Source organism: Gavia stellata, chromosome 3 (assembly GCF_030936135.1).
Source record: "Gavia stellata isolate bGavSte3 chromosome 3, bGavSte3.hap2, whole genome shotgun sequence".
In the NCBI taxonomy this organism is placed as follows: domain Eukaryota; kingdom Metazoa; phylum Chordata; class Aves; order Gaviiformes; family Gaviidae; genus Gavia; species Gavia stellata.
Window position 1 is genome coordinate 93,149,478 of NC_082596.1, and position 69,411 is coordinate 93,218,888.

General features: G+C 46.3%; 5 protein-coding genes across 22 annotated transcripts in view; 2 read left to right on the forward strand and 3 right to left on the reverse strand.

Moving 5' to 3' along the window:
* Nucleotides 1–7,506: 7,506 nt before the first annotated feature.
* On the forward strand, nt 7,507–24,945 carry BPHL (biphenyl hydrolase like). The gene is made up of 7 exons (XM_059815768.1): nt 7,507–7,607; nt 10,734–10,837; nt 13,404–13,570; nt 17,565–17,718; nt 20,060–20,191; nt 22,233–22,356; nt 24,857–24,945. Exons 1-7 carry the CDS (start codon nt 7,507–7,509, stop codon nt 24,942–24,944), a joined length of 870 nt encoding a protein of 289 aa, XP_059671751.1. The 3' UTR covers nt 24,945.
* Nucleotides 24,946–25,432: 487 nt separating this feature from the next.
* LOC104253121 (tubulin beta-1 chain) lies at nt 25,433–27,965 on the reverse strand. Of its 9 annotated transcripts, XM_059815764.1 has the most exons (5): nt 27,876–27,965; nt 27,090–27,198; nt 26,719–26,829; nt 26,246–26,505; nt 25,433–26,209 (listed from the first exon to the last, which is right to left on the reverse strand). In XM_059815764.1, exons 1-5 carry the CDS (start codon nt 27,930–27,932, stop codon nt 25,445–25,447), a joined length of 1,302 nt encoding a protein of 433 aa, XP_059671747.1. In that variant the 5' UTR covers nt 27,933–27,965; the 3' UTR covers nt 25,433–25,444. The 9 variants fall into 9 exon arrangements, with proteins under 9 accessions (XP_059671747.1, XP_059671743.1, XP_059671745.1 ...); XM_059815760.1 differs by having other exon boundaries at nt 25,433–26,505; XM_059815762.1 differs by having other exon boundaries at nt 25,433–26,505; nt 26,719–26,835; nt 27,087–27,198.
* Nucleotides 27,966–41,556: 13,591 nt separating this feature from the next.
* LOC132316800 (tubulin beta-2 chain) lies at nt 41,557–44,157 on the reverse strand. 8 transcript variants are annotated; one of them, XM_059815791.1, is made up of 5 exons: nt 44,087–44,157; nt 43,479–43,587; nt 43,079–43,189; nt 42,606–42,865; nt 41,557–42,569 (listed from the first exon to the last, which is right to left on the reverse strand). In XM_059815791.1, the coding sequence occupies exons 1-5, from the start codon at nt 44,141–44,143 to the stop codon at nt 41,805–41,807; spliced, it is 1,302 nt and encodes a 433-aa protein (XP_059671774.1). In that variant the 5' UTR covers nt 44,144–44,157; the 3' UTR covers nt 41,557–41,804. The 8 variants fall into 8 exon arrangements, with proteins under 8 accessions (XP_059671774.1, XP_059671772.1, XP_059671770.1 ...); XM_059815789.1 differs by adding an exon at nt 43,369–43,371 and having other exon boundaries at nt 41,557–42,865; XM_059815787.1 differs by having other exon boundaries at nt 41,557–42,865.
* A 14,202-nt stretch (nt 44,158–58,359) lies between these two features.
* PSMG4 (proteasome assembly chaperone 4) lies at nt 58,360–64,255 on the forward strand. The gene is made up of 3 exons (XM_059815661.1): nt 58,360–58,539; nt 58,695–58,770; nt 64,000–64,255. Exons 1-3 carry the CDS (start codon nt 58,360–58,362, stop codon nt 64,119–64,121), a joined length of 378 nt encoding a protein of 125 aa, XP_059671644.1. The 3' UTR covers nt 64,122–64,255.
* A 5,089-nt stretch (nt 64,256–69,344) lies between these two features.
* Nucleotides 69,345–69,411, reverse strand: part of SLC22A23 (solute carrier family 22 member 23) — a 113,837-nt gene continuing 113,770 nt past the window's right edge. For all 3 annotated transcript variants that reach the window (XM_059836191.1, XM_059836190.1, XM_059836189.1), the window contains one exon: nt 69,345–69,411. This exon is cut by the window's right edge and continues 588 nt beyond it. The gene's annotated coding sequence lies outside the window, so the exon portion shown is untranslated.

The window sequence follows — 69,411 nt, forward strand, 5'->3', positions numbered from 1 at the left end:
TTACAACCACCAGCTATTAGGTTACTTCATGAAAGAGATTCCCGAACAGATCTGCAAAGTCCATTTATGTTCCAGTAAGGTTGGTTTCACTGCATTGCTACATCAATTCCCTATCCCACATTTGCTTTTAGGTCTCACATACCTACAGTCTTTACACAACATGCTATTTTTCTTTCATAAGATCCATGTCTTACTTGGTACACAGAATGAATTGTGATCATTTAATGGGCATACACTAAATGCTTCATTTTCTCTTTATTAAATAAAACCAGCCTGGACCTTATGTTCTGAAACAATAACAAAGATACAGAGCACAAACATGAATCATCTCAGAACAAGACCTAGGCATAGGGCAGTCCTAGATCTTTAAAGTGGGATGTGGGAGATGGTCATTTTAGCTTTGATGCTGTCAAGTCCAATTCTAGACTAGTGCTCATAGTTCAGGTGACATTGCAGGTAGTATAGAAAACAACCACAAAAGTGAAAGCTAGAGACAATCTTTTTCAGAACAACACTTACAGAACTCAGTCACAGAGAGGAAGATTCAGCTTCCTGGGCAGAAAATATGAAGTACTACAAGCTCGTAAGCATATTGTGGAAAACCGCATAATAAGACCCAATGCCTGGAAGCTGCAGCTGGGCATGCCAAAATTAGAATACATATTTAATATTAAGTATGATTAACTGCTGGAATAAGCTACCTAGGGAGTCTGTGGCTCCTCTTGATATCTTTTAATTAAGACTGGTCTTGTTTCTTAACATGGATGTAGTCAAACACAAAGCTATAGGTCTCAATACAAGGTTAACTAGGTGAAATGTAAAAGATAATGGCATACAAGAGGTCCAAAGAAGAGAGTTAGTACTGTCCCCTGGCCTAAAACTTTACAGAAATGTTAAGTATGGCAGAGAGAGACTAGCTAATATTAACTTACTGGGTTGCTCATTTTATCTACCACCCCTACCCCACACCCAAAAAAAAAAAAAAAAAATCAAGGATGGAGTTGATTTTTGAAAAGCAACCTATCATGACAGATCAGAAATGCAGGAAAATAATGGGGGCAAGGAAGAAAGACATACATATTATGGCACAGATCAGATACCCTTCATGGCAAAAGAAGAGAAAGGACAGAACAGTAATTTTACAAACTGGCAAGCTATCAGCCTCAAGGGCAGAAGTGGCAGTAATATAGCAGGTGAACTCACCCACATATGCATGAGGGCATGATGTTTTCCCATTTTAAGTTAGTAAGAGCTTTGAGACTTTAGATCATGGTTTTATTGCTAGTTGAGTTCTGCTCACAGAATGCACTAGTTTAAGACATTAAAGAGTTCCCTACCTAGAATTCTTATGTTCCTTGGAATCACTTGCTTTTGGTTTCTCCTTTACTCTAGGCAACAAGTCTAGGAGCTTTTTCTGCAAAGCTAGAACACTGTTTAACAGCAAATGATCAAATACCGTTCAAGTACAGCCTCCACCCCATAGCTACAGTGATCATTACGCAGCAGCAAATCTGTGCTGAAATTCTTAAATGCAGAGAGGATTAGAGTCCATGTAATTCAGAGCAATTTATTTGGTTATCATGTCCCCACTAACAATGTACAAGCAGCTAAGAATTTTGTGGAATTTTTACTGCTTCCAAAATAGTTGCTAAATAATACCAATTGATAATACTGAATGAAAAACTCAGAGAGGACACTGTTGCAAGTATTTGATACGTGAACTTTGAACTGAACTGGCAACATACAGCTCCTCTTCCTCAGAGGCCAGTTTCCAAGGAGAAGCAATAATCAAGAACTTGGCCTCTGACCAGTCAAACAGCTTTAAATAAACTACGTCACTCTTCTGATAGGTTTTTCATCATTATACTACAACAAATGAAAACCTTCTTTCAGGCTTGGAGGCACATGGAAAATAGAATCTCTGAGTCTCTGAAACATGCCCAGCCTTGTATATGGCCAGAAGGAGCTACAAGGAAACAAAGTAGGAAGGATCATCCAGTACAAGCAGGGCCACATCAGAGCTAACTAGCACTTGGGAGGGCTTTCTGCCCTGGATTCTAGTGCCCTCTAGGCATTTTTTCCACCCCTTCCTCATCCCAGGCTCTACAGAGGACAAAAAAGCACTCCTTGCAGCATGCCAGGTTTCCCTCCTAGCATACTAATGAACATCAGGAGTCAGCCAACTGATGCTCATTTTTTCCTCACCACAAAACAGCAGCTAGGGAAAATGCAGCTCTCGCATTCTATCCTTAAAACAGACCCTGGGGAGAAGGGAAAGGGGAAGTTAGGATCAGAACAGGGTCTAGGGTGCAGAGTCTAGAAGCTATCTTTGTGCTGGAGGAAGCATTGCCTGTGAGTGAAATGAAGGAGACCAGACTCTGACTTACGCTGGGTTTCCCTCTCCTCTCCCACTCCTCCTCTATGACTTTAAGTAAGTCACTTCCTTTCTCTTTACCACAGTTTCCTCATCTCTTTGGTGCAGACACTAACTTCTGCCAGAGCTAAGATGTAATCAGATAATAAGCATTAAAGCTTATAGAGCTCAGAGAGACGCTTGATGAGAGCTGTTTGAGACAAAAATCCACGCTAATCACCTTAACAAACCAGTAATACTGCTTGGATTTTGAACGATGGGTTGCAATTCCTGTGCGCCCCACACACATCTCAAGTCGACAGAACTAAACACAGCACCAGAAGGGACATCTGGGTCACTGAGTTCACTACAACAGATTCACACAACCCCTTCCTAAACATACCAAGAACGACCTTCTGAATGTTTCTCTTGCCCTCTCCAAGGGAGAAGCTGTTTCTGCTTTTGTACCAGAGTGTTTGGAGCCATTTCAGGTCTCTGAATCTAAAACGCCCTGAATCTGAACAAAAATTATACCAAGACTCTGCTTAGATTTACAGGATGCGGATTACATTCAACTTCAAAATTATGAGACCGCCTCACATTGACACATCTGCACTTGGGCACTTTGGATTTATAATGCAGTTATTCATGAAAATATGAAAGGTTTGCAGACACTACCTAAGCTGACAGACAACTATCCTTTGCTAGCATAAGAAAAATACAGGCAAACATAAAGACAACAATTCTTAAATGCATATCTGTGTCTTAGTTTCTTCATCAGTCTGAAATGTTCTTTAAGCCAAGGTATCTGGGATCTTTTTCTACTCGCTGTTCTGCTTATGACAAAGCAGCCTTTTCTTTGTGATGTAAGTCCAGTTGTTCTCAACTTGGCTGATATTCTAGCTAAATAGGCCTCCTGCTACAAAAACACATACTGCTACTCTCCACACTTCACAGCTTCAAAAGTCATTCCATGTCCACTCAGTGTTTCTTGTTTGGAAGGTCAATACCAAATCATAGAAACATCAGCATTTTCACATTTTTGTTCTGAATTTGGCAATTCACCACTACCAAAATCTTACCTCTTTGTTGAGCTGGAGCAATACGGTTTTGTCCTAGGGTGAAAACGCTGTCTGCTCTGACACTCAACATCCAAGAGGCACAAGAGCCCAAGTACCAAAACAGGCATGAAAATAGCATGACATTTCACTTCATAGAGGTAGCTAAAATAAAAGAGGCAAAAATAATCAGTCAATGTGTACACAGACTCAGAAAACAAGTCTGCAGCCAGAAGCAAAGTCTACAACAGTATCTGGATCAGCAGAGACCTCAACCAGACGGAGATATAGCTGTTAACACAGCCAGAGCTAGGACAGGGACCAATGCCCTGTGCTGCATTGCAGTGAGGCTGCTGGGCCCATGAGCAGTGGGTGTGGGAGGAGACCCCAGCTGAGGCTGATCATGGCCATTAAAGCCTATTTAGTGCCCTGACATCCTGACAAATTAGTTCCTCCTTGAAAGCTCCAGGGTTAAAGGCCCACTAATGATTCTGGTGTCTTGTATAGGATCACTGCTCCTGATGTGAGAATTCCATGTGTGGGTGAAATTAATGCCTCTGGAGACCTGGAATTAGTCTTTCTGCCTGATGTTCCAGCATGTCTCAAGGTACTCACTATGTCAATAACTGACTAGCTCTTTTCTAGATTTTCTACAAACTGAGGAAGTACAAAAATTGTAGATATATATTTTTTATCCAGCCAGGAGTCAGAAGAATACCCTGGCTTTGCAATTTAATAGGCATATTGAAACATCTCCCTGTTCTGCAGTTCTGTACCTCACAAGAAGTTTAGGAAAATACTTACGGGCTGGGAAGTGGCATTTGAATCACCCTTTTCACTGCTGTTCAGTTCCATAAGGACCAAATCCATGCAGCACTGACAGTGCAGCCTGGCTGCAGGGACTGTGAGGGTTGATCACATGTGACAAAGTCCCACTGTGCAGCAGTGATGCCCTCCAGAGCCTTGGGTGGATCTCAGAGAGGAATCCTGCCAGCAGCAGCAGCCAGAAGCTGCCATTAAATGCAAGTTTCTGTCTGTAGAGATGCCCATACTGGAGAGATGGGGCAACACCAAGGGGGGCAAAAAAATGACAGGGTAGTTAAGAGGGAAAGGGGAATCTGTGTTCAGGAACACATCACCAGCAGAGCAGTGCTACCTCTTTTAAACATATTTTTTTTTCTTTTCTTTTCCATGCAATGGCCAGAAAAAGTTGCCAGAACCTGAACCATCAGCAGTAACCAGGCAAATAAAAATATTTTATGGGAGCGGACAGGAGAACTAGTGCCCCAGTTGTTCTCAACTCTTTCCACAGGCTATGTAAGAGTAAGCCTGTGTCTGGCTTGCTCAAAACATTTTCTCTCCTTTCAGCTATTAATTTATGAGGAGAACATTTTTGAGGAAATGGTTGAGCTGAAATACTTAATTCTCCCAGCTGCCCATCATCATTTATCTACTTTACCAGCAAGACTGGATGTTCTGGTGAACTGAGTAGGGTGAACACAGTTTGAACCTGTGAGTTTACACTGTCTTTGCCCCCAGATCATCCGCCACCTGCATCCAGCCGTGGCAGGGTCCTGCTTCCACAGCTGCATCTGAGGCCGTTGCCCTGTGGGCCCAGACAGCAGCTCTCTCCTGTCACCCCTCATGGAGCCAGTCATTTTCCACACACACAAAGAAAAGGGGTTTTTGCCACTGCCATTTCTGCCCTGACTGTTATGTTGGTTTTCTCTCCCCAGGCCAAAGAAGGCAGGATACTGCCTGTGAGAGGGGTTGCACAGTCGAAGCACTTGGGAGAGGAACAGCTGCTTTACAGGCCTCATATGCTGCTGAGCTGTGACTGAAGGCCTGGAGATGACACATGGTGCAGCACCTCAAGTGTGACAGCCTTTTCTGCAAAGAGACACCTCAGATTTTGTCACACTGACGGTGGGCTTAACCCATCCGGAACCATCCTCTCCTTCAGCCATAGTAGGTAGAGGATATATAGGAAGTTCAGACTGAAAGGCATTTCAACAGAAGTGAAATTGGATGCAAGTTTGAGGCCTTTCTCTCTGAAGCTCATAGTGAAACATGAAATAAGCGCTCCTTTTGATTTGTGGTAATTGCAGAATTCGGAAAAAAAAAATCAGTTTGTGTGGCAGAAGACCAAGCTACCTCTATTTCTCTAAATGCAGAATAGTCAGGGGTCATCTCCAGTCATTTTCCGTCAGAAAGAAATGTAGACAGTGACATTCATAACAAAGACGAGCCTCTGAAAGTGGTCTAAGAGCCAAGGAAACTGTAGGGGCTTGTAGATGTCATTGGGCAAGTGAAGGCAGCTTGTCCTGACGATGGATTGCTTGTAATTACCCATACTAAAGACCTTAATCTTAAATGGTTTGATCTGCTCAGGGGATAAAATGAACCAGTATGCTCACACAGTTGAGTTAATCTCTTTATGCACTGAGATTTCTAATGACTGTCATTCACCTTTAAGACTTGTTAGTCCCATGCAAAAAACTGGCAACGGAGTGGGAAGGCTGACTACTATTCACTCTTTGGGCAATCACTGAGCTCCCGCTGGGCTGGAGTGAACATGTAACACTGACCCCTCTTGAGAAAATCCCTCTCATCCAGGTATAAGTCAGGAGACGTTGTTTCCTGGGTCTGTTTCAAGCCTGGTATCAGCTCTACAGCTTTCTGCTGTTTTCCTCACTACCTTCACAGCCTTCTACACCATCTCCCTGGGCAGGCCGTGATTCAGGTTGGTCATTCTCCTCCACACTTGGAAAGCAGATGCTGGGGAAAGCAGTCAATCTCCTTGGTGCTTTATGAGGAACCTGAGAGGAGGTCCAGAAGAAATTAAGTCCAAGTGCTGTGGTGAACAAAGGCAGTCAGGCTGCTCCACAGGTGGCTGGCCCTGAGTAGGCACTTGCCAGGCCAAAGCCCTTGGCCAGGGGATGAATGCTCTCCCCACAAGCAGGCCCTACGAAAAAATGTTGGTGAGGCAGAGTTAATAATTCCTGCCGAGGGCCCGGGATCAGCTTGCTGAAGGCATTGCCTCAGGGGAGCTGCAGTCCCCAGAGATGCCCTCACTAACCCAACTGCCCCGGCTGCACAGGGAGCTTTTCTCCAGACAGACCTTGAGTCACAGATGACCACCATGTCTTATGTTTTCTCACAGTCCGTGGAGCTTCTCGTGTCATGGGCAGAGCTGGAGGTGCAGCTCACGACCTGACCCCTTGGATTTCCCAGGCCAGGCATCTTCACTCCCTGCAAACACCTCAGGCAGGGGATGGAGGTGCTCACAGTGCCCTGCTCCCGGAGACAGCTGGCGGTGCAGCTGACCACCTGGGCGGTGGTCTCCTCTCCGGAGGCGGCAGGAAAGGGCAGGGCCTTGAGCCCCCACCTCCTGCCCTCAAGAGGGGCAGCGCTTCCCCTTCTGGGGGTCGCAGGTGGGATCAGGGGTGACACTGCGTGTGGGGAAAGTGACTCGGGAGGAGAGACCGACGACACCGACCTCCCGCCCCACAGCTCCCTCACCCAGCGCGGGACCAGCCCGCCCTCACGCGCGGCTCCCGCCGCGGGGTGACCGTTTACACCCGCCGGGGGGCGGGGCGCCAAAGCTAAGACGCCAAACCCTCCCCTCAGCAACGGCCACTGGCACGCCGCCCTGCCCTGAGTGACACCGGCGTCCGCCAATCAGAGCGCGGGCAGCAGCCGGGCGGTACCGCCTCTCGCCCTCCCTCACGCCCCAGAGATGGTGCGGGGGCCCCTGAGCGCGAAGGGTCCCCGGGGTCCCTCCTGCCTCCCGGGGAACGGGCTCCAGCGCCCGGAGGGTGGCCAATGCGCCCAGTGCCCCGCTGGCTGCCCTCAATCCCTCGGCACTCCCTCAGCGGGGCGACCGTAGTGCCCAGCGCAGTCCGTTGATGGTCACCTCCGTGCCCGCTGAGGCCGCGGCCTCCGCGCACCGCCACGGCCCGGAGCTGACAGGGCAGGGCGGCAGCCCGCCCCGCCGGGGAGGGGAGGGGAGGAGAGAGGAAGGAAGGCGGGGCGGCTGTCCCGCCTCCCCTCCTCTCTCCTCCCCTCCCCGGCGGGGCGGCTTCGGTGGGCAAAATGGCTCGGTGGAGCGCGGGCCGGGCCCTGCGGGCGCTGCTGCTGCAGCTGCCCGCCCGGGCCGCGCCGCTCACGCCCCGGGGACCGGCCGCCTCCTACGGGTAAAAACCACACCCGCTTCCTTGCCCCCTTCCCCTCGTCCCTCCCTTCCGCCCGGGGCTTGCGGAAGGTTACATTCGACAGGCCCGTGTGGGTGTCACCGGCGGGGCGGGGGGAGTGAACAAGGTGTTTTAGCAGAGTGGGTGTACACTAGATTTGGGGGGGGACAAGGTGGGGTCTCTGGTAGTAGAGGTGCGTGCTTCTGCGGTTACGCGGGGAGGTTCGTCTCGCTGGGGAGGGAAGAGCTCTTTCCTTAGCTGCTTTCCCTGTGCTGCAAGGAGCTGCGGAAGCAAGGCTCCACAGCCGCTTCTCGTCAGCGTCTGCCACCCTCCCCGCTGCGAGTCCATTTTCCCCCTGCAAGGCAGGAGTGCTGCAGACCGCCCTGCTTCTCTGCCACCTGCTCATAAGGTGTTTCCTGGAGGTCGCCTAGGTTGCAAAGAGAATACATATATGTTATATATATAAAATACTGCTTATTCTGCAAATCCTACTAAGGAAAACAGACATAATACCATTATTTTTTTTCCTCCGCACAAAGACTAGGTTGTATTGTAGCACAGCTGGAGCGGAAAGATAGTTCCTAGATTAAGCTCACCGCTACAGAGTATGAGGTGAAGTGTGGCCTCCAGCAAGGCACAGTACAAGACCTGCCTACTCTGCATCTGTACTGTCTTGGTAAACATAGGCAGTGTGTATCCAATGCTTCTCAAAGAGCTATAAACCTTAACATTATTAATTCAGTTACAAAATAGCGGAGGGTTTTTTTGTTTTGTTTTAACATAGTTTCTGATTATGCCAACCAATGGAAAATGCAGTCTTTATAAAAACTTGACAGAAGTGAAGTCATCATGCTGACAAGCATACTGAAGTGATTTCAGACTCACAGAAACTTGGTGTGGTGAAGACCAAATCTGTCTTAGGTATAGCCAGTTCCAGTACAGTTTCTCATGACATTAAAAAACCCAACTAATTTATTCTTAGTCCAGAAAGCACTGAAAATACTCTCTTGTGAAACTACTGGATTTCATTGGACTTTACACTGAGGCACAATGCAAGAATAGAGAAGCATCACAAACTCAGCAAAATTCTGGAGCCCCTGATGTTAATAATTAACCCTAAAAAAAATGTAGAACTGTGTAAAAAAAATCTAGCATCTGAATCAGGAAAGCAGAGTATACATCCCTTGTCTATTAAAACTACATGTTGGTAGCTTTTTTTTTTAAAAAGGTAACAAGATGGTGATTATTTCTGTTTTGTTAGGAACTGGAAATGTTTTTGGCAATTATTAATCAGAAGCAAAAAAAAAAATCACATATTTCTATAGAATTTAATGAAAGCAAGGTGCTTATTGCTGTGGTGAGAACTATGATAAGATAACCTATTGAAATGAATGACAAACCGAAAGATGGTATATCAAGAAAAAAATTTAAAAAATTTTCTTTTATAAATAGAAAAAAGCAAAAGTCAGGTACTCAAAACGGGAATAAGAAGGCCATCCGAATGCTACATTCAGAATTCAAGTTGTGGAGTATATAGCCACATCAGGCGTGTTATACGGACTTAAAGGAGGTTTAACATTACAGTCAAACTAATCACTTGAATCACATTTGCGTAACAATTCAGCAAAACTCACTGAAGATACAATGACACAATGAGTTTCTCTGAGGTTTATTCTTGCCAGAGATCTGCGTTTGCACTCCAGTTCTCAAACTGGATCTGCACAGATAGAAAGAGCTGATCCTATTCTGCACAGTCACAGCTTATATTTAGGCATATGGCATGATTGGTTACGTAGACCAAGATTTTATGCAAAATCCAAATGGCTTTGTGTTGAACAGGTTCTGTAGTTTAACTGCCACATATATTGGGAACCTGAGTTCGCAAGTTCATTTTCATTTTCCTTCTGAGAAGGGTTTAAGTTTGTGGCATTTTTTACCTTTAATCCCCTATTTTAAACTCTATACGGGTAGGACTATGATTATGTGCTGTAAGTAGTTCAGAATTTATACGTTAAAATTGAATTTTTAATAAGTTGCACAGTGCATATAATGGAAGAGATCATTGTTACATATAAGACTGGAAAACAGCATTTCTGTATCGGTGTGAAATTCACATTGATTGAAATTCATAGGGCAGTAATATTTAATCTAAGTAAACCAAGAAGAGCAGGGAATGAGGCTTAACCATTAGGCAACCAAATGGCAACATTTTTATCATATTACTACCCTTAAATAAAATTATTTAGGTTGTTGAAAAGATGTCTTACAACCATTAGGGCACATATTTACTTGGGAGAACAGCTGCGGTGGTTTATACTGTCAAGAAGATACCGTCAATCTATGCTATTTCTGCTTTCTTGCTAGGTGTTTGTATCTAGACACGGTATCTCAGGTTACCTGTTTGCATTTACACATATGTCTTGCTTTGTACTGAAGGTTAATGTAGGGGTTTAAGAGTCGGGGTTGAGAGGTGGCCTATGCAGTCGGATTCTGTGATACTTCTTTAGTGGGGGGGGTTTCTTGGTCATGTGGTATTTTCCAATTAAGCATTATCTCATGCTGAGATTACACTGACAGATAAATTATTATCACATTCTTCTTCTCCACCCTCATCTCAGTGCAAGGTGGTTTTCATTGTAGACCCTCTGGTTCATGAGGAAACGTAACAATAGATTGTGGTTTCTTTGGCAGATGGAGAGGCTCAATTTAGTAATTACAAGGTGAACACCAGCCTTTTCAAAAGTTATGCTGTGACAGAATGAGGTTTCTCCTCTCTAATATAATTTCTTCCAATACGTTTCTGCAGCCATGTAAAGCTGCTTTTATAGTCCCCTTGTTGCACAGTCAAGACTGTTTTTTTCTCCCTTTTAACTGAAGTCGTTTAACTACATTTGTGAAACCTAAGTACAAACGTTACATAGTGGTCACAACTGAATACTTCTCCACTCCTTACAAGGTTTTATTTAGTCTTCTCTGCACCCATGAAAGGCAAGTGACCCATTTAAATCTCACTGTATTGTCATTAGTATCTAGAAAAAGTAATTATTCTGTATTCCTTGAACAACCATGTAGTAATGAGAATTAACTGTCTGAATGTTTCCCTTTTCTCTCCCCTTCCCCCATCCCTAGTACTTCAATAATATCTGCCAAAATCCAAGTGAATGGAGTCCACCTGCATTATCAGCAGACAGGAGAAGGAAGCCATGCAGTTCTTCTACTTCCCGGAATGCTAGGTCTGGAGATTTTATCTTACCTTTGTAGAGCAACCACCTCTTTCACCATCCGATCTCAAGCTAGAATGCACGAAACTATTTTGTAATATGTTCAACACCTGATTATGGAGCATTGTCATTAAAAAAATTGCTACACATACAACAGATAGGAAAAGGCAGAGTTATTGCAATCACTTAACAGTTTTTAAAGATTTTGTTTATCTCACCAGGCACCTTTTATACAATGACTTGACTTGTGTAATAGTCACTCACGGTTTTGGATTTAACTGTGCAAAGGGGGTGTCCAGCACAGGTGGCAAATAGCTACACGAGGTGCAAAATAACACGGGGGAAAAAAATCAGGTCAGCTATATTTGTTACACAGACTGAATTATGCATTCCTTTTTAGAAACTAGGTGCATTCCAATTGAATTAATAGTCATAATGCAGCACTTGCAGTTTATTATCATAGTGAAAAAGGCACAGTTGAGACTTGCTTTTTGCTTAAAAAATGCATTTTCATGTTTTGGTTATTCAGGGTAACATCATTAAGATTCTCAATGGTTTTTTGAGACGGACAACAGGTTCTGCTAGCTAAGTGGTATCTGTCCATTGAGACCACTGCTTTTGATAACAACCTTTTAAAATTAACAGAGGCTATTTTTCCTGGGTTCTTGCAGTTCTAAAGAACCAGTCAGACTTACTAGCAGTTCATGGCAGGCTGTTAGCAAGACCATTACTGTGCTCAGAGTTGGGCTCGTGCTTAACTGAATTGCTGGATCAAGATGATAGAATGTCAAGAACTGAAGAGCAGGAATCATTTCCTCTTCTTGGCAGCAACATTTTCGAGTCTTTGTGAAGTGGTTCTTTCTTTCAAAGAATTCTCAAGGGGAGGGTGGAAAAATGCTAGGGGTGCTTTAGTATGTCATATGTTTTACTCTATTCATTTTAAACAGCTTTTTAAACTAGTAATCTTGGTGCCAATGCTAACTTTCTACATAGAAATAATGTATTTCTTCAGTTGTGGGTAATATTATTATTATTGCTATTGTACATTGCTATTGTTCAGTTAGCATTATTACAAACAGTAATAGGCTTAGTATCTTTACCAATATTAAGTTTATGGTTTAAGATTTTTGGGCAACATGTCAGGGTGAGTTTTACATTCTGACTGTCACATACTTCTTCCCTTTGTACTGATGCTGTTTTCAATATTATTGTACACTACTTAAGAGTATTAACAGACTAATAAGTGTGTTGTGGCAACCAGATAAGTGTTTTTAGCTCAATAGAATTAATTAGTCTCTAGACTATTTGTAAACTACATTAAAACAGAAGTGATGTTTCTCCTTCTAATTAGAAAAGTACTGAGAAAACACAGCATTCAGATACGCTTTCAGCCTTGTGGATTTTTTTTTAAGTTACAAAAAATATAGTATAACAAGCATATGCATGATAGTGCAGAGATTCATACAAAGCCTATGTAAGAATACATGATTAATATTAATCAGGTTGCGTTGGTATTTTTCAAACAACCTGTTATTTTTCTTCTAACTCTAGCTATTAATTGGTGTTGCACAAGAGAAGAGATCATGTCAGGCTGTAGTCAGCTCATCATGGCATGCTATATACAGCCTCTTTTATCATTTAGACCAGTTGATGGTATAGGAGGAGGTATGTGAGTACATATTTCTCCAAGTAAACAGAAAGAAATTTTAAATGCCCTTAAATGGCCTTTTTAATGTAATGATGGATAGCCAATTTGATATTTGATTTACATAATTTGAAAATATTAGATCTGAACCGGTGTTAATCAAGTAGCATGTGATACTGTTACCATATGCAAATAAGAAGTAAACTGCAGTCTTACCTTCATGCTAGTGTTCATTGATAGCTTAGTGCAATAGACTAGAGTAATTAGTTTTTTAATCCTTTGAAGATCTGAGCCATCAAGAAAAGAAACTGTTCTGCATCAGAAAAATGGCTGTATTTGACTTATTTTGGTAACATAGATATTAGAAAAGTCAAAAGTTACAGTTCCGTGCTCCTGTGTCACCACAGTCTTCTCAGGCAATGAAGTATTTAAAGCTCAGCTTTAAGCACCAATTTTCTCACAGAAGTGTTTTATCCAATAAGAACAACTGTCTCACACAGCGCTTTTCACCTGCAAATTTGTAGCTAGAGTCAGTATATTCCTCCCCTTTCAGTTTCACCTGTGCTGTCCAGATAAACAGCAATGACCATGCTACTGCTTTAAATCTGTTAAAGATAAATCCCTACCCAGGTAACTCAGTTTAAGATTCTGTGTTAAAGCATCTGTGTAGAGCACAGTTTTTGATAAGCTGACATACCTACCAGAAATTGTTTGCTCTGAGCATACTGCAGGTCGTTCTAAAGATTTTTATTGCGCTACTTCCTGTTTGAGAGTTGCAATGGTCAGTTACAATTAGAGGTAAAGTGTACCTCAGTTGATGGATAATCTCTTTTTTAGAATTAAGATACAAGTTTCCCCAAGTTTCCATTTAGAGTATGCATACTATGTATGTATTATGGTGGTTTCTATAATTAAAAAATGATGATGTTTCAGGGAGTGGTCAAACTGATTTTGGACCACAGCTTAAGTCTATGAATAAGCAACTTTTCACAATTGTTGCTTGGGATCCTCGGGGATATGGACAGTCCATTCCTCCATCTCGAGACTTTCCTCCAGATTTCTTTGAGAGGGATGCGAAAGATGCTGTGGATCTTATGCAGGTAAATCTATTCTGAGATTTTGTTGGGTTTTGTATATATGTTTAAAAGTTGTTTTCCTTAAATTTTGAAAAGGAGGAAGAGTACTGTTAAGCAGGATGTTTCCAGCAGACAGCAAGTTATACAAAAAAGCATACAAAGGAAGGCTTAAAACTGGGCAGATGCACACCATTCTGGAAAATATTTTCTTCTTCCATCTCTTCTGCAACATACACAGAGGTTCAGCAGTGGGAATTAATTATAAAGCAATGTGTTTTTACTCCAAGACCCTGCCCTAAGAGGTTTGCAGCCAAGAACCCTGTAAGTTTAGGTAAAGTGTATATAAAAACCAAAGTCTATGCTAAGTGATTTAGCTGAAGGGATTACAGTAGTGAAAAGCTCTTAGAAATTTTTTCTAGCTAATAGAATCTTGGCATTTTGCCTTGAGCAGCCCATTTCAAGAAACATTTAATTCTAAAAATTAACTTGATGCTTTGCATGTTACAGCATGTTACTGAAATATTTTTTGTGGGAATCGAACGGTTCCTGTGATCACACCAGATCTTAATAACTAATACAGCTACTGTGATTGTAAAGAATATGACCTAACCCTGTTATTACTTCTCCATCTTGCAGAATTTTTTATTTCAAATCTGTGTCTCTGTGTTCCTCTTTTGTTCCATCCTATAAGTGCTAACACTATTTTCTGGTTTACTTTTAACTAATATTTTGGCTTTGTTATGTTAAGCTATACAGTCTCTTTGGCCATGTTAAGAAAGTTGGCAGAGCATTAAAATTCCAAAAATATGAGACAAGATTCAGACAGTCAATCCAACTGTATTTCTGTAATAAGCAGTAACCTTGCAGAAACCCATCTAAAACTGGAAATGCAGCCTTCCTGGAGCATTCTGCATGGCGAAACAAAATAAGCCTGACAGCAGAATCAGGATTAAGACACAGTTTTGCCCTCTAACCATAAAAGCAATCTCTCTGCACTGTAAATCACTGATTTCTTTTGCTACGCTAACAAAGAAAGTAAAGATGCTACCATGGATAGGTGACAAACTTTCAGTCTAAGTGGTTGTAACCCCCTTTCTGCCTCTGTCCAAATACTAATAAATGCAAAATGGAAAACAGAGCTGCCCCAAAAAGAATGTAAACATGTAGTGTCCAGTCAAACAGGACAGCAGCCTACCAATCTCTAAAGCTGCCAAAACAAATGAGATGTAGCATCCTGTTTTTTTAAAGATGTTTAACGATGTAAGCATATAATAACTAATTATTAAAATCTTCCCAAGCATGGTAACTTGCATAACATATAAAGGTTAGCACAATCCCCAAGAATCATCCCAACTAGGATTTCCAGTATAAAACAAAGTCATAACTCCTGCAGAGGACTTTATATTGTATATGGTTTGCCTACACTCAGCTGGAAAACCCATCCGTATAGGTGAGCCTTCAGAATCTTTATTCTAGGCTCCTTCAGATTCTAGTGTCTCTGCTGGAGCTGTGAGTGCTGCAAGGTTTCTGTCAAATAACAAAAGCTGAAATTCTGCGGAGTATTTAGCACCTTGATGCAGATGACACTGCTCTGTATCACCATATGTGTTCTGTGAAGGAGTTTGCTTGAAATAAAAGGAGTATGATGCAAATAAGTCCACTTTGCTGCACTCCATCCCAATGTCTAACAACAGCAAAGGCCAACAGCATTAAAATGATCATGGCAATAATTGGTGTTGATATTTAAGAGATTCTTACTCTTCAGAGCTACTGTCCTAGTGAAAGGATGGGCTTGGGCTTCTCCAAGATTTTGTAGATCAATTGCAGCCCTTACTTGTGGTGTACTCCCTGTGATCCAATGAAAGCATACGGTACAGAGTACTGTTGGATTGCAACTCACTGTTGTAAGTTATTTCTGTCACAGCATACGTGATCATTTGATTGCATTTCACAAAGGCCTGGATGCAGGAGGCGATTTCAAAAGAGATTTTGTTCGCTAGAGGGTAAGGCCAACACAAAATCACCCACAGAATTGAGGAGGTGCAACCAGCTCTCGGATTATTGCCAATGTTAGATAGAGGCCTGCACTGTAAGTAGTTCAAGATTAAAGCAAGCACACATGCATATCATATCCAACACATCTGTTATATTACATTGTTTTTTGGAAGGCTGCAAAGAATAAATTAAATTCCTCCTGCTGCAAAGGCATCCTGAGACAACCCAAAGAATGCATCAAATTAATGGCTAGTAAACAAGAGAAATACTGGAGGCACATAGATCTCATTTGAAGCATTGGCAAATAACCTGGCATGAAGAATAAAAATTTTAATCAGCTATTTAATCAACTTTGAGATCCGTAATTTGCTGCTGGTGGTAGGAGAACAGCAGCAGCAACAGCAAAAACTTAAGCTTTACAAGCACTGCTGCCAACTCCTGGAACTTGCCAAGACACCAGTAAGCCTTCAGCAGCACGATACTGACAGCTGGTCACAGATAATTACTTTTTCATCAGCCCAGGGCCAACTTGTGATCGGCTGCTAAAATTCAAGGTTCTCTTTTCTTGCTGTCAGCTCTTACTTTACATGTCCTTTTCTTTCCCCTACTTTATTTCTTTTCTGTTTAGCAATTATAGCTTAGCAGAGTGAGATCTAATGTTAGGCAACATTACAGTGAGCCTAATACCAAGGAAGAAGCCAAAACCAGAAAAGCCTGATAGTGATAGAAGTTTGCTAGGTATCGAGTTGACTGATAAAGTTATGCCTCACTTGAGCACTGAGTTTACAAGCAGGATAGAAACTGCTTTTTCTCTCTCTCTGTAGTTGTTTCTCTCATTGCCTGCATTTTCTCTTTCTTCTATCCGAAGAAAGCAGGCCTGGACTTCCAACCACAAAACACCAAGCACTAAAAACAACTCATTCAACTAACTTGCTCTTTTTCCTCCAAAAGTACAATATCTTCCTTAATCACGTCTAAAAGTCTGTAATTTCTGGGGAGGAAAAAAACAAACGAAACCAAAAAAAACCCTTTGAAACCTTTATGTTTGCGAAAGAGTTCACAAACTGAAGCTTCTGTATGCAAAACTGCAAATACTGCTTAACCATTGAATATCATCCGTGTGCAATCTTCAGATGCATTTGCTCCTGAGTGCCTTTACCTTTCCCACCCTTTGCCCACTGAACATCACACACACAAAATCCTCTCTCCTGTCCCTGCCGGTACCTCCTACCACAAATTGTGGTATATGAGGAAACAAGAGTTTCAAATTCTAGTGGAAAGCATTGTACAAGTCAGAATGAATTAAGGTCTTGGTTGTCATATTTTTTGCCCTTCCTTTTCAAGAAGGAGGAATTTCATTACTAATGTTTTGAATTGCAATTGACCATGAAGTAACATTTAAAATGTACACTTAAAAGCTTCAGAAAATGTGAATTAGGCACTAAAATTTGATACAATACTGTAGCAAATACTTTAAGCATTTTTTGATTGTTACAGAGCAGAAATTTTTTTTTTTTTAGATCAGCTAGCATCAGTAAATTAGATCACTGTGTTCCATTTTTCAAGTCTTAAACTTTTTCTTAAGTTCACCTTGGTCTTGGATTACCTACCATCTCACACTGTGATAGTCTTTGCCAACTTTATACCAAGAGAATCCACAGATTTTTCATACCATCAGGCTCTCTGAAAAGGTCTTTATTCTCCATTGTAAATAAACATGTCTTAATTTAAGAGGGCTTTTTTTTAAATGCAGCAAGAATCTAATATGACTGCTGCCTGTTTTATTAAATAGTTGTAGAAAATTGGAAAAGCAGGTATAATTTCTTGTTTTCTAAATATTTAACGTTTTCTTAAGTATTTTTATGTATAGCAGGAAAATTATATTTTCTAAGTATGAAAGCTAACTATAGTTCAATTGTGTAGTGTTGTGTCTAAATCTGTACAGTTAGTTTTCAAGACATATTTGATATTTGCTTGTAAAACCAGCTGATGATTTGCATATAACTTTCTTATACAAATCAAGGCACTGAAATTTAAGAAGTTCTCTTTGCTGGGGTGGAGTGATGGTGGAATTACAGCACTCATTGCAGCTGCAAAGTATCCAACTCTTATCCACAAGTTGGTTGTCTGGGGAGCAAATGCCAGCGTTACTCAAGAGGATGTGAGAATTTATAATGGTATGTACAAACTTAATATTGTATCCTAAAAGAATTATTTTCATTTCTTCTTGACCCAAGAATCTTAGTCATGTAACAGCTAAGTGGAGACAGAGTTGAGGACACAACAAACCTAAAGGAACAGGACACAAAATTCACCAAGTTGCTAAGTAGAGGGATAGATTAAAGTCATAGTGAGAAACTCCGTAACAATTACTGTAGGGGTAATATAATAGAATTTTTAACAAGTCCTTACCAACTTACACTGCTGAAAAGCATAAGTTCTAATAGCTTATCAGTAGTTTTCAGAAAGTCAAATTTTTGTTGCTGTAACAAATTTCTAAAAATAAATTCCAAATAATACTATTGACCCCAGGCTTGATTTCTTTTCTCATGTCTTGCACAACTTTTAAACGAGGTCCACAGAAAATCACTGGGCTAGCACATAACAGCTTTTGCCTCTAGAGCCTGTATAATACATAGACAGTAAGAAAACAAGCTCATAACTTACCATTTGAGTTCAGGAAGCAAATCAATCATTCAAGTAAGTATCCCAGGATGCCTTCCTAATTTGCATTCCTTTAAAGTTAATTATTGTGGTTACAAAACCTTTGCAAAGTAAAGAAACATGGGATTTCTGATCTTTATTCCACTCATGTGAAATAGAATCTAATCATTTGTCACTCTAAAGGAAAATAGCAAAAACTGCTAGTGAACTCAGAAAGGGACCGTATTTCCTTTTGAAATTAGAAATTAAAAGAGTTAACCATACAGGCTCTCAACAAATGTAAGCCAGTATAGTATCATTTTAGTGACTGGAGTTTGATTTATACCAGCTGTGAAATCTGACTGTCTGGCTTCAGCTAAATTACAAGTGTATGTATTGCACATGTGTACTTACCTCTCTATACTAAAGCACTTTCATTGGTAGTAGTGGTAATTTTTTTTGGTTCAGTAAGCGAAATGCTTTTTAGCTCTATAAAAGTGCTGCCTTATTTCTTTACATGCTTTTATATTTATGAAGTTCTTGTTATATAATTATGAAATGCATGTTAGTTAGTATCAGCTAACAGGCTAAAACGTAAAAAACAGTCTTACTTTACGTGGAGCGCCCACAGCAATGCCGAATTTTGGGCTCTTCGTGGGCTGGTGCGTTCAACATCTCTCTCTGGGTGATAGAGCTCAGAGAACAGCAGCACAAGCCTTCTACAACTGGCCCATCAGTGCATCTCAGCTGCAATGGAGGGTTTGGTATGAGAGAAAGGTGTTTATTTGGTATCTATGACCTTTCAACATTGGCTTTTTTCCCCTCTCTCTTCTTAAATTAAGGCCAGCGGCAAGGACAAAACTGTAGATTGGATAAGGGAAACAGCTGTTCAGTAACAGCTAGCTTGGGGTGAGCAAACTCATTTCCAATCAGATGTTGTTATAAAGCACTTTCAGTCACTACTGCCTTGCTCATTTGGCTGGACAGGTTCTGTCTGTTAATTAACACCATGCTCCTTTCTTCCCTTAATTCCCATTTGAAACCAATTAAAAGCTTTAATAGTGGCATGTATTGCTGTTTGATGATTCAGTACTTTTCAGGTCTCTTTCAGGTTCTCTGCTATGCCAACATTGTTTTGGGCTTTGTCAATAGAAAGCTGTACAGCTGAAATACAGTTTAGTGAAAGTCACCTTTGTGGGTATCTGGTTTGTGAACAGTACTGAAAATTTTAGGGGAAAAATAAGTAAATCTGGCAAATAAATAACTAGAATGTCAGATTATTTGTACAGCTTTAGCCAGCCTGCCATGAGTCACAGGGCTCTACTAAGTAGAGTTGCTTGTTTTTCTGTAAGACTATGGCAAATGTACCATGATGTCAGCCTGCTGGAATGCCTTAGTAAGAGCTTCCTTCCTCTGAATACTGGTAGGAGCCATGGAAGAACTTCCATCCATGAGCCAAAGCAAAAGGCTGAAGGATGTAAAAGAGAATTGCCAGCTCTGGCACACTGTTATAAAACAGTCCCCTTTTTATACACAAGGTACCTCATTGAGCTCCTCTTCTGCAAGCTCTCCAAAAGGAAACATCAGAAGTTTTAGGACTGGGTGCTTTGATTATTATTTTTTTTCTGTTCTTCCTTGTGACCATAATAACAAGATGGTCTTCTGCAACTCAGAAAGAGCCCAGCAGAGATCACAAAATTACCTTTTTTATATCCTTTCCACGCTAAATTGTATAAAACCATTCAGTGCAGTCTCAAGTTTGAAATACATATCTGCAGTCTAGTTTGAAAACTTACTCATATTAGGCATTGACAGTACTGGGTGATACCCTGTTGCTGGAAAGGACTTAATGTATTTCAATGTTATTTTATGTAGGCATCCGAGATGTTTCAAAATGGAGTGAAAAGGTCAAGAAACCACTGGAAGAGATGTACGGACATAAGTACTTTGCAAAAACCTGTGAGGCTTGGGTAGATGGAATATCTCGCTTTGCTGAAAAATCAGATGGTAAGGCTTTTACAATATTAAACTGAAGCAACTATGGTAGCAGACAGTTCTCGATTAAAAAAAAAAAATCTAACAGTAATCCTAGCAGCCAGTAAAGGAAGGACTCTGCATATGGCATTAAAAGCTGGGTCTGACTCACACTCATGAATAAAGCAATTACTTTGTAGATGGTTCACAGAACCAGCAAGGTACAGGAGGAAAACACATTTATGGGAAGCATTAGCTGATGAGTCCCTCCTCTTGTTCCGCCACAGAACTACATTATTAAATCATTGCTTTTGTGCAGACTGAACAGGAGGGATTCTGCTCAAGCTTTTTTCTCCTCTCCTCTCTCAGTGTCGAAGGATTACCTCTTGGTGACATTGTTAAGATATCCCAGAAGTGAGGAGTGTTCATTCTAGTTTCTGCAAACAGGAGCTGAAGCACTATTTCAAAACTAGTAGCATATAATGAGTTAAAAAAGAAGGAAGTTCAGATTTTGGGAGCTCAGAATTAACAAAACACATTTAAAAAACACTGTTGACACAGTTTAGGTGTTTAAAATCCAAAAAGAATAGTTAAACTAGACAACATAAGAATTGTTAAACTTTTATCTGTGAAGATTTCTGCAATTACTCTACATAGGCTTTTGCAACCAGGGATACAATGAATAATAACCTGCAGTTCTATTTTAATTCAGAGGAAAATTGCTTTTAATTTGGCAAATAGAAGAAAAGGGTTAATAAAACTCATCAGAGATAAAAGGAGGGCAGCAAACCCCCTCTTGGTCAAAAACAACTCAAGCTCTTTTTCAGAAATAAGATTATTCACCCTAAATGGGACAGCTTTTAGTGTGAAGAGCTGTAAGAAATTAATTTTTAGAAGGTGCCAACACTTAATGAAACTGAATAAGCTGCACAAAGCTGCAAAATTCAAGATTCTTCTTGCTGTTCTGTGTTATTGGAGTAAATATAATCTAGTGGTTATAGTGCAAAACAATTTTAGGAGCTGGAAACTAGGAAATAATAGTTTGACTGCCAACTATGTCCTTAGGTAAATAGCTTAAATTTACTCATTACTTGTTCTGAAAAACAGTCAACATTTGTGCAGGTGTTTGAGGACCATGGGTAAAATGTTATAAATGAAAATATTTAACTGGTAGAACCGCAAACTAAGACTATATAAATAACCAAACAATTGGAAAAACTCTGTGAAACAGTGTATGACTTTAGAGCTAAGGTATGTGTGTTAACTGTACAGCTGTTGGTAGCTGCAAGGAGACAACTACAAATAGGACAAAGTTAGCTCAAAGATAAATGGAACATAAAACTCATCAAGTATATTTTGCCCACAGAATCTGTTGCGAGAGCATGGGAAGTTAGGCAAAGAGTTTGGAAAGTGGCTTACTAAGGGATGAGGAAAAAAGAAAGGGGGGAAAAATAGAAGTGTCTTTAAGGAAAAGCATTAAAATTACTTCTAGTGAGATTAAAGACTAGTAAACATAAAATTATTCTTAAGGTTCTGTAAGATGAATGGTCAGGGAGAATAACCTTTGAATAGTTCTAGTACAATTTGTATTAAATGGTTATTCATTGTGGACAGCAAAGGGTCAGGAAGGTAGAACAGGTATGAGTACAACCTAAGTCAACTTGTTAATAAAAGTAGCAAATCTTGTAACCTGACAACCAATGTAACAAAATGTAGCATAAACATGAAGGACACAAAACTCTAAGGCTGAAAAGAACAAAGCCAGGAAAGAGATGCATGCATTTACTTTGAACAGTCAAAGAGAGCCTGGAGGAAATGTGGGACAGAAGTACTTCATTTGCTCTATCTCTTTGTGCTAGTATCCATTAATGAAGCAAATTTCGGTGAAGTAACATTCTGGAGAAAGAAATGTTAATTAAAGTCCTGATTACTAGCTCTGTGGATTAGTTGCACACTATCCACAAGGAGAGACAATAGCTAAAACCCAGTAGAGTTCACAGTCCTTTACAGAAGCAGTTTCAATCTTTCATACTATTTTAAAATGAAATGTGACCTTCATTTATTTTCTCCCTAGGTAACATCTGCCAACAGTTGCTGCCAGATATTAAGTGTCCCACATTTATAATTCATGGTGAGAAAGACCCTTTGGTTCCACAAGCTCACGCAGAATACATTCATAAGCACATCAAAGGCTCTCGGTAAGTTATATGATGGAGTATTTATAAACCATTGTTGAAGAAACGAAGCAGTTCAAACCACAAGGTAAAAAAAAAAAAAAAAAGTATTTGGATAAGTTGTCTCTGCCACAGACAGAGCTATTCTAAACTTCCCTAGCAATTTACAATGCAAACAGTGTAGCTGGACCTTTCATGCAATATAAAAAGTATAATATTTTCATAAGCTCCTTCCTAAAGTCCTCCAAGAGAAACCAAGTAAGGTCCTTTTCGTCTTTCCACTTCACACACAGAACCATTCCCTAATATTTATCAAAACAAGCAAATTTCTTCTCTGTTTCCATTATGGCCATTACATTGCTTTTGCTGCGAGAGACCTCATTTCTGTCCCATTCAGTAGAGCAGTGAACTTTGATGCTATGATTGGAGGGAGATTCACAGTTATTAGAAAGAAGCACAGGATACCAAAGGTTGCTCTGCCTTGCTGAAGTGAACAACCTCAAAGATGTTGTTTTTCTAACTGTCCTGTGAATTTTCAGTGTGTTTTTAAGAAAAGCAGAATGAGAAAAAATTTACAACTATGCTGAGAGAGATTATTTTTTAAACAAGAAAAATCTCAGGGTACCATCTGCTTCATTTGAAAACTCCAGAAATGCTTCCTATAAAAAGCTGGGATTTCACCAGCTGAATTGTCTTCATAGATTTGCACACAAATTAAAGAGTTCTATTGCTGCTTAATAACAGACTGTGATGATTAACACTGGTGAAAATAATTAGGAGAACAAAACCTATTGTTATGAATGCAGAGTGTATGGAACTGTTTCACTGGTGTCATCTCTGTGAAAAATTGAGTGACGTATTTATCTCAAAGTCAGCCCTGCTGTTCATAGAAATACATTATGCAACAGGAAAGATAAGAACAAGAGACCTTCCTAAAAATCACATGCAGGTGTTTTATTCCATGTCTGCTATTTAGTTGCTCCCACATGCCCTGCTCAGAACACCTATCATCCTGTTAGGTTTCACTAAGCTCTAAAATGCTCCAGATGCTGACTAAGGCAAATCACAAAAACTAGACAAGGATCTGATAGCTTCTCTTTGGAAGACAAGCCAAGGAGGAAACAGTGTTAGAAGTTGCTATCCAATAAAATGTAAAGTGGTTCTTTGCATGTCTTCATGCTGAAGCACTCTCCTATATGTGTATTTATGAGAAAATAAATCAGACTAATGGTGTTCTCAGAAATTAATACTTAGGTACATGGCCTCCTTCTTCCCTTGTTGCACTGGAGATGACACGTTTCATTGTGAAGCAGAAAGAAAACCTTAAATTTAGCATCTTCTCAGTAACACATGCTTCTACCATCAGCTTTTCTTGCCTTGGTTTTTATCTAGCAGTAAGGTAGAAAAAGCTTTTGCTGGTTGTAATGCAGATACATTGCTTGTTTCTCACATGGTAAAAGAGCGTGCCATCATTCCGTATTTGCATGGTATGGCTAGAGTTAAGTAGACTGCAGTGGCTTAACAGCAGTAGCTAGTAGCATACACAGTGCTATAGGTTTGTGCATCTGTGTGCTGCTTGGTCTTTGAAGAAACAGGCTTAATGAAATTCAGATTTCAGTGATAGAAGAGTTGGGCATATTCACACGCTATTGCTCTTTTCCCCCGCCAAGAAAAAAATAGTACTTGTCACCAGAAAAAGAAGAAAGATCACACTTGCTGTATTGGGGCTTAGATGCCATGAAGGCAACATAGCAGAGTATCAGTCAAGATGGCTTTAGCTGTTGAAACTGCTTAGTATGTGGTAGGATAAAATAATTTAAAGACTTTCCCACCCCTGTATAAAGAAAAGTGTTAGGAGTGCATACCTGAGGTAAGGTTTTTCCCAGATAGAAAGCAATGACAAGTAGCATTTTAGGTTTGTCATGCTCATATCGCTATTACAAAGATTGAACTTTCTTCACAGATACTACTTCTAAGCTTTTTGTTATAGCTGAAGAAGTCCTGACTTCCCTTTTTACTTTAATGGATGAATGAAGTTAGTTTTGTATTGTCTTTTTGCAGAAAGACTAGGCAAAGTTTAAATGCTAAGTTTGGGTGGTGACAAGAAATCTACATTTCTTTAATGATCTCTTCAGTGTGTTCACTGCCCAGCAACCCCTGTTCTCTGAAAGAGGCGAAAGAGCTCAGGTACTTCACATACCTTTCAAAGATGCATCCTGCTCACATATGTTTTGGAATGTTGTCTTCTTTGCAGACCACCAGAAAGATTCCTAGAAACTGGGTCTAGGACACAAAAATTTGGTTTAAGCTGAGTTTATCCTCCCCAAAGTGGGGCATGTAGTATGCTTGTTGCTTCAGCTGTTGCTGTGGTTTGTTCTGAATGACATACATAGGGATAGCAGTTAAAACAAGAGTTACTTCAGTGCTGTACTTGGGTAACCAAGAGCAAGGAGAAGGCAACAAGTATTTTAATTACCTATACTCACAGAATAGAATATATTCAGTGTTTGATTTTTTCTTTAAGGTTGCTTCTGATGCCAGAAGGAAAGCATAATCTACACCTGCGTTTTTCAGAGGACTTCAACAGAGAAGTAGAACATTTCCTACACTGACTTAAACTGTAAAACAAGTTAGAGGTGTTTATCCTTGCCTTGTTTAGGAATTTTAGCTGGCTTTCCATTTTCATTCAAGTTACAGATAGGTTTGAGTCCTGTAAGAAAAAACATGAAAGATATTTGCATGAGAAGCATACATTTTGAGAATGTGTAAGCCTCAGAAGATCAGAGTGCACCACTGTGCTGCAAAATGTCTGATGTCTTTAAACTTACTTTTTGCCACATGGGCCAAAAAGCTGTTCTGTGGCCAATAGAGGTGTTAAGAAAGACAGAAAACATAATCTAGAATACATGCCTTTATGTGCTCTTAACATTAAAGGACAAAAACATTGTCATAACTGGGATTCAGAACTGTTACATTGAGAAATCTGTCAAAGTTACAAGTGCCAAGAGGGTAATTTTGTACACGGTTTCTAGAGAACATGCTTCACCACCACTATCAGAAGTCATTCAGTACACATGCCTGCTTTACAGAAGTTCCTTTGATACCAGGGGACTTAAGCCTCATCCTCCTCTCCTTCCTCTTCAAATTCCCCCTGCTCATCAGCAGTGGCATCCTGGTATTGCTGGTATTCAGAGACCAGGTCGTTCATGTTGCTCTCTGCCTCCGTGAACTCCATCTCATCCATGCCCTCGCCGGTGTACCAGTGCAAGAAAGCCTTGCGCCGGAACATGGCCGTGAACTGCTCCGAGATCCTCTTGAAGAGCTCCTGAATAGCCGTGCTGTTGCCAATGAAGGTGGCAGACATCTTGAGGCCGCGCGGGGGGATGTCGCAGACGGCCGTCTTCACGTTGTTGGGGATCCACTCCACAAAGTAGCTGCTGTTCTTGTTCTGCACGTTGAGCATCTGCTCGTCCACCTCCTTCATGGACATGCGGCCCCGGAAGATGGCGGCCACCGTCAGGTAGCGACCGTGGCGGGGGTCGCAGGCGGCCATCATGTTCTTGGAGTCGAACATCTGCTGCGTCAGCTCGGGCACCGTCAGGGCTCGGTACTGCTGGCTGCCGCGGCTGGTGAGAGGGGCGAAGCCCGGCATGAAGAAGTGCAGCCGGGGGAAAGGCACCATGTTGACCGCCAGCTTGCGCAGGTCGGCGTTCAGCTGGCCGGGGAAGCGAAGGCAGGTGGTCACGCCGCTCATGGTGGCCGACACCAGGTGGTTGAGGTCCCCGTACGTGGGAGTGGTCAGCTTCAGGGTGCGGAAGCAAATGTCATACAGGGCCTCGTTGTCAATGCAGTAGGTCTCGTCCGTGTTCTCCACCAGCTGGTGCACAGAGAGGGTGGCATTGTAGGGCTCCACCACCGTGTCCGACACCTTGGGGGAGGGCATGACGCTGAAGGTGTTCATGATGCGGTCGGGGTACTCCTCCCGGATCTTGCTGATGAGGAGGGTGCCCATCCCAGAGCCCGTGCCGCCACCCAACGAGTGGGTCAACTGGAAGCCCTGGAGGCAGTCACAGCTCTCCGACTCCTTCCTCACCACATCCAGGACAGAGTCCACCAGCTCAGCGCCTTCCGTGTAGTGCCCCTTGGCCCAGTTGTTGCCAGCCCCACTCTGACCTAGAGGGCAGACCAGAAGCAAGGTGCCACATTAGTGCCCCGGGGAGGGACAGAGACCATCCCACTTCTCCTGCCCCATGGGGCTCACCCCGCACCTCCATCCCCACTGCGCTGTTGGGATTTGGTCCCCCGAGGTCACTTGCACGCTCGCTCTGAGCCTTTCCTGTGCACGGAGCTCCCGCTTCGGGACACCTCCGTCCCACACTCACTCACCAAAGACAAAGTTGTCGGGCCGGAAGATCTGTCCAAAGGGGCCAGAGCGCACAGAGTCCATCGTGCCGGGCTCCAGGTCCACCAGGATGGCACGGGGGACATACTTGTTACCTGTGGGCGGAACCAGCACCAGCATTACAGCCCTGCAGCCAGCGTCAGACAAGCCCTGCTGTGCTCCCTTCCACCTCCCTGCATTTCATTGGAGAGACACACTGTCTCAGTCAAGACCATGTTATTAGGGCCATTCCGAGAACAAAGGTCTCTTAGAGGCATCACTGGCAGATGACAGCTCTTGTTCAGGGATTTTTCCAGCCTCAATGAACTGGCATTTCAGCCCTATTAAGGACATCTGAGGAAGGAGAGACACTTACCAGCAGCTTCATTGTAGTAGACATTGATCCTCTCCAGCTGCAGGTCGCTGTCCCCGTGGTAGCTGCCCGTAGGGTCGATGCCATGCTCATCACTGATGACCTCCCAGAACTAGAAGAAATTTGTGGAAAAGGGCAGTTATTAGCCACAGCTGGCCAGTGCCAATCACACACACCAGCACAGCCTGTGCATGCTGTGGCCCTGACCACTCCCTCACATGGCAGAGCAGCTGCCAGGGAGGAAGGCGAGTCAGTGCAGAAGGGCTTCGCTGGCTGCAGCAGCTGAATTAGCCGAGGGCAGACAGGCAGCCGGAGCACCGAAGTGCAAATTAATTATTTTATAGCTTGTATCCAAAGGGTGACAGTCCCCGGGTATCTCAGTTTAGTGGTTTCCCATTGTCTAGCAGTGGCTTAAGATCCTCTAGCCTCTACAAGAAGATGGCAGCACCCCTAACACTCTCGGGGGGTTAATCGTGGCACTGAAACACCTCTCGTTCTCTCTCTCAGGAGCCGGCACCATGCTGCAGAGGGGCGAGGGAGCGGGGGGGGGGTTTGCCGCGGCTGACGGCAGGAAGGCTGGGCAGCGACGGACGGAAACCCGGGCACATCCCAGCCAGCGCCCAGCCCCACGGCAGCTCAGGCCGCCGGAGACAGGGGGCACGGGAGCAGGAGCCGCGGTGCCTTAGCAAGTCCCGGGCCGCTTTTCATCTCGGGACGGGGCTGAGTGCTAGCCGCGGGGTGCAGCCCTGGGGCCCGGCACCGGGAAGCCCCCCGCGCGCCCGCCCGTACCTTGGCGCCGATCTGGTTGCCGCACTGCCCGGCCTGGATGTGCACGATCTCACGCATGGTGCCGGTGTCCGACGCTGCCCGCTGCTACTGCTGCCGCCGCCTTCACCTCCGCCTCCCGCACTCACCGCTGCAGCGGCCGCGCCCCGCGCCGCGCCTTAAATCGGGCGCCGCGCCCCGCCCCGCCGGTGACGTCATGCGGGAACGACGCGGAGCCAATGGTCGCGCGGGGGCGTGGCGGGGCTGCGGCATTGTCTCCCGCAGCGGGGGGCGTGGCGGGGCCCACGCCCTGTCCGGGTCCGGGTCCGGGTCCGGGTCCGGGTCCGGGTCCGGGTCCGGGTCCGGGTCCGGCCCTGGGTCTGGGTCTGGGTCTGGGTCTGGGTCTGGGTCTGGGTCTGGGCCCGGCTGGAGGCAGGGCGGGTCCGGGTCCCGGTCCCGGTCCGGGTCCGGCGGACGGCAGGGTGCCGGTCCGGGTCCGGTTGCGGACCCCTCCGCAGGCAGAGCGCGGCTGGCCTGGGGCGCTGGAGGAACCTCGCCTTCAGCCGGCGGGAGAAAGGCCGGGATCTGACAAGGCGTGGCGCTGTCTTGGGCTGGAAAAGTGAAAAAACAAACCCCAAAACCCTAACTCCTCTTTGCACACCTGTTGGAGCTCGGCCACTTACTTTCTTTGCCTCTGCTGTGCCGCAGCAGCAAAGCATGCACTGCCATGTTTTATTAGCACCCTCAAGCCTGTATTTCTAGCTCAGGCCTGCTTTATCATGTTTCGATACGTTTTAAGCACAAGAATCATCTTTCCATAGCTCAGGCACCTGAAACAAGCAGGGACTGGGTGGTGATAGAGCCCACAGCCACTTTCAAGCAGAGCAACCCTGTTTTAGATAGTGCTGCCAAACCTGTATAAGTGGGGCTCTAAGTTCAGGAACACATTGGGCTGGCATGAAACTATGCTGCTACTAAAGAATAGCTTTTTCTGGGAGTAGTCCGGTGGTGATAGCAGTCTGAACACTCGTAGGAATGGGTATCTTTTTTTAATTAAGTGAAGTTATGTTCTGCCTTACCAGACTCCTACCATGCACCTCATTTTGGAAGATTTTGATCCTGCACCTAGCATCTCTGCTTCTTCCCTCAGAGCAATAAACTGAGCTAAGTACGTGGCGGATGACCGAGGGAGGAGGGACAGTTCAAGAGCAACAGTGAGAACAATATATTTGAACCAACTGAGATATACTGTATCTGTGTTGTTGCCATGGAGAATATCTGAAACAAATTTCAGCAGGGTCTATAATGGATTGTGCAGACACTATTTAACTTGACTATAAAATGTTAATTGATTCATAGCTGTCAATTTTTCAGTAGTGAAAGTACCTTTGCCACACAGCTGGCCAACCTAGCAAGGACAGCTTTACACTAGGACCAGGGAAAGGAGATGACGAGCAAGCGGTGGAGCAGGTTGGCAAAGAGGATGTGAAACAATGCACCTCGTATTCAGCACAACAGAGCTGGAGGGGGTCCACCTCAAGCACAATGTGGAAGTGCTGAGGGGACAGCATGGCAGGGCAAGCTCTCGCACTTTTCCCGGGAATCAGCAGGCTTGGGTGCCTGTCTGACGTGCCTCTACACAAAGGCACACAGCACAGGCAATAAACGTGATGAGTTAGAGATCTGCGTGCAGTTGCAGGGCTATGGTCTCACTGGGATCACAGAGATGTGGTGGGACAGCTCACACGACTGGAGCACTGCAAAGGAGGGATGCAGGCCCTTTAGGAAGGACAGGCTGGGAAGGCAAGGAAGGGGAGCCACCCTGCGTGTGAGAGCAGCAGAAACACACGGAGCTCTGCCTGGGGGTGGATGATGAGCCAGCTGAGATCTAAAGGGTCAGGATCAGTGGGCAAACCAATGTGCGCTACGTTGTGGTGGGTGTCTGCTAATCACCTCCTGATCGGGAAGACAAGTAGATAAGATCTTCAGACAACTGGAAGAAGTCTTGCGTTCACAGGCCCTAGTCCTCAAGGGGGACTTCAACCTCACCAATATCTTACCAACACAGCAGGGTACAAGCAATCTAGGAGTTTTGTGGAGTGCATTGGTGTTAACATCCTGACACAGATGATCAAGGAGTCCAAAAGGGAGACACTCTGCTGGACCTGATACTTACAAGCAAGGAAGAAATGGTCAAGGTTGTGAAGGCTCAGGGCAGCCCTGGCTGCAGTGACTGTGAGATGCTGGAGTTCAAGATCCTGACAGAAGGGAACAAGGCAAATTTTAGCATCACAGTACCCTGGTCTTCGGGAGACCAGGCTTTAGCCTCCCCAGGTATCTGTCTCGAAGAATCCTATGGGAGAAATTCCTGGAGAGAAGGAGTCCAGGAGAGCTGGTTGACTTCCAGGGATCACCTCCTCCAGCCTCAGGAATGGTCCATGCCAACAAGCAGGAAATCAAGCAAAGGTGGCAGGAGGCCTGTCTGGATGAACAAGGAGATCCCGAGTAATCTCAAATGCAAAAAGAAAGCATTCAGGAGGTGGAAGTAGAGTCAGGTGATCCAGGAGCAACAGAGTCCTAGTGCGCAGGGTTAGGAAAGAGCTAGAAATGTCAAAGCGAAGGATGTGAAGGACAGTGAGAAGGACTTCTACAGGTCCATCTGCAGCAAAAGGAAGTCTAGGGAAAAATACGGACCCACTACTGAATATGGCAGGGGACATATTCAGTGACAAAAGGGCATGGGAAAAGCTGAGGTATTCAGTGTCTTCTTCACCTTGTTTTTCACTATTACGATTTGCCCTTAGGCATCGCAAGCTTTTGAGACCTGTTGGGAAGTCTGAAGCAATGAAGACTTCCTCTTGGTAGAGGAAGGTCAGTCTGGGGGAACATTTAAATGAATTGAGCATACAAAAGTCCATGGGTCTTGATGAGATGCACCTGAGTGCTGAGGGACCTGGCAGATATCATTGCGAGGACACTCTTGATAATCTTTGAAAGGTCAAGCCTATCTGGGAGGTTCTCAAGGACTGGAAAAAAAAAATGGGTGTCACCGCTAATTTCAAGAAGGGGGATCCAAGGAACTACAGGTCAGCAAGCTTCACCTCGATTCCTAGAAAGATGATGAAACGATTTCTTCTGAAAACCATTTCCAAACATACTGAGGTCAAGAAGGTGGCTGGGAGTAGTCGCTATGGATTTACGAAGGGGCAGTCATGCCTGACCAACTTGATAGCCTGCTGCAACAAAGTGACTGGCTTGGTAGATGAAAGAAGAGCAGTTAACATTGTTTATTTTGTGAAGGCTTTTGAACTGCCACCTATAACATCCCCATAAGCAAACTGATGAGGTATGCCCTAGGTAAATGGACAGCGAGATGGAATGAAAACTGGCTGAACTGCCAGGCTGAAGGCCTTGAGATCAGCAACACAAATTCAGAAGCCAGCCACCAGTGGTGTACCCCAGTGATTGATCCTGGGGCCAACACTGTTTAGTTTCTTCATTAATGACTTCTATGTCAAGAGAGTTCTCCCTCGGCAAGTTTGCTGATGATACAGAACTGTGAGGAGCAGCTGATAGGCCAGAGGGTTATGTTGCCATCCAGAGGGACCTTGACAGGCTGGAGAATGGGCTGACAGGAACCTCATGCAGTTCAAGAAGGTGAAGTGCAAAGTCCTGCAGCTGGGGAGGAACAACCCCATGAACGAGTACATGCTGGGGGCCATGCAGATGGAAAGCAGCTTGGCAGAAAAGGACCTGGGGATCCTGGTGGACACCAAGTTGAACATGAGTCAGCTATGTGCCCTTGCAGCAAAGGTGTCCAACAGCATCCTGGGCTGTATTAGGAAGATCATTACCAGCAGGTCAAGGAAGGGGATAAGCTGTGGTGAGACTTATCTGGAGTTTTGCATCCAATTCTGGGCTCCTCAGTACAAGAGAGAGATAGACATATTGGAGTGTGGCCAATGAAGGGCCACGAAGGTGGTTAAGGAACTGGAGGATCTGTCGTATGAGGAGAGGATGAAAGCTGGGCCGATTGTCCCGGAGAAGGCTCAGGGGAATCTGATCAGTGTATATAAATACTTGATGGGAAGGACTAAAGAAGATGGAGGCCAGCTCTTCTCAGTGGTGCCCAGTGACAGGAGGAGAGGCAGTGGGCACAAACCGAAATAGAAGGAATTCTACTTAAACATAAGAAAAAAACTTCTTTGCTCTGGCACAGGTTGCCCAGAGAGGTAGTAGAGTCTCCATTCTTGAAGATATTCAAAACCCGAGTGGACACAACCCTCGTCAACCTGCTCTAGCTGACCCTCCCGGGCTGAGTAAAGGACTGGACTAGATGATCTCCAGAGGTCCCATCCAACCTCAATAATTCTGTGATTCTGTGAAAAGGAGAGAAAGGAGTGGGAGGCTCTGTGTGACCAGCAACACCAGATTGATGGTTTATTGATCTCGGTGCCACAGTACACTATAATGTTCAATTGCAATTATAACAGCCACAAACCAGCAGATTTTTGCAAAGGTGAGGTAATAATTAATGTGGTAAATCATTACCACCATCAAGAAAAAAGGTAATTGCAGCCAGAATGGACAGGGTTGTTTACCTAGTACTCAGGTTAGCTGTGCTTAACACAATATAAATCAAAGCATAATGTCACCAGTTTCACTCAGTTTTTTCATCCACAGCAGGAAATACTAGTGGCTAAAGAAGTACCATATCTTTGCTGGCATTGGCTGCCGTGACCTTGGAAAAATACTTTGGCCATATTTGCAAAAGTGTCTCTCAGTTTGCTCCAGTGAATTGACTTGCTTATGGACTGTGGGTCTTTTTCTCCTCTAGTGCAGAAACCTCAGCTGCTGGGAATTGTCATGACCGTGGACTGGCTCAAGCTTTGCAACACGTGGAATTACATGTGGTGTTATTACACGTGGCTTTTGCAATCACAAAATATCCAGAATTGTGGTGGCACTGAGATCTTTTCACCAACTTCTCTTGAATTTTGTGTTCTTTAAATCCCAGCTGTTGTCAGCATTTTGCTTTGACACATTTCCGCAATACTTAGTTACAGGCAGTCATTACAGGCAGTCTTTGTTATTGCTGATGGAACTCATGCATATACCTTTCTACTTGCTATAGACATAACCTGTCCTTTTGGGCAGAAGTAGGCAGTAACATCTCACGACTGGTGGAACTGCAACACAACTGCATCTCTGGCATCTGTGCGGGATCCCCACAGGCATTGAAGAGCTTTTTGGGTGCCAGAGTATTCCTGGCAATCTACAAAGGACCAGCTTGAAGCATTCTCACTCCCCTCCTGAAGGCACCTGGACACACCTTGCCATGCCTTCTTCCCACATGCACACAGTGGCTTCCTAGGGCTTTATAGTTATTCCATTAAGGATTTTGAGCTTCCATTAGGAAACTATCTAATTCTTAGATGCTATAGTATTGGTCTCTTTGTAGAGAACATTTTTTTGGGGGTGTAGCTCCAGGTTTTAAAACAGAGTACCTAAAGGAAGGTACATGTTTATGTGCCCTCACCTATAGCTGAGCATCTGGGAACACATGGTGAAGAAAATTAAATGTCAGTTACTTAAATGTCAATTCAGAATCCTACATTTTGGCAAACACTTTAGCGATTATTAGCCATCAATGCTATTTAAATAGATATGGGAGTTCCCTATTGTATTTTTTAATATAGCTCCATAAATTCTAAATGTTCAGAGTTACAAATGAAAGTCAAAAATCTCCCATTCATACAAAGGCAGTGTATGTGCCCAGGAATGCGCATGCACCCCTCAGCAGCCGAAACTCCCCCGGCAGGGCCACAGCCTGCTCCCTGCCTGCACCAAACCCTGCCATCCCAGTTTCCAAGGCAACGGCAGAGCTCGAGAGATGGATGCACAAGGGAATCAACAGGGATCCCACAATATTTTCATGTCTCTCTGTAATTTCCCCATTTTTCGAAAAAGAATTGCAAATGTACAAATGTGAAAGCTGCTCAAGCATACAAAATGTCTGCCTACAGCTTTACTATCACTTATTTGTGATGGGTGACGTCATGTATTGCTCAGGCATGTATATCAGAGGCTGCATGACTTTTTGAGTCTTTCTGTTGGTACTCGAATGAGCAGGCTCTGTTCATTAGCTTATTGTTTGCCTTCTACCAGGCAACTACGATATTCCCACCTGATGAGGACTGTCTGAGTTCACCTTTGGAACGTGATGTTTAATCCCTTGCAATGTGCATTAAGATAGAAGAGCATTTCTGCCAGCAAGAGGGTGGAATAATCATGAAGGTATTTTTAATTCTAGTAATAAAATACCAAAAATGAAAATCTATTTTTATTTCAAAATTACGACCCACTGCAGGCACTAGAAGCAATTAAATACTACAACGCTGAGCATGCTTTTATGAATGAGCAAAAGCAGTTTCATTGTAGAATTCTCAGTACTTGTGTTTGTTGTACCTGAAGGTTTGTGTGTTTGGCCAAGAACTAAAGAGGAGAGAGGATGAGTGTGTGACAGAACATCACATTATGGAGCAATTTAGGGCACTGTCAATTCTAAAATGACCCATGCTCGTTTTGAGGGAAGAACTGTTTTCTTGTGAACCTAATATTTCTTCCATACCCTATGGTTTCTCTTGTGAACTTAGATTATAACCTCTGAGAGTCAGGAGTTTCTGCAAATGTGGTCGTACAGGACATGGCAAACAGAACCCCATTCGTCTGGCTTCCAAAGCTCCCATAATAAACATGATCACATGTCGCAAAATGTCTCCAGAATGGGAGAAATATGTTGATCATCATCAGGCAGCGATTTACTGAGAAGAGAAAACAATGCAGCCTCTCATTATTTCCGCTTGGCACACCAGATGTGATTGGTAACAGCCAGATGGCTCCTGCCCCCCGTCCAGGCTGCATCTACCTTTTAAGACTGCTCAGTAGATGAAATACATCTGCTATCTCTACGAACTGGGTCCTCCAGTCAAGAGATGACTAAGATTCCAGCATCAATATAAACAAAATGCTGATATCATGTTTTCCAGGGTAGCTTCTTTCCTGCATGTCATCAAGAACAAGGCACAGATAGCAACTTTGATCTGCTAGTCACCATTTCTTTTGTTCCATAGCCTCCTTGCTTTATCTTGCAATCTGATAGTTACTTGTAACTCAAACTGACACCAAGCAAACCCTAAACTTCATCTTGTGATGTCTGCTAAGAGATGCAGTGTTTTGTGGTGGGATTCAATGTACATTGTTTAAAATAGCCCGGGTTCCCTGCAGGAGAGTTTAGGATGCTGTTGCACTAGGTGGCTGAATGAACTGAATATGTTGCTCTGCTCTCTCCTGCTTCCAGTTACCTGCTTCTTCCTCCTCCTTTGCACCAGTTCTCCCTCTGGAACACTCCTTTAGCCAAGAAAAAGCTTCTTCCCCACCTCCAGTTTACTGTCCCTAACTGTGGAGTTTCGGGAGCTGAACTGACTGGCAGAGGGGTCAGACGTGCCCTGGAGCTGCCTAAAGGAAATAACACAAAAGTAACACCTGAAGCAGGGCAAGGGGAATAGGACTACCCTTTTCAGCAGCTGGAGGATATTGAATCAGCACAGCCCATGGAGCTACCCACTTCTGCAAGTGGCAGTTTTCTCAATGCCCTGGGAATCTCTAACCCAAGCTTGCTCTTCCTCCCTGCCTGCTAGGGTGGAGCTGGAATCATAGCTGGAATTTCCAAAAAACAGCCATACAATTAATTTAATAATTATAAGACCGGCATTATGCTGGATGCAGAGAAGCAGACTGTAAGAACTCAAAGCTTGAATTTCATTTAAAGTTTGTAAAGCTTGTTATAAGACCATTTGAATTCTGCTTGAAAACCCTGTTTAATTATTCACTATGAAGGCAGGCAGTATCTTTCTATTACATTCATGGAAAATGTGGAAACATTTTTCAGTGCAAAACAACAGAGAACTGTTTACTGAACAAGCTACACAACCTCTGCCAGGGTAGCCATTTCATCCTCTGGAGCAAGTGTTTTCACATTCTGCTTAAGCTGTATTATTATTAACGTTTCTGTTCGCAATGATAGAGGCATTCTTGCCAAAAAGAAAAGAAAATATGCCTTAAACTTACCAAGGAAGCCAAGTGAGAAAAATAATCCAATTGTAAAAGACGACATATGGATAAATTGAGACCAGTTAGAAAAACTCTACCATACAAGAATCAAATGTTAATAAACAAGGATTAAATGAAGCTAACTTGATTTTCTCCCTTACGAGTGGAATTCTGCCCGTAAGGGAAAAATGACTTTGAGTGGGGAGGAGGGAATGACCTACTCTTAAATTATTTCTTTTTTGCTTTGATACTGAAAATAGACAGCCTTCTTATACACACACTTCAAAAAGACACAATTTTTCTTTCTGGCAGATTCACAAATAAAATACTTGAAATAGGATCGAAGCTAGGAGCAGGGAAACAGTTTGCTTCTTGTTGAATTGCTCAGGGGGAGGAAAGAGTTGTCACCTACATTGTGTCCCTTGCCAGCAGAATGGATGGGGGGGGGTGGGGGGCAGGCTTTCACAGCTCCCCCCGATACCCTCCCTGCGCCTTGGATTCAAATGCTCAGAGGGCTCCAGCTGGACAAGAATCCAGTAAAGTCAGGGCCAAGAAACGTCTTTTTCCAAAATGCACCATGGCCTCAGGCACTTTCCTGTGACCAAATGCTTCCATTTTGAATTTTCATGTAGGCAAGCTGAAGATAACAACCATCTAAAATGGAAGTATCTGAGATCCCATAGTCTGCTCTTTCCCATCTTAATAAGTAACAAACAGACCAGGACAGGGGATTGCTGGAGTATCAAAAGGCAGGTGCTTAGCATGAATGAATTTTAGATTGGAAGGGGGAAAATTCTCAAAAATCTTTTTTTAAGTCACATACAAGATTAGCTCCTAATACTTATTTATAAAGGTTTATTTTATGTTGAAGAAAGGGGGAAAAATAACCTTACTTGGATTACCTCAGGCACATATAACACATCAAAAGAGTCATGAGCTTTGTTCTGTGGAAATGTAGAAGCAGCTGAAAAATACACGGGAAAACTGAGAAGGAGATTATTTGTAAGTGAGGTAACAGTGCCTCCCTCAGAGTGAGCAGGTTCAGGGGAACAGCGTTACCTATAGCTCCTAGGCAGGCTACCACATCTGAATGGTCCCTAAAAGTATATGTTCATTATGCTTTAATGTGGAATGGAAAAGTAGAATAACACCCCTTGGGAGAAAGGTTGTGTACCAAATATAGGGGGTGGTCACATGATTTCCCCAGTGAGGATTTTATCTCCTCATAGCTTTAGCAAACAAAAATATTAGGCCTCATTAAACCGAAAGCAATAATTGAGACACCTCCCACTGCAAAACAGAATATAATATAGTTTAACAGCGCTTCTTAAAAAAATGTGGTAAGACAGCGAGGTGTGGTTTGTTGGGGTTTTTTTTGGGTTTTTTTTGGTTTTTTTTTGATAAGTGATTTCAATGGAACAACCATGAAACTTGCCCTACTCAAAGCCAGTACCAGGGTTCATCCTGATCGTACACATAACTTGGTCATGGGGCTTACAGGGAGGGGCAAAAGTTGAAGGAAGCAAGGGAAGAACTCTGGTGCAGAGTATTGCTACATGCCCCAACTCTTTCTGTTGAGGTAAGAAAACTTGTCCTTCTTGCACCACTCTGCCACAGTCCCTGCAGGCACCAGAGCTGTGTTTTGCAGTAGTGCATTACAGCACTGACCCGTAAGGACTGTGTCAGTCCATCATGGTTTCTTTAAGCACATAGTATTTGCACAAGTGCCTAGAAGGACCTACTAGCGCTATACCCTTTTGAAGTATGTAGCATGTGATAATATCATCCATGAGCAGATTTCCCTGCACAGAAGGTTAAGATTTTGACCCATTTTTGCAGAGAATTGGCTGGAGAATCACAGAATCACTAAGGTTGTAAAAGACCTGTAAGATCATCAAGTCCAACAATCAACCAAAAAACACCACCATGCCCATTAAACCATGTCCCACAATGCATCGTCCACACGTTCCTTGAATACCTCCAGGGAGGGTGACTCCACCATCTCCCTGGGCAGCTTATTCCAGTGTGTCACCACTCTCTCAGTAAAGAAATTTTTCCTAATATCCAGTCTGAACCTCCCCTGGCACAACTTGAGGCCACTTCCTCTTGTCCTGTCACTCATCACTTGGCAGAAGAGACCAACACCCACCTCTCTGCAACCCCCTTTCAGGTAATTGTAGAGAGCAATGAGGTCTCCCCTCAGCCTCCTCTTCTCCAGACTGAACAACCAAAGATCTGGAGCCCCTGCTTTCTTCAGGTTATAAATCCTATTGCTACTTTGGTTTACTGTTTTCTTCACCTCACACTCCTGGAAAGATACACCTGTCACAGGATGAGACTTCGGGTTTGATTCTTAGATTATCACATCACTGGGACCATTGTATGCTTAATGCAACCCAATTTCTGATGTGTACGGGCACCTCACATATGTTGGGAAAAGGAGAATGGTTATTGTTCCCACTTGACAGATTAGAAAATATCTGTCGGAAGACAGATGTAGGCCTACATTCTCAACAGATACCCAAGCGTTTTGAAGAACCAGACCACGTATTGGACTATCCTACCATAACACTGTTAGTACAATGGCTTAGACTGAGGTCCTAGAAGTAAACAGGGAAGGGAAATTAGGAGAGATGTCATCTCAGTGCTACCACACCTCATTCCATTTCTATTTACATTAAACCTACATAGCTGCTTTTACAGCTTTATTTAGCTTTACCATCTTGCATCTATCAGCAGACAAACATTGTTTGAGTTGTTTGCCTTCATCAAGGCATGCTGCTAATGTGCTTAAAAATGCCACATGTTAAACTAAGGGAACAAAAAAGAGATTGTTCCCTTCTCCAACCCCATCAGCTCTAATTGTCAACAGAGGAAAATGCTTCCCTGCAGGCCACCACTGGTATGTTGAAACAAAGATATATTTCTTGATATTAACTTCTATCTCAACAGAAATGAGTTATTGTAAGTGGCTTAAGTTGCACACCACTAAGCCTGTATTATCTCTCCTCATTTCTTCCAGACAGGATGCCTCATGCAAGACCTTTAGCCTTAGAGGTGTTGTTCCTCACATGGACAAATACAAATCAACACCCAAGAGAGGTTAGGGCAGTCAGGTTACCTAATCTGAAATCCTTTCAGTGGTTCTGCTTTCTCTGTGAAACAGAAAAAGTGCAACCATGAGCACTTGCGAAGACATCTGTTTGTTGTTTGGCATACAGCAGTCACTCTCCAGTTTTTATAGTGAATGGTCTCCTGGTTGATAGATACAGCTAAAACCCAAAGATCCAACAGAAAAAAAAATGGTACTGCAGCCCCCAGGCCCAGTACAAGACTCATCTTCCTTTATAGTTGTCTTACTGTTTCTACCAAGGAGTTTTGAACCTCCCCTCTAAATCTTCCAGTATCACCTTTTCCTGTATTTCCCTCAACTACTGCTGAAATTATGGTTTGATTATTTTTATTTGTAATGATTATGACAGGCAAGTAAGCTGTGTAGTATTTATGAAAGGACATGTTTCTGTCTAGAGTATCTCTATGGCTTCTCTTCCTCTAGAAAAAACAGGCTACAAACAACAGTAAGCAATGTAGGATGGTGTCCTACTTTCTAGGAAGAGAGCTATACTGAAGTGTGTCACTTGGTTAGCTATATTTAAGGGTTAGCTAGAGGCAGAGTGTAATTACACTAAGAATTAGAAGCTAGACATGCTGAACACTAGTGAAACCTGCTATGGTCCCACAGCAGAAAGAAAGCTCTCCTTACTATCAAAGACTGGGTTCTCATCTTTTAGTTAAGCTTTGTTTAATTTGTTTGCTGGCTCCCCTTCTCAGCTTTACAAACAAAGCTATATGCAAAACAGTTTCAAGTACAACCCAGCTAGGTAATTTCAAGAGAAGGTTACTTGACAACCAGATAAACTGTTATTCCCCCAAAGGGCCTGGGGCAGCATGTAGTAACTCAGTTACTAAAACAACCTCAATTTCTTTAATGCTTAATCCTAGAACTGCTTAGGTGCTAAGAAATACAAGTACTATTGTGGGTATATATGGTTGTATTCATTTTCTGACAGTTCAGGCAGTTTAAGTGCTTCTCACCCCTCTTTACAGGGTATACAGCAGAAATGAAGAAATATAGATGAGAGAAAAGCTTTAGCAAGTGCATGTTGCCCTGCAAACCATTGTAGATATCACAGTAGGATAATAAGCCCGTCAGCAAAGGAACAGGGTACACTCAGAGCAGTGTCTGCAGGCAGTGGTCAATTAACAGAGCCAAAATGGGTAAGATATTAGTCATGCACAGTAACTCCCTTTTAAGTCTTTATTCCAGTAATGCCTTGCAAGCATTTCCGTAAAGGATCACAAAAGAGGTTGCACACACGTGAATATCAGCTCTTTCAGAGTAATTGTAGCATTGGTAGCAGTTCTCAAAGCAACACTTTTTTTAGTACAGGAGCACTCATCTAAGTGGCATGTGGGTAAACTAAGGGCTAAGCTTACACATTGGGTAGCTGCTATACTCTGTGGGGGATTTTACTGTTGTTTTGTAGGAGCACGAAAAGTCTCATAGGCTTTATGACTACTGACAACTGCATTGTAGACTCACTCAGGATTCTTGCACCCTTTAAGCATATGGCAACACAAGTACCCCCTCCCGCACTGCAAGGAAGCCACACTTACCTTTGCAAAGATGCACAACAGGGTGCTGCTGCACTGCTCTCACCTGCCTGGGTAGAGGTCCATTTATGCTGCAGGCACCAAGAGCAAACAACAGCCCTGTAAACACATAACTTGGACATGGGAGACAGCTGCTGCCAGGGTATCTACCTGACTACTCCAAGACTGTATGTATGCTCGGGGCAGCCTTTTGAGCCACATTATCTAGAAATCTGCCCATCACCTCTTATCTCCTGAAGGGAACTGATTGCCCTGAAGAGTCAACCCCTTTACAGTTAAGGGCAGCTTAGCAGCTATTTTTTGAAAACACTTGAGAATTTTATCCCTGAAGAGAAAGTTCATGTTCTTAATCAAGTTCAAGTTGTCTGCTAGTACAGACCCATGCTTCTTTGCATGGGCTTTGCATATTTAGAGAGGAGGGTTGCGGTAGACAGGACAGCTCAGGACAAAGTCAAATCACAGGTAGCCACCCATATGCATGTACTATAAGCCCTGGAACAAGTTAAGTAAGAGCTGCTGAATGGCAGTAGGGAAACCTGCAGCTATCCTGTCAAATCAGTTTTGACAGCTTGTAATGTGGAATTCAATACCTTCTCGCTGACCTCACTACCATGTATGTCCATAAATAGGAGTTGCAGGATTCTTAAGTGCAGTGTCTTGTTTCTGTTAGTTAAGGCAGCTTTCTCCCAACAATAGATTAGCTGTTAGACACAGGAGTGTCTAACAGTGAACCCCCAGTTTCCATGAATTAGCTACCATCTTAAGCTGAGCAACTGCAGTTAATTCATGCTGCCAAATTCATGGCCTGAGAAATCTTGTTTTATTGAGTTCAATCCCTAACCTCAGTGAAAGGTTAAACTGAGAAGTGAAGCTACAGAAAACTACAGAAGAGTTATTTTCTTAATCTAGAGAGAAATAAGGCAGAGGAGACAGTTTAGGACACAAAAAGCCTTTATGTTTGAGAAGTTAACCATTTCAACAGAAGACTCTGAAGTATTTTTGCAACTACTGTTACATTGGACAGTCAAGGATACAAAACTGCTGACAGAAGCAACAGTGGAGAGCACCAAATTAAAAAAATGCATGCTTCAGCACAACTGCACAGATTCCTCCTCTCAATGAACACTTGCCTGCTCAGACTATACTTAATTCCTACCCATTTCAACTTTACGCCTCATCCTCCTCTCCTTCCTCTTCAAATTCCCCCTGCTCATCAGCAGTGGCATCCTGGTATTGCTGGTATTCAGAGACCAGGTCGTTCATGTTGCTCTCTGCCTCCGTGAACTCCATCTCATCCATGCCCTCGCCGGTGTACCAGTGCAAGAAAGCCTTGCGCCGGAACATGGCCGTGAACTGCTCCGAGATCCTCTTGAAGAGCTCCTGAATAGCCGTGCTGTTGCCAATGAAGGTGGCAGACATCTTGAGGCCGCGCGGGGGGATGTCGCAGACGGCCGTCTTCACGTTGTTGGGGATCCACTCCACAAAGTAGCTGCTGTTCTTGTTCTGCACGTTGAGCATCTGCTCGTCCACCTCCTTCATGGACATGCGGCCCCGGAAGATGGCGGCCACCGTCAGGTAGCGACCGTGGCGGGGGTCGCAGGCGGCCATCATGTTCTTGGAGTCGAACATCTGCTGCGTCAGCTCGGGCACCGTCAGGGCTCGGTACTGCTGGCTGCCGCGGCTGGTGAGAGGGGCGAAGCCCGGCATGAAGAAGTGCAGCCGGGGGAAAGGCACCATGTTGACCGCCAGCTTGCGCAGGTCGGCGTTCAGCTGGCCGGGGAAGCGAAGGCAGGTGGTCACGCCGCTCATGGTGGCCGACACCAGGTGGTTGAGGTCCCCGTACGTGGGAGTGGTCAGCTTCAGGGTGCGGAAGCAAATGTCATACAGGGCCTCGTTGTCAATGCAGTAGGTCTCGTCCGTGTTCTCCACCAGCTGGTGCACAGAGAGGGTGGCATTGTAGGGCTCCACCACCGTGTCCGACACCTTGGGGGAGGGCATGACGCTGAAGGTGTTCATGATGCGGTCGGGGTACTCCTCCCGGATCTTGCTGATGAGGAGGGTGCCCATCCCAGAGCCCGTGCCGCCACCCAACGAGTGGGTCAACTGGAAGCCCTGGAGGCAGTCACAGCTCTCCGACTCCTTCCTCACCACATCCAGGACAGAGTCCACCAGCTCAGCGCCTTCCGTGTAGTGCCCCTTGGCCCAGTTGTTGCCAGCCCCACTCTGACCTAGAGGGCAGACCAGAAGCAAGGTGCCACATTAGTGCCCCGGGGAGGGACAGAGACCATCCCACTTCTCCTGCCCCATGGGGCTCACCCCGCACCTCCATCCCCACTGTGCTGTTGGGATTTGGTCGCCCCAGGTCACTTGCACGCTCGCTCTGAGCCTTTCCTGTGCACAGAGCTCCCGCTTCGGGACACCTCCATCCCACACTCACTCACCAAAGACAAAGTTGTCGGGCCGGAAGATCTGTCCAAAGGGGCCAGAGCGCACAGAGTCCATCGTGCCGGGCTCCAGGTCCACCAGGATGGCACGGGGGACATACTTGTTACCTGTGGGGGGAACCAGCACCAGCATTACAGCCCTGCAGCCAGCGTCAGACAAGCCCTGCTGTGCTCCCTTCCACCTCCCCACAGTTTTCTGCCCAGGATGCGGAGGGTGAGGGAATTTGGAGGGAGGTAGTTGGGAATGGGAATACAAAGCAGCTGTTAAAGCTGTGCCAGGATGTTACCCCCTGTGGGGAGGGCTGGGGCACAGCCCCCACGGCAGGATGCACCGGGGACACCGTGCCTGCCCCCCCAGAGGCACCGGGCCGGGAAGCTTGTCGCAGAGGGGCGTTACCGGTGGCTTCATTGTAGTAGACATTGATCCTCTCCAGCTGCAGGTCGCTGTCCCCGTGGTAGCTGCCCGTAGGGTCGATGCCGTGCTCATCACTGATGACCTCCCAGAACTGCGGGGACCGGGGGAGGGACGGGGTGGGTCAGCGCCACCACGCCCCGCCCGCGCCCCATGGCCAAAGCCCCGCGACGTGGCGCGCGAGGATTCGCCGCGCGTGGGGGGCGGCCCCCGCCAGACGCGGCCGCTATCGCGCCCCTCACCCCCACCACCGCCGCGAGGGGTGTGGCACCGGCTCGGCGCCCCTTCCCTCCACCCGCCCGGGACCCCTGCAGCCCGCGGGGAGCAGATGGGCGGCAGGGCCGCCCCTCCCACCCAAAGCGCACCGTGCCCACGCCGCGGGAACCCCCCGCGGTCCCCCGCGAGGCGACAGCCGGAAGCCGCCCTGCACGGAGTCTCCCTCGGCGGGGCGGGCCCGGCGGTGCTCCCCAGAAGGAAGGGGAGGGGGGCCCCCGGCAGCGCTCTCCGCCGGACGCGCGGAGCCCGGCTGAGCGGGCACCGCCCCAGACCCCGACCCGGCGCCCCGGACAGGCGGGCAGGGCGCCCGCCCGTACCTTGGCGCCGATCTGGTTGCCGCATTGCCCGGCCTGGATGTGCACGATCTCACGCATGGTGCCGCTGTCCGACGCTGCCCGCTGCTACTGCTGCCGCCGCCTTCACCTCCCGCTCCCGCACTCACCGCTGCAGCGGCCGCGCCCCGCGCCGCGCCTTAAATCGGGCGCCGCGCCCCGCCCCGCCGGTGACGTCATGCGGGAACGGCGCGGAGCCAATGGTCGCGCGGGGGCGTGGCGGGGCTGCGGCATTGTCTCCCGCAGCGGGGGGCGTGGCGGGGCACTGGGGGCGTGGCCGGGGGCGTGGCTCCCTGGGAGCGGCCGCCGTGCACCGGTGCCGCCGCCCGCCGCCGCCGCCCCGGTTCGCCGCTGACAGCGGAGACAAAGGCGCGCAGCGCGGCGGTCGGATGGCGGCCCTGGGCCGGGGGATCGGGTCGGGGGCCCCCTTACCCGGCCAGGGCCCCGCCCGCCCCGGGACTTTGCTGGCCGCCCATGTGCGAACCGGCCCCGCCGCCGCGCTGCCGGCGGCCGCCGCAGCCTTTTGTTCCCGGAGACAACCAGCTTTCCCTGCCGCAGCAGCGGGCGTTGCCGCGGGGCGGGGGGGGGGAGCCCGGCGGCTGCCACCGCCTCCGCGCCCCGCCGGTGCCTCCATTCACACGGCGCCGGCGGGAGACTCCCCTCCCCGCGGGGGCACCACGCACCCCCGACATCACCAAGCACCGGTGATCGCCGCCTGCACATGCCCGCGCCGGCGGTCAGGAGCCCCGCGCCCTGACCCGTTCATCTACCCCCGGCAGGACGCGGGTGGGCTTCCCCCCCAGCACGGGCTGTGCCGCGTAACCTCTCGCCCGCCCCCCCCGCCCTGTGTCCAGCCGCCCCCCGAGCCATCCCTGCCTGCCGCGCCCCCGCTGCCGAGCTCAGCCTTTCTCTCTCCGCCTGAAAAGGTCGGATTTAGTTCCCGTAGCTGAGCCGGGAGCCGCTTTCCCAGCAAAGCGACCCGCTCCGCGCTGTCCCCCGTCCGGCTGCGGCCACCAGCGACCCTCAGCCAGACAATAGAGAACGCGGGTGCTGCTGCACAGGGCCCGGGGGCTTTGGGGGGGTATGTTCCCTGAGCTCTGCAGCAATCGGCTCTTGCAAACTGGCAGCACTTTGTCGCTTCGTTGCGGATTTACACATGGTGAGGGATGAAGAGAGGCGAGGCGCTGCAAAGGTGGGGGGCAAGGGAGGGTGGAAGATGTGCGCCCCAGAGATGCTTCCCCGCGTTTATTTTCGAGCAGCCCGGTGTGGCACCGCGGTCACTGCAAGGGCCGCAGAGCCGGCGGGCAGGGCACATGCCCACGCCGCCGGAGGAGGAGGAGGTGGTCGGGGAGAGGAAGAGCACGGGAGGGCGGCACGGTCCGCGCCGCGCCCGGGGCCCTTCGGTGCGGTCAGCGCGGCGTGCCGGCTCCTCACCGGGACCGGCTGCTTCACCCCACAGTTTGTATGAGTGTGCGCGGCGACGGGAGGGTGCGGCTCCCCCGGGAGAGTGCCCGGAGCCCCGGCAAGGGCGGGCAGGCTCCCCGCAGCCAGCGCCAGGCAGTACCCCGCTAGAGCCGGTTTTAGTGACCCACTATTTTAAGGCTGCACCTATTCTAGAGGTACAGGTAAAAGTTCATCACCATTTCCAGCGCGTATTTCTTCAATATACGCTTTCCTTTGTTCTATCCATGTGCCGATCCCCCTAATCTTTCTAACCTCGTTTATGCAAATCGAAAACCCTGCCTGTGGATCACTCTAGATCTGATTTTACGTTCTTCCAAGGCAATCTGCAGAACAACCCGGTTTCGTCTGATTGATATGCCAAAGCATCCACACCTTTCTTTTGTTCGCCTCACAGGGAGAAGGCATCCCATCTCCAAAAGAGGATGCTGGAAAATACGCTCTCAGGTTTGTCTCTTCTATGGTGATTTTGAGAAAAAATAAATCTGATCACTTGCACTCCCTGTAAAATCTGTTTTTACTGGTCTAAGACAGGAGCAATTTAACAGTATTTGGTTATCTACGCTTTGCAAACAATGCGTAGCTTTAATTCCAAGCGAACATTTTTTGTGGCATGTTAAGTGCTTAATCAACATCCACATCTGTAATTACTTGTTTAAAAATAACTTGCAGATTAGCAACTCCAGTGGACCACTGACCGCTTCAGGTAATGATTCAAAGTAATGCCAGTCTTTCCCATGGCTGCGGTGGGTGTGCTCCTGAAAACAATGTCACAGCAAAACTCGGTTACAGCAGAGCTGGTGCAAAATACAGGTACTGTGAGATCTCCAAGTATTCTGCATATTGTACAGTGTATATTAGTTATTTGCTAGAAGAATTATTGACATTTCAGCACAAAAGGGAGTAGCTGATTTTACACATCCTCCATACCTACATTAAGCTCATTCCTAACAGCTTGAAGCTTCAAAGGAAGCCATTTTAAAATCCAATTCAAGGAAAACAGATTATTAACACCGGAGGAAGGAAACCCACCCCAAGTGCTTTATGTTAAAATAAATTAATTCACATTTTTTGAAAGGTGGGGGGACATTCAAGTATATCTTCTGTATGGAACTTGTTGAGAGTAGAAGAAAAACAACAACGTGAAATGTTGATGACTAAAACAAACAGCTGCATTACTGGGGGATGAGGGAGGAAATCCAGGTCTCGCTTTCCTGCAGCCCCCGGACGAGACCCTTTGGAGGTGAACAGCAGCCATTCAGATAACTTCAGGAGACTTCAGACAAGGTCCAGCTTAAGTCGAAGGTAAGCATTTGAAACAGAGGGTTTCCCAAAGGTTGAGCGTAGCTTGTTGCAAATTACTCGCTGGGAAATGAACTGTTCAGCTGTTAGCTGCCGGTGCTTCTCTCCCCCCCTCTGTATTTGTCTCACATCGATGTGCCTGTCAGCGCAGCCCCTGCCCCAGCCCCGGCCGGCCCTGGCTGGATTCCTCCATCCCCAGTCGCCCCGGCAACCGGGCCCCCCTCCCGGCAGAAACGAGCCCGACAAAAAAGAAAGGAACAAAAAAACCCTGCAACATTTTCACTCCTCCGGCTGATTTCCCAGGGTGTAAAAGCAGCGTGGCTATGGGGGGTGCAGAAGCGGCGGCAGGGCGGGTGAAATGCCAGCTCACGGGGCTATTCTGCAGCCATGCTTGCTGGACATATGAGAGGAGGAATAACGTGACCTCAGTCAAGAGTTTGTTTAATGAAGCTCAGAGGATCAACCCAGTTTTATCCAGTGTATCCAACCTTAATGATTCTGTGATTCTGTATCCTCTCCCCCCTCGCTTTCATGGTTCCCATCCTCCCAGCTACAAGGTTGGGTGTGATCGCCGTCTGAGCCTTAAGCTACTGAAGTGGTCACTGATGAAAGTCCTGACGCCCTTGCAGGATGCAGAAGGTTGCAACAGCCAGCTAACAAAAGCCCAAGGGCAGGACTCAGTCATTTTACTTTACAATAGGAAATACGTGCATTTGTGTGATGTCCTGCAGCACGGTTTGTGGGTCATTAGAAGGTTTTTCCTAAAGAGAAACTTGCTCTTCCTTTCAGAAAACATGAGCCCATCCCATGGCTCAGCATCCCATTTTATGGGTCATGTCCTTGTCTGTGGCTCCTCTCAGAAAGATGTGAATGACTTAAGGACCTTGAAGTTATGCCCAAACCCCCAAGAGTGGCACCTAAGCCTTCCATATCTTGAGGGGTGGGATGCTGTAGTGTATAAAAACAAGAAAGAAGTTTGGACTCTCGCCAGTTGAGGTCCTGCACCACAGACCAGGCTAGACAGTAGATGACCTGCATCTAGGGCGGCTCACGAGGTCATTTAGGGCAAACCAACCTTTTGCTCCTCAGTGTGCACCATTGTAACTCAGAGGAGGGCCAGGGAGGGACAGGCTGGGAGGACCCTGGGTACATTTGGGAGGAATTCGGGGTGGTGCCCATGCAGAGGGAATATTTTGTATCTAGGCAAACAATATTTTTGGTAGGGGGTCTCCATCTCTGCACGCCTTCTTGGTTTTTGCATACGGATTGCTTGGAGGCTATACCAATGGCTGGACCAACCTGTGCAGGCTGGTGGGAAAGGAGAAGAAGCAGACAAGGCTGGCTGCAGCCATGACTGTATGCTAACCGTGACCTTCGGTAGCCTTGCCCCCAACAAAAGTCCTGGCTGTAGCATGGCCCAGCTGCACAGTCTTTGCCCAGGCCCTCGAGAAAATTGCTAAGCTGTGGGAAAGTCAGCAGCACAGCACCACACCCGATAAGAGAACGTACAAATGCAGGCAGAGATAGGATTTTAGGAACACGATCATCAGTAGCTCAAGGACAGGGGAGAATCAACACCAGTACAGAAAGCTGCAAAATCCTAAAGCAAGAAAACAGGGAGGCCGCAGAAAACTGCAGCGCATCAACACTGAGGACATGTTCATGGGAGCAGCAAAGACCAACCCGCCTGCTCCTGCCCGCACCTGCCCGGCCAGCACACCAGCGGCTGCCTCTGCCCATCGGTGCAATGCTTAAACCCCAGAGCTCATCGAAGCCCAGCTGTCTTCAAGCCACGGTACCCAGAATCGATGGCAGCGTGTGCCCAATGAGAAATGCCCAGGGTGGCCCAGGACTGGGCAATAAGGGGTGGCCCTGCCATTGGCAGCAGCCCCACACCAGCTGGGCTGCTGGGTGGGCTCTGGTTACATGACAAGCCCCGACGGTGCCCGGGCCGTGGCCATGCAGTACCTGCAGCCCCCAGGGCCACCTGGGCAGCACCCCAGGGGAGCAGGGGCACCCCTTTGGTGCTGCCATGCTGACCAGAGGGCCCCGGGTCCAGGGCCGCTGCCCATCTTGGGGCATCCCTGGCCTCGGCATGGGTGAAGTCAGGGGCTGTTGGGGCATCCTCCCCACAACCGGCTTCAGCCAGAACACAGGATTATTTTTTTCTCTTGTACTGCTGCTACAAGCCACTGTTTCTATCAATGAGTCAGAAATATGTGAATGTTTCAGTTTTGCTGAGAGCACCTACCTGCTCACCAGTTACTCGTTATTAGACCAGCTAAGGATTGCTCTCGTGAAACAAAAGCCGGAGCAAGGCTGTTGGCCAGAACCCCGCTCGGCACTCTTGGAAAGGAAAAAAGGAAAACCCCCAGCCTCAGATTAAGGACTCTCACTGCAGCACCTTGTCAGCACAAATTACAGCGGTAAGGTGTCCCAGAGGAGGCTCTGAGGGTCACACCGGCACCATGCAGCACCTTTCACGTGCATAGCATCATGTATCGTGAACTCAGTCCCCAATAGCACATGCTGGATCCGTCACAGTGTTATTTCTTGTTTCATCTCATTCATAGTAAGGCTTACAGGAATGCCCTTATATAAGCAAACAATAATAATTCAAATATCTAATAATGTCTCCAACTGTATTTAACAGAAGTGCAAAGGAGAGATGAAAAATAGTTTCCCTAATTAGGAAATTATTGAACGGTGAGAAGCAAAGAGCAGGTAGGAGGCAAAGAGCAGTTTTCCTGTGATCGGGTGAGAGTGCTGATGAGAAATTGATCCACTCTCTAACAAATCTGCTTGCCTGGCCCCCAAACATGGCAAGATGCTGTACGGATGCTGGGGTCCCCTAACCAATGGTGGGAAGGCGCTTTGATCCCTGTGTGCTCAGCTCTCCAGGCATAAATATTAATAAGGTTCCAACCTCAGTGCTGGTGCTGATGCAGCTGTTTCTACATTCATGTGGAACAAATTCAGTAAATGTAAAAGAGCAAGGCATGAAAGAAAATATTCACTTGCTCATCTGAGTTATTCTTGAAATCTGGTCTTGGTCCTTTCTTTCCTGAGCAGGACTTTTTTTTGTGTGTTCGGGCTGAACTGAGATTGGGCAAATTTGCATAGTTTGAGGATCTGGTTGCAAATACCAGTGTCAGAGGGCAAAACCACTGCTGGACCCTCATTTGCGGTCGTCACGTCAGAATCTGGAACTGCAGTGATACAGAAGCCACATGCCTAGCAAACACTCCTTTTTTGCTTTGATCCTTCTTGGTTAAACATTTTTTCTTTCCACCCCAAAGACTCATCCTTGAAACCCCGATAGCAGCACGCTGCCCTGCATCGTTACCAAGTCGACTTTCTACTGAATCCATTGCCTTGCTCGGCCAGCTAGGATTTGGTACATTAAGGAAGCAGGAGCCTTTGTAACCGGATTGAACAAAGCATTTTTTTCAAGGTCTTCTGCCACCACCCTGCTCTCTCCTCCCTGCAGTAGTATTGCGGCTGGCAGCGCTGCTTGCTGCAAGGAAGCGTGTGCTTGTCAACTCGTTAACGCTTTCTTTTTTCCTTTGCAAAAGGCATGGTTGTGCAAATGAATTGTAAAGATCTTATCAGGCAGCTGCTGTGGCTGCACTCAGGTGCCTCTGATACGCATCTTTTGGAAGACTGGAAAGAAAACAAATATAATTTTGAAGGCTGAAAAAAAATATGGCCCCAGATCACTCACATGCATATTAAATCTCTGGCTTACTGGAAAAGAAAATGACCGGAAAGATTTCTCTCTCTCCGGCATCACTTGCCCTCCCGTGTGGGGCTGGAGGGAGATGATCTGGGTGCCAAGAGCCTGCAGCCGCGAAAAGCAGGATTTGGGGGAGCTGCGCAGGGCTCCGGTGCGCTGCCAGCACAGCGGTATAACCTCTCTCCTGACGGCGGGATTTACACAAAGGCTTTGATCATCTGCTTTAGTAAAGCTGGAAGCATCCTCGCCGAGCTAGAACCGGCGGCAGAGATGAAAACACTGCTTCCAGCCCTTCCTTCCCCCGGTACTTTAAGGAATCCCTGCCACTGGGATTGCAACGATGGGGAAAAGGTGGCAAAACCGGGGTGTGGGGACCCAGGGCTGCTGTGCTGGCACTGACATTGTCACTGGGGGCGCGCAGGGTAGGTGGGTGGCAGGGGCTAATAGGGGAGCGCAGGGGAGGGGGTCAGTCTGTGCCCGCCGGGCTGCGCGGGTTTCACCGGCTGAAGCCCCATCTTCGGGCGGGTGGGGGTGCGGGTACGGGAGCAAGCCATCCAGCGGCAACTCGGGAGCCCAAACTGCAGCATTTTGGACAACTGCTAAGCGAAGTTCATCATTACGAGCTTTATCTTCAGCTCACAGGAGACAGCAGGTGTTTTTTCAATTGATTTCTGTAGAGGCTGGCTCAGATCCTGAATCTATTGAAGAAAGGTATCACTCTCAAATGCCATGAATTCCTTTGTCCTTCTCTCTCCTCCTATTTTCCCATTTATGGTTTTCTACAGGATTTAGGGATAATTTTCACCTGATTTGTGTTTGCCTCATGAAAAACACATAACAAATGTCCCTTTATGGGACTTCACGCATGCACATGCCTTTCAATCCTGGGGGAGGCCACCATCTGTCCCAGGACTCTGTTACAACAGCACCTGGCACCAGCTTTTTCAAACACCAAGCAGAAAAGGGAGATGATTTCTCATGCTTTCCGAGAAGCACCAGGGAAGGATATTTTTCAGTTGCTGTTCAAGGGCAGGACACAGACTTTTTGAAGATGCAGCTTCAGCCTGTTGGGATCCTACTTGACTCTGAAAATACAGTAAAGGAACTCTGATAACATTTTCCTCAGGTAGTCTGTTCTGACAGCGTAACTATTCTGTCTGTGCTGTTGTCCTTTAAATAGGCAACACACCCATCTTTGGCGAATAGCGCTAAGTATTATTTTATTTTAACTCCGCAGATCGGAGACAGATCACTGAAGTGATGTTTGTGAAAGTTATGTTCTGTGTAATCATCAGTAACATCAGATACACTGATTAGGTGGCAGCAGTAGCCATTTGACATACTTCTGCTAGGAAATCAAATACATCCCTGATTAAATCATGCTGTTCAAGAACTGTACTGTGAACTTGGAAAGCCTGGCCCAAACAGCCATATCCTTAGTGGATCAATGCCGGGCTGCTCTCTAGTAATGTACTGGTACTAAGCTACTGTTCGGGATATTTAATCTTTCTGCTAAACCACTGTATTCAACAGAGCAGGAAGGAAAAGCCAAGAGAAAAGACAGGCTTGAGCTAAGCCACCTCTGAGTGAACACTTGAAGGCTGCTAAGGGACAATGCCAGGCCTGTTAGCTTCATTCCTTGTCCAGGGAGGAGGAAGCAAAATAATCAAAGCTGATTTTGTCCAGCTAGTTTTGCTTGCAAATGGAAAAATTAAAAGGCCATGGCATTACTTTAAAAAGTAATGAAAGAGAGTGGCTGTTTGGAGAACGAGACTGAGAGCCAAGCGCTTGCTGGCATGCTTGGGAAAGGGAGAAGCTGTGTGCAGACATGTCCAGTCAGACCTGCAGAGTAAGGGACTCTGTTGACAGAGACTATTAAGCACAAGGCCCGGTCCAAGGAGGAAAAGAAGATTCATGGAAATTCTGGCATCAGCAAAGGGAAAGTATCCAGAGGGATGGGGAAGAGGCCGGAAGAGCAGCTAGCGCCATAACCATGATAATAACAAACTATCTTTCAAAAAAAGGAATTTATTCCCTTCCCAAAGCAACCTGAGTCTTGGTCAAACCTTTGTTTATGTGGCTGCCAGCACTGCATATTGAATCAGTGATTTCCACAGCTAAGAACATAACTCTTCGCAACCTGAGCAGACGAGTCAGCCCTCCAGTCAGTAGCAGACTGGCATCCTCCCTGGTTCAAGCACATGACATACCCTGCGCCTGTTACATACCCCAGCCCTGCGTCCTGCTGGGTGGCCCAAGGACAGAAAAATAGCAGGATCCATCAGGTCTGTTGTATGTCATGTGGGATCTAGGCATCTAATTGAGCAATACAAGGGAAAACATTTTTCAATGCTATGTCTTTTTTTTTTTTTTCTTTTCCTTCTCAGCCTTTCAAAAACTCAGTTCTATTAGGCTTTCATGCCTGTTCCCTTCCCTGTCAGGTCACAGGTATGTAATAGCCCATTGCACCTGCAGATTTCACTACAGCTGCTGGCTTTTATGCATGGGAGTCAGTGTTTGTAAGCTGCTTTGGGGTTCTCCACCGTGAAGTGGTCTATATGCATATAAAATATGATTTCCAGCTGACTGCGTAAACCTCTTCTTGTCCCTGAGGGGAGCGATGAGTCACTCCGTGTTAGTGCCTCGCGTCCGGCAGCTACGAACCCACATGTCTCAAATGCTCCGATAGATCTAAGACAAGTTTCTCCAATGACTCATATAACAATAAAAGGAAAATGTCTCATTTGATAACAGCAGAAATTTAGTCTGGGCTCACAAAGATCCTTACGAGCTGTGTGTTACACAGACTTCCATTTAACTGCAGGGAGATAGGCAAGGGTTATTGTACTCTTCCAGTCTGCAGAGGAGTGAAATAAAGCAGAGTAGAAGGGATTTGCACAAGGTCGCCATGTCAGTTGGGCACAAAACCTAACAGCCCCAATTTCTAGTCCAACACGCTGTGCAGCGGATCACGACAAGCTGCCCCTCAGAGAATCACCATGCCATGTGCATCTCAGGCCACATCCCACCCGGGCAGGGAAACCCCAACAGCTGAGGTTACAAACGCCACAAAAGAGAAGATGGTTTTCCTCGAGGGGAGAAGCTGGTACCTTAAGTCTTTTGGAAATCAGGAGCTGGATTTCCTCAGAGCAATGCCTGCCTAGGTACCAATAGACACACTGAGGAGTTATTATAGCAGTTGTGCGAACACTGTCATAGCAGCTATTGCAGATGTGGCATTGCTTGTACATCTACATTTTGCATTTGCTTATGGGTGCTTTTTCAGACATGGGCTTTTTGGGGGGAAGGGGGGGCTGGCTTTGATATTGCTTTGGGCTGTGAGATTCATAGCATGAATTTGGTGCAGTCCCCTGCAGACCTCTTAAACTGAGTTTTTCATACAAGTTCACCAGTCTGATTCCCCCATTTTCTGCAACTCTTTCCAAAGTTCCAGCCTGGATTCTCTTCCTGTCTCTTTTCTGGGACCGTAAGTCAGGCTGATGAACATCTGACAAAGTGTTTTGAGCCCTCAGGTTAAGAGAGTGCTGCGGCCATGTTTCAGGAGTGGTTTCCTATCACAGCTAAACAAACATCCCATCCCAGCATCCCAGGAATAGGTTTTGAGCAATTTGATTCCCCAAACTGACTCATCATCATATCAGATGCGCCCTAGAAAGCAGCACTGGGGCAGCCCCACCTAAAATTGGTTTGGATGGCCACAGTATCACAGCCGTGGTGACTGTACAGTGTCAACAGAGACACTTCTCCTTTTCTTGCTTGCCCATGCTTGCCCTCCATGATGCCAGCACAAGTATTTGAGCAGTGGCACAGCAAGCTAGATCAGAGGACTGATCCAGCTGAAAAAAACAATCCAATGGTGACCAAGCAAGGAAGTACTTTTTCAGCTCCTCAGGTGTCCTGATGGCACAGGGAGAGAAGAAGACCCCTTCAGCCACCAGTGCCACCAAGGGAATTCTACATACAATGAGTCTCCAAGTCTCAACACAAAGCAGGTCCCCAAAAGTCTGGGGCTGCAGCACAGCTACTGTTGCAGCAGGGTGGTACCACGAAGCCTCACCAGAGCGGCTGGGAGGCTTCATTTGGCTTGATCGAGCAGCCATTTACTCTGTGAAAGGACAAGAAATCAAGAAAACTGGCATGTCGTGGGGCATCAATAGAGGGTTCACTGACACACACTAATGATCAACTGCTTTCTCACATGTCAAATTCACACTTTATACATGCAGAAGCACAGAATGTATTTTGGAATCAGAAGACATTTGCCTCCCTCCGTGACATCCCAGTTCATAATTGTGTGCTTTACATTTCTTAACTCCTCAGTTACCAGGAAGAAGATATACTCCTGGCTTAAAACTGTACTGGAGGGGAGAGGATGGGCTGTAAAAATCAGGATTTAGGATCTAGTAACTCTCGAGGGCAACCTAGCTTTTGGAGAAGAACAAGGAGCATGGAAGTACATACCTTTAAACCACATCTCCTGGGGCTTAGATCTCATCTGAGCAGCAATATAGATACATGCATCCATACACACATGCAGTACTTTTGCTACACTATCTTTGCTTTATCATTAGTTTGCTATCCAGTGTCTCACTGCAGCTGAGGCTCATTCTAGCCTCGTACCTGACATGCCTGCAGCATCCTAATGGACACTGCTTTCACGGTCACAGGAAAAAGATGAGCGTGTTAAAGGAAATGCAAGAGGTTCCATACGCTGCTGGAGTGCTTTCCCCTCTAATTTTGCAGGGGCTCTGATGGTCTTGCAGCGCTATAAATAGGACATTCATTTCACACTTGATAGTCTGGTTCTGCACAGCTCCACTCACTCTTCACACCTGCATTGCAAATAAAAATGCTTACCTGGCATTTTACTTGCTACACGAATATTTTTCCTCTTCTGAGCTTAAACAAGGATTTAGCATGATTTACAGATAGCAGCTACATTTTGCAGAAAAGTGTTAAATACGTAGAACTGCTTATGTGCAGAGGAAGCCTATGACCTACCTTCAGAGGTCTGCAGGGCTTAGGATCCCAAGGAAAGCTACAAGCACTTTGGGGAAGACTCCTGATGAGAAGAGGAACAGATCAGCGCATGATGAAACAGGGGCAGTTCCCCTTCAGGGTGAAGCAAGCCTGTAGACAGCCTTGGAAGCAACACAAGGAACTTGTACTTGATGTGGAAAGACCGGGGAAGAAAACAGAATACTTTTACTTCAGCCTAGCACATCATTTAAACATAGGTTTAGCATGCAGGGAGACCCTACTTGGTGGGAAGGGACACGCTAGGCTGGAACTTTGTCAGAGCAAATCCTCCACTGGGAGTCCACTGCAGAAGCCAACTCTGTCCCGATGTAGCAGAGAAACTGGCTCTGAACACTTAAAGAAGGATTTGCCTACATGAATAAATCTATCTGCAAAACTGTGCACACCTTACCTTTCACCCTAACCTCCCTTGGAGTCAATGGAAACCAGTCAGGAGGGGATGCTTCTTATGCAAAAGAGAGATCTAAAGCAGCTCAGCTGAACTGTGCCCTAAAATTGCCTACTTCTCTCCCCTGATCAAGCAAGCCTGGGGCAAATCTCCTCCATCACCCGCAAGTGTCTAATCACAGGAATCTCACCATCACCACCTGTGTGGCTCCCAGCAGATATTTTATCCGGTGCCTAGATTTTTATTTCTGCAGTGCTCCCGGCCTGTAATAGATTTCTCTGGTTTAGCTGATGGCTTTACACGCCCCCCCCCCCCCCCCGCCGAGTGCAGAGTCAACCCGCAGCCTCAACAAGCAGAGAGAGGAACACAAAGTAGAGGGAAGCACTTGGTGCAGGCAGCCAGCACTCGCCCCCTTCCAAGGTGGCTTTTGTCACCTGTTTGCCTGTCTGATCTCCACAGTTGCCGCAGGCTAAGTGTCAGTTTGCAACAGGCTGCTGGGACAGGTAGAGGCTGATTTTTGAGCCCCAGCACAAGCCCCAGCCTCTGCACGCACTCACCTTGTGGGAGGCCAACCCATGCGGAGGCGAAGTGTTGGGACGGGCTGCGGAGCTGGGGCACGGGGGAGAGCTGGGGACCAGCACAAGCCTGATGCTGCCTCAGCAGTGCAGTGGGGGACAGGCATGGCCGGAGTCTGTCACCATACATCCCGTGACACTTCGTGTGAGCAGCAAGTGACAAATGTAGGGCAGAGAAGGTGGCCTGCGACACCCCCCCTCCGCCCCCAAGCTGATCCTGCGCCATGGGATGTCAGGGTATGGCAGCTGAGCCAGGCTTAGCTGCCTCCCGGGATTTAGCATCGATGCGGCAGCACGGGCAGAAATTAGCAGGGCTGAGGATTTTGTCTTTTGGCAGATGCCAGAAGAACCAGAGTGGCTGAGGGAAGAAAAGTGATGACCAGTTCCTTTTTTCCCCGTTTCTTCAACATGAAAATGGAGTTTTAGAATTTGGAAATGGAAATTTTGATTTCTAGAAATACGTACAAAATTGGAGGCAGAGGAAACACTAACTAAAAAAACAATCTGTGTCATTGACCTGCTTGTTCTTTAGGCAGAGATGACACCTTCCCCGCTTGTGGTTCAAAAATACACGTTTCCAATTGTAAAGGGCTCATGGCCATCAGTGTGCCGCCTATATTCTTATCAGCAACAGACAGCACAGTTAAGGAAAATCCTCTTCAGTAATGACCAGCTTAGCTGTGCTGCGGTGAAAGTGTGGGGAGCACAAAATTCATGCCGAAAGTAGGGCCTTTAATTCACGGTGCCATATTCTCTGGAGCTCAGCAAACCGGACTCGCTTGCTTTGTAGATCCCCTGGAAACCTCCAGAGCTGAATGAAGCCAAGGTCACCATGACCTTCCTCCTCCCCTTCCCCGGCGGGTTTCCGAGGCCGCACAGCACCACGCCAGCCCCCTCCCTTTAACCTGAAACCCCGGGGCTCCTCCCGGGTGACTCGCCCGAGCCGCCTGAACCCCGCTTTGCCGGCCGTGCCCCCCCCCCCCCGGCAGCGGTTCACCCTCCGTCTAGCGGGGCTTCTCCATCCCTGCGGCTGCCCCCGCGTTAATCCCGCGGCCCCGGTCCCCCGCGGAGGGCGCAGCGGGTGTTTGCGCGGGGAGGGGGCACCGCCCGGGGGGGGGGTGAGCCCCGGGGAAGCCGCGGACGGAGGAAGAGTGCGCCGGCCGGGGGGCGCGTGTGCCTGTGCGCGGAGGGGGTGTGCACCCGGGGCTGCGGGTGTGCCCCGGGGGGGTGTCTGCATGCACGGGGGGGGGGGCACGGCGGGGTGTGTGTGCACCGGGAGGAGGCTGTGTGTGTGTGCACGGAGTGGGTGAGCACCGAGCGGGAGGAGTGCGCATTTCGGGGTGGGGCGGGGAGCACGGAGGGGGGGCGCACCCGGGGGGGCTGTGCACGGACCGAGGGGTGCGTGTGCGTGCTGGTGGGGTCTGTGCACGGAGGAGGCGCGCACCGGGGAGGGGCTGTGTGCGCCCGTCCGTGCGTGCGCCCGCCCGTGCATCCACCGCGGGCGGGGGGGAGCGCCGTGCGGGTACACCCGGGGGTACGCACGGAGGCAGCGTGCACCCACCGCGCTGCGGGCGGGCGGCTGCTTAGGGCCGGCGCTGGGGGCGGCACCGCCGGCAGCGTCTGTGGCGGGGCGGGCACGGCAGAGCACCGCCTCCCCGGGCAGCGGGGCGGGCCGCCCGCTCGGGCGGGACTGAGGCCTGCTTGCCGAGGCCTGGCCGCGGCGGGAGAAGGGCCGATGGAGGCGGCGGGCGGCGGGGGAGCGGCGGCGGGCGGCATCGCCCTGCACGACTTCAGCGGGCGGCTGGGCGAGCAGCGGGTGCACTTCCACGCCATGCGGCTGCGGGACTCGCTCTTCCTCTGGGTGGGCGCCGCGCCCGCCCTCGCCAGCCTGGCCGTCGCCATGTGCAGCCCCCGCGTGAGTGTCCCCGCCGCCTCTCCCGGGGCCCTGCGGCCGGCGGTGGCCCCGCGGCGGGGCGGGCGGCCGGCGGTGGCCCCGCCGCCTCTGCCCCGGCTTTCCCGCCCGGCGCTGCCGCGGACTGAGCCCTGCCCTCTGCTGTGCTCCGCTTGCAGGACAGCATCCCGGTGGCCGCCTCGCTCCTGGGGGACCCCTCCGACACCGCCTCCGCCTGCCTGGCCCAGCGCTTGGGTAGGTGCGGGCGCGGCGGCTGCGCGCTGCCGCCGGGGGGGGCCGGATCCGGGGCGGCGGGATGCGGAGCCGGGCGGGGCGGTCGCCTTCCCTGGGGGCCGTGAGGACGCGCGGGTCGGGGCTGGGCAGAGCCGTTTCGGGTGGCCCCGGAGCCGCGGGCGCAGAGGGATGCGGTGCTTGCTGCCCCCGCGTCCTCTGGGCTGGTGCCCGCGGGCCGGCCGGGAGCCCCTCCCGGCGGTGCAGGTCACGGTAGTTTCCATTACGATTCGCTTTGTTTCCAGCTGTGTACCGGTCTGCCCAACCTCAGCTGGCGGGGTCTCTGCCTCAAGGCAGGCTGAGCATTGTTAAAAGCGTATTATTTAATACCCTGACCCGGGCTTTGGGTGTGAGGCAGGGGAAGCACACACTGGCACCTATGGAGTGGGATTTCCAGTGACCTCCTCTCTATAAAGCTGTAATACTTCCCTGCAGTGGGGTGGGGTGGCTGTCATGCAAGGCACGTGCGTTCTGCCTGAAGATGAAGCCGACTCTCATCACATCTTGCACCTTTTAGCCCCCAAATTCTGAGAAGTTCTGGCCTGGAAAGTCCTGGATCATCTCACAGATGCCGGTGTTTGATCTGACTGTCCCTGCAGCATGTAACAGGCACCTCTCAGGATGTCTCCATTTTCAGCATGTGTAAGAGTCTCCTGCTATACCTAGTGCAATGCCGACGTAGCCAGATTTCTGACTCTGAATGCTAACTTTCAGACTCCTGTATCTCTAAAAAAATACTTGGCCTCATGTGTCCTGGCACCCTCACATCTCTGACAGCTGCATCATGCTGGTTACTCATCATCACCTACCAGTAACTGATGCAGCTCCAACTGGTGAACTGCTGAAGTACTTGTTACCGGCTTTTAAATGCAAGATGCTGCGTTGCTCAATTTCATCTTACTTGTGGCGTTTCAGTTGGAAAGGCCACATAATTCTTCTTAATTATCTGTGTGCTGATCTTCGTTATGGGCAATATGTCCTGAGTTTGTACTGTCAGGCAGTTTCACGAGTCTACATCTACTTCTTCTCCATGGCCACTAACGCATATATAAAAAAAGGATTGCTCACAAGACTGATCTTTGAAAAACAGTGCTAGCGTCCTTTCTTCATCCAACAACTTATCTTTTAATAAGCACTGGTGTAGTCCCCCCTGGTGGCAGCTCTTTCTCTACATACTGGGTTCAATCATTTCCACTTTAAGTAATAATTCTATGATTTCTTTATGTGTAATTAGTGCATTATCCTGAAGAAGTCAGTTAGTAAAAATGTAGTCAGAGAAGGTTTACTTTGGATGAAGTGTAACAGTTTATTCCACTTTCCGTTTGGTCTCATTACTCATTTCTTCTGAATCTTGCTCTAAGCTTCTGTGTGGCGTTGGAGTCTAGCTAACAGCTCCAAGTTGTATCGGTGATTCCCGCCCTCTCCTGTCTTTTCTTTATAGCGCATGTGCTGTCTTCACTTTTGAAGATTTGTTATAGATTTCGTAGCTAGAGTTGGTAATAACTTGTCATTTCTTATATGAGTTCTTTCAGTGTTCTAGGACAGAGGCTGTCCAGGTCACCTGATTTTTCTCCCAGTATGTGGTCTAAGTTTTGCTGCTTTTTTTTTTTTTTTTTTTAAAGATCCTTTTCTCATTTACATTGCTAATTTCACATACTTTGTTACTGAGAACTGATAGTGTTGCTTGGTACTGGGATATCAGTTACTCTTTATCCTCAGACCATAATGCACCTTCCTGTTTTCTTTTTGTTTGTATGCTTTAAGTGTCTTTCATTATTTCATCTTAAGCTTTCTGTGCCAGCAGTGGCCCAGCTAGTCTTTTGGTCAATGTTCCTCTGTATCCGTGCCATCTAACCTCTGGGTTGCAGATTCCTTTGCTAGTCAGTCCCTTTTCTATTCTTTATAGATACTATTCTTACTCATGCTATCCTGCTTAAGGTATACTGTATTAAGGAAGGCCTGTAGACCTTTTTCACCTTTGGTTGGAAGGAGAAAGTCAATAGTACACTTCTGGCTTTGAATAACTACGTGCTTCCTCTTTACCTGATTGTAACTGACTTTTGAGAAAAGAAATACATCTTCTTTCTGAAATCCTACACCTTAGTTTTTAGGCTCACTTTTGTCAATCCAGCAATTTAAGTCAGCTCGTGGTCACTTTGTCCAAAATTGTTCATTCTCCTGAAACCAGTGGATCTGCAAGATCATCGCTAAGCATGTCTGTATCTTCTTTGTTTCACAAAGTGCTCGGTAAGGAAATCTGCGTTCTGCCTCGACTAGAAATACCAAGCTTTGCTGTTATTGGTGTTTAGTTTTTCCTTTGGGAAATTAAATCCGTGTTACTCCTACAAATTCCGTAATAACAGAGATGCAATTCACAGCCAAGCCTGACTTGTAGCTGTACTTCCAAGGCAGCCTTTTTGACCATCCTGCCACGTGGTAATCTTCAGGCAGGCAGTATCTTCCTGTGCTGTCACCATTTTTTCTATGCTGTTTCCATTTTGGTCTTTGCAGGCACTAACTTAAATAGCATATGATGCCATTTGAATGTAAGTATTTTTATTTCTTACACTTCCCAGTCGCATTCCATCACCTGCTGTTTGTTCCTGCAATGTCAGGTTCCCCGCCCTGGAGCAGGAGTTTCAGCGCTGCCGTGCATCAGCGTACACATTCTCCCGTTGTTTTCTTTACAGCCTGGTAGGGGTCCTAGCCAGAACAGCTGTATCTGGTGTACTGGCTCTATCTTCTCCCTTATTTCAGGGTTGGTTTTTTTCTTTTCCATTGCTGAAAGCGCATTTGCCATGTTCCTATTCCTCTTTCTACCTCTTTCTATCTGTATGCTTTTATCAGGTGCAGGGACTGTTTCCTATCACCCTGCCTGATTGCTCTGGCACGAGATGTGTCTCACTAGGCAGGAAACCCAAATCTTAAAAGATTGTTTCCTGTGCATTAGTGCAGTTCAATTCATGAGAAAGTCTTGTCCATTAGTGCCTCCCTTACCTGCATATCCCAAAACCACAGCGCTTTTGGCCGCAGTGGCTGCTGAATAGTGCTCTGTCTCCATCTTCCCTCTGTAGGGACTGGCAGACTCTCGGTGAAGATCACCTCAACCTCTTCTTTGAGTCTTTCCCAGCTGGGCACAGTTCCCCTCCACCACCTCTTTTCCAGCATGAATGGTCTACAAACTTATGCCTAACACTTGTTCTGTCCTTTCTTCTGCTCCCACTGGGCACCTCTGCGAGCTTAGATTTGGGCCTTGGCCCTGTCCATGAGGTTGTAGGAGCGGGTCTGTGCTGCTGTACCGCACAGCACTCAGCGTGTCCCGGACAGCGGGCTGCCGAGGAAGCTTTTTCCCCACTTCGAGGGGCTGGTGCAAAGGGGGTTAGCAGCCAGGCTGCGTGGGAAGCAGCCCTGCTGAAGGGTTTTTTAGGTAAGCCTTGTCTTTCATGGTTTTCTGCTTTACTCTGAAGTTGCAGAAGGTGTTCCATGCAGGTATAAGATCTTCCCTCTTCTGTCCTTCCCACAAGAGTCCACGTATCCAAATGAATCCGCAGGGAAGTGGAGACAGAAAAGGTCCCGCTGGGAGCAGAGCTCCTCGAGCTCCTCAGAACAGGCAGCCCTGAGGGATTCACAGTGTTCCCGGGAACTGGAACAGCATCCCAGAGACTCAGTTGGGTCTTACGCAAACACAATTAATGAAGTTGAGTTTTGACACTGCAGCATAAAATGTAGCTTCGTTAAATGGGATAATGGTATTAATTAGTTCAGAATTAGTGTTGCATTCATTTAAGGCACGATGATGAAGCACTAGTGCTTACAAAACATGCTGCTTTATACCACAAAATCTGGTGCCAAGCGCTAATATTTTTGCAATCAGAGCAACGTGCTGCATTATATCAGCATTTTGTAGCGCCAAGTCTTAAAAGGCAAATGAGTCCTTGCATTTCAGAAGCAGCTCTACTTGCTAAGCCAGGAAGCTGGTAACCTGTTAGAATGGAAAATGATAATAAATTGATTTGCATAATGAAAATGCCTCAAAAGTGCTGTTTAAGTACATTTTAGATGTATATAGAGGTTTCCTGTAGTTAACTTTCCCATTTAAAAAGGATTGAGATATTAGGAGTTCAGGTGTCTTTATTTTTAATTTTTAAAATTCAGATGATATTTTTGAATATTCAGCAGAACAGTCTGATTTCTCCCTGGGATCGTCAGCTCCCAGCTCATTCCCTGCCAGGAATATCTTGTGACCCAAATACCATTTTTTGGTCTTCTGTTTTCCACAACTCAATTTAAATTTAGTGCCTGTTTTTGCTTTATGGTGTTTGCCTTCTTCACAAAGTTTAGCTTTAGCAGTGTATAAAGAGTTACGAATTTCCTGTATTACTATGGTAAAATCTAAGTAGGATTCCATTTGATTTATAAACCACTTCTTGATGTTATCTGTTGTACTCTGATAATTAAGTCTTCCTGCCCCAGTGGACATTATTTTTGTCATTGTTAATTAGCTCTGTCATGGAAGGCAGCTCTTAATTTTATAGCATCTCTGTCTAGGTATTTGTCATTACAGTAGCTGGAACTTGTGCATGGCTTCATCATGTTCAACCCAGGCTCTCCAGCCTCCTGGAGTGTTCATGGACACAGTATAAATAAAGGTTAAAGGCAACAAAATTGTTGACAGCAGGCTTAGACAAGAGTGGTGCACACTTTTGGGGACCTTTTTAGGGGTTCACAGTAAACCAGAACTTTGTTAATTGGAGCCTAATCACTTTCTTGTGTGCTTTCCCTCTGTGTTTTTCACAGCATTGACTTAACCAACTCAAACTAGATTTCAGTGCTAAGAGTCCAGTATAGTCTGTGGTTTCACTTAAACTGTACTATATTTAAGAAGTGTCCAAAATCCACTAAAAGTACTGTGAGGCTTTGCAGTGACTAATGGCTTTTTGCATCAGGCCAAAAACTAATTGATAGTCACCAGGCTTATATTGCCCATTTCAGTGACGTGCATAGTTTTGCCCAACTTGCCAACGCTCAGGTACTTGTTCTGCTATTCCTTTATAACTGGGTCCAGCATGGCAGGAGTGGAGAATGTTGTCTTAGAAACCTGTATGATACGGCTTTTTAAAAGGCTCGCTTGAATACCATCATCACTTTTATATAAGAGCAAACTATGGCTGACTACTCTGTTTTGTGTTTTAGCCAGCAAGACCAAAAAACAGATATTTGTCAGCTACAATCTTCAAAACACAGACAGCAATTTCACCTTACTCATAGAAAACAGGATCAAAGAAGAAATGATGGCTTTTCCAGAGAAGTTCTGACTTTGCATCGTTGTAAAATAACCTGAGTTTTTGTTTTAGAAAAACTGATTGCAATTTTCACACTGACATTAAGTTAGTATATTTGTTTTGTATTGTTTTGATTGAATTCGCAGTTGTTATTAAATATAGATGGACCTAAATACAGTTGGACCTGGATTTTTTTTTTCGTATTTGCTACCCTGTTAAATAGGGGATAGGCGAGTAGAGTAGAAAATAGTCTGCAATGTGAGAACATCACTGTAAAAGCATGTGCAGTGTCTGGCCTGCGTGCAGTATGGGGATCTGCTGGGAAATCAGTTCCAAATTCTGCCTGTACAATTAATCTACTATGTAGTAGTATTGAACATAGCATTGCAGCTTTTAGTATTCAAATAATAAAAAAATCCCACGTTTTCTGTATTGAAAAGCTGTAACATAAAATGAGCATTACCTTGCTCTATCTTCTAGCCCCTGTTGTTTGTAGTACTAGTGCTAAACACTGGATTTCCTTCCATCTCTTGGGCACTGAGGACACTGGAAGGTTTCACAAAGGGCTTTCTGTACGTTCCTGAGGGCTACGTAGAAGGAAAAAGCACAGCTTGAGTTTTGGAGCAACAGATAAATCTGTCAGGCTGCTAGACGAGCATCATGTGTGTAAGTTGAGCATGCTCATTAGAAAAATCAGAGCAGTCACCACCACCACCACCACTGCAAAGCATCCTGCTGCTCCATCTCTGGACTTGCTTTTAGGTAGGATGGATATCCTTTAAAAGGCAGTTCCATGGGCTGTTTTGTTCAACAAGAAGGGCAGCTAAAAGTTAACTGTACAAAAACCCCCGAACCAACCACAGAGCCAATGGCGTGGTGACTGCAGGTGTCGATACGTGCTGTGCTATGGCACACCACCTGTTATTCCCAGCAGTGTGGAGGAACACTGAACGTAGCAACCTGATGAGTGAGTGCAGGTTATTTCTTTTGCATTGCAAGTTGAACCCTGACTCAGACATAAGCTTCTGATACAGATAAAAAATACTAGTGCTGCTGCTAGACGACTGTCCTAACAACCTACGGAAAACTGATGAACTTACCTTGCTGTAGTGGCACAATCAGCAATTAAAAACTGTAACCGAGAGGTTGCTGATGTAGAAGGCACAAGCCCTGATGAGTCTCTTGTCCGAAGGGGTTTGAACACCCAGTGCCTTCGATGTTGCAGGTTTGACGTGGGTGCAGAGGACCCTTCCTTACCTGGTGGGAACAGCTGCCAGTCCTTGGCCGCAGTTGAAGATCAGAATAGCAAACAGCAACTGGTGGAGGGTATTTTGTTTTTAATTTACACCACCCAGGAAACCGAGTCAACTGTTCTTCTGTGACTGAGTGTAAAAGGTAATTAGTTGCAAATCAGTGGGCTGATTTAATTAGTCTGATTTAAAATCAGCTCATTCTGTTTGTAGAGGAGGGTAGGGCTGTTTTTTGATGTGTCACGTTAGCTGCTGCTGGGTTGTTTCAGAAGTCACTGCAAGGGAGCCAGACCAAGGAGAGCAAACTGATGGGACAATGTCATTTTATTCTGTACATTTACATACAAAGTTCTTTTCAGTAGGTACAACAGATGTAACATCATGCAGACATTTAGCTTGTAAGACTGTTTTCAGTACTTGATTTAAGCTTGTGCTATGAGGAAGCACCACCAGACTATTCATGATCAAAACGTACAGTAACACGATTCTTTAAAACTTCATCAGAAACTGAAATGGGGAGGGAGGTCTCACCCACTAGACATAACACACCATAATCCTTTCCCGAAACATTTTACACAATACATTTAAAATGAGGTTTGTCATTTTATTTTTCTTTAAAAAAAAAAAAAAAAAGAAAAGTTACAGCAGGGGAGATCATCCCCCCACTCAATAGTGTTGTCTTATGTGCCAGCTACAGGCGCAACTTGACTTGACATTCACAGAGTTCAGTTAATGGCACTTCTGCTTCCAATTTGGTGACTTTTAGTGTTTGGCTCCAGGAAGTGGCAACAGTTACAATACTTCCATTAAAAAAAAAAAAAAAAAAAAAGCCCGGTTAACGAAACTGAAAAGTAAATCTCACGAATTCCTTTCTGAGTTGCCACAAAACACTGGCAAACAGGTGACTGTCATCCGTTTGCAGTGTGTCTGGCAACAAAAGCAGTACTGGAACCTTAAAAAGGGAAAAAAATCCCCAAGATCAAGCATAATGTCACTTTCACATTTTTGTCTAAACTTACGAAGATGGAAGAAAGCCCTTAAATGCTAAACTCAAAGAAAAATCCACTGATGGGCTTAGAGGTTACTGAAGGTTCACAGAAAAAGGCCAAAATGGACAGGACAGCTTTGACCGCTTCCCCTGCTGCGGTGGCCAGAAAAAGCCGCCTGAGAAAAGCCTTTCCTGTCGATGGCTGCGGAGGAGTCGTGGCCGAGGAGCTGATGGTGCGGCAGACTGAGAGCCCTGTCCTGCCGCGGGACTAGGCAGAGGACGGTAAGCATCTCCGCTTTTCGTTTCTGCCCTGCTGCATCACCTGGCAGCCGACTCCTCCACACGAGAGACGCTCAGCAAAAGCTTTCCAACTCTGGGAGCGTGTGTGGAAAAAAATGATAATCACAGGAGCATTCATCTTTTCAGGAAAAGGAGCAAAACTGGAGCTGCCAAGGCAAGAAATGAGTTTGTTTTATTGTCGTGACAGAGGCAGAGGGCCAGACGAGATGTTGGGGCTCCCCACCTTGCAGAAGATCAGTACCGACTACCTGATTTCAGGCAAAAAACCCAAAAAGCAGCAAATCAAGTCAATTTGATAAGAATTAAAAAAAAAAAATTGCCGCATGCTCCTGTCACCTAGTTTGCCTGTTACATAAATGCTGATATGTTTAAACAACCATTCTCTTTCCTGGGCCCCTCTGTCATCAGAGAGCAACCACCAGCATAGGAAACGATGAAGCGCTGTGGACAGCGGGGGTGAGCACACCAGGACTGCTGGCGGTGCTGGAAGCAGCCGGTGTAACAGGCTTGCGGATGGTCTACAAGAGCCGTACCATAGCTTGAGCACACACGCGCAGAGACCACGAACGAAGGAGCTGCTGGCTCCACGGCACAATGGATGGCAGGACGCCGCTCTCTGCTTCTGCGCTCACCCCCGCTCCTCAGCTTTCAGGCCCTTTTCCATTAAGACTTGTTTCACTTCTTCCATTTTTTGTTGTGAACCTGCTTCCCCTCCGCCCCCCAACGTGTGTGGCTTGCAACAAGCATCTCATATCGAAGGCAAAAGTTATTGCACAAATTTGGCACGTGAATACTGCATGAGTGGGGAAGGCCTGGGTTTTTTCCTTAGGTGAACACAGACCGCAGAAGTCTCAGCACAGAACAAAAAGAGAAGCAGCCGCGCTCAAGCTCGACAATAAAACTTGAGTGTAAGGAAGATCGGGCTCTCGCTGTCACAGCAAGTCTAGCAAAGGTGAAAAAAACCAGTAGTGTAACTTTGGGCAAAACTACCATCAACTGGTCCAGTGTTTCTTACCAGGCTCAAGAAGAACCCAAATGTCCACATCCTCTGTACAAAAATTAGCAGCTTTAGGACAACATTGTTACTCTGAGCAAACAATCTCTGTTGCTTCTGCGGGTCTACCTGTCCCCTTGCACTCGTCAGCATCTGAGGCTGCGCTACTTACTGCATTGCCCGCCGGGGAGCACGTATCTCTGATTTATTGGGGCCTGTAAGAGGACATCGGCAGCCTAAGGAAGGATGGAAATTGTTAGGTACAGTAGTTAATCGACAATATATACAGCAAAGGAGGAAGGGGGAGGGAAGGCAGAGGATGAAAGTGCAAATGAACGCTTCCCATGCGTACAAATGCAAGATGTACATCAAACAAAGTGGCAATCGTATGGACACTCAATACAACATCAACATCCTGCTGCTCTGTGAGCGTGAATGTCTGCACTACTGAGCAATCACAAATGGATGGCCTGAGTGAGAAAGGAGAAGAGGAAGGGAGAGTGGGGAGGTTAACGACAATGCAAGAAAGCTGTTTGTTCACACAGTCCTTGCATTGAACTAGATCCTCACGATATTCACACAGTGAGAACCGAAAGCCGATGGCCAAAGGTTTGGGAGCTGGAGGAGAGAAGTCAGGTGGCCACTATCAAAGTGCCGTCTGCACAGTAGGAGACAAACTGGATGTTCACTTTGCTTAGCCTAGGGTACGATCGATCCAATTTAAGTAAACTTTTTTTTTCCCCTGAATGAAAATCCTATGAGAGCAGTTGGGGAAGGGGGGAAATCTGGGTGAGTTCACTGTATATTCTTGGGTCAGAACCAGAAAACATCTATAAAAGCCCCAAGACAGCCAACAGCAGACCGTAAGTCATTATTCACAGGCTATCAATTCACTCCTTTCCGACAGTCACTTAAGCATTTTGTCCACTTAAATTGAAAACAAAAACCCTGGTTCTAAAAACAGGTAAGGCAATGCCAGGACACTCGTCTCCCAGGAGCAGGAATCCCAGCTGCGCTGCCTTTTGGAATAAAAATACAGATCATAGCCCACGCTCCTTACTTTTTGTCCCTGCTGGTCTATGCTCTTCTCCTGGAGCAGTCAATCAGAGATTCTGTTCCTCCTGGTAATTAAAGCCATTCTCAGCAAAACTAATTTTTGCATCATTGGTCAAATCATTTACATTACTATTAAATACCAGCGGGAACTGTCTAAAATAGATTAATGGACTTTTAAAATGCAGAAGGCTGATTCTCATTGAACAATCAGCTTGTTTGGGTAGGATTTTCTTCACTGCATTAGGTGAAAAAAAGTACTAATTTAGAAAGTAACTTTTAAGTGCACATGGGCTATAAAAACAAACATAAGCTGCCTAAAATGCAGTCAGAGTCACAACAGGTTTTGCTTTTTTTTTTTTTTGCTTTTTTTTTTTGGTGTGTATACAAACACAGCAGGCAACCTGGGCGCTTGGACTTTCTAGACAGGCAGAAGAATGTTGCACAAGTCTAAATTTCAGTCAATTCAACTTTGCAGTGGATCCCTCTTTCCTTTAAAGAAACACAAAAACAAACCAGAAAACAACCCCCCCCATGGTTTCTTTCTTGGAATGGCTGCACCTCTTATAATAAGATGGCTTCATTTTTGTGATCTATGAAAGGAAAAGGAAATAAAGTGCTTCTTGAGAATAAATCAAAATAAATATACATATTTAATGGCAGGAAAAAAAGAGTTCTGAAGGGCTACCTCCAGCCACATCTCTTCTCAGATGAGTCTTTTCCCCCATAACTTTTTCA

Coding starts and splice junctions, on each gene's coding strand:
- BPHL (XM_059815768.1), top strand. CDS start 7,507: ATGGCTCGGTGGAGCGCGGGCCGGGCCCTGCGGGCGCTGCTGCTGCAG. Junction 10,838..13,403: donor TCTACTTCCCGGAATGCTAG/GTCTGGAGATTT, acceptor ATGATGTTTCAG/GGAGTGGTCAAACTGATTTT. Junction 22,357..24,856: donor AAGCACATCAAAGGCTCTCG/GTAAGTTATATG, acceptor TTTTTCTTTAAG/GTTGCTTCTGATGCCAGAAG.
- LOC104253121 (XM_059815759.1), bottom strand. CDS start 27,932: ATGCGTGAGATCGTGCACATCCAGGCCGGGCAGTGCGGCAACCAGATC. Junction 27,199..27,875: donor GCAACCAGATCGGCGCCAAG/GTACGGGCGGGC, acceptor AATTTCTTCTAG/TTCTGGGAGGTCATCAGTGA. Junction 26,506..26,718: donor GCCCGACAACTTTGTCTTTG/GTGAGTGAGTGT, acceptor TCTGCCCTCTAG/GTCAGAGTGGGGCTGGCAAC.
- LOC132316800 (XM_059815786.1), bottom strand. CDS start 44,143: ATGCGTGAGATCGTGCACATCCAGGCCGGGCAATGCGGCAACCAGATC. Junction 43,588..44,086: donor GCAACCAGATCGGCGCCAAG/GTACGGGCGGGC, acceptor CGGTCCCCGCAG/TTCTGGGAGGTCATCAGTGA. Junction 43,182..43,431: donor GGCCCGGTGCCTCTGGGGGG/GCAGGCACGGTG, acceptor ACAGGTAACAAG/TATGTCCCCCGTGCCATCCT.
- PSMG4 (XM_059815661.1), top strand. CDS start 58,360: ATGGAGGCGGCGGGCGGCGGGGGAGCGGCGGCGGGCGGCATCGCCCTG. Junction 58,540..58,694: donor TCGCCATGTGCAGCCCCCGC/GTGAGTGTCCCC, acceptor CTCCGCTTGCAG/GACAGCATCCCGGTGGCCGC. Junction 58,771..63,999: donor CTGCCTGGCCCAGCGCTTGG/GTAGGTGCGGGC, acceptor TTTGTGTTTTAG/CCAGCAAGACCAAAAAACAG.